At 38.9% G+C, this 72089-nt stretch overlaps 1 protein-coding gene across 1 annotated transcript; it reads right to left on the bottom strand.

The window, feature by feature from the left end:
• Positions 1 to 14234: 14234 nt before the first annotated feature.
• Positions 14235 to 71131, bottom strand: tgfbr1b (transforming growth factor, beta receptor 1 b). The gene is made up of 9 exons (XM_055150771.1): positions 70996 to 71131; positions 50505 to 50756; positions 47237 to 47497; positions 46189 to 46419; positions 40092 to 40259; positions 39097 to 39253; positions 25860 to 25984; positions 23600 to 23730; positions 14235 to 20131 (listed from the first exon to the last, which is right to left on the bottom strand). Exons 1-9 carry the CDS (start codon positions 71057 to 71059, stop codon positions 20006 to 20008), a joined length of 1515 nt encoding a protein of 504 aa, XP_055006746.1. The 5' UTR covers positions 71060 to 71131; the 3' UTR covers positions 14235 to 20005.
• Between the last annotated feature and the right edge of the window lie 958 nt (positions 71132 to 72089).

Below are 72089 nucleotides of genomic sequence, written 5' to 3'. Positions count from 1 at the left end.
TGTCTCCACACGTCTACAACACTCTGTCTCACTAGGAAATGAAACCCTATGTCCAAAATTCCAAACTATCCCTTTAATGGGCATGATTTGTTTCGATACATTCAAAATAAATTACAAAACAATTTTACAATTGCAATTTTATGTTGCAGATTTCTAGGATTTAAAGCTAGTTAGACCAAGAACTGTTGTATTCTCACATGTCACCACTAAATGCCATCTATGTTACTGCTGTCTGATGATGGACACTCAAAACACTTCACATTGCAAAACCAAACAACCTTTTCCAACCACATGCGCTTTCTAAAACCGTGCCGTGTCTTGCCTGAGGACACAACATCAATTCCCATTACCAGCATGCCGTTTGGGTGAGCGCACGTCCAGCAAGCTTCTCTTCCAACTGCCTCCCGATATGTAGATCATACGGCCTCAATTTATATCCAAATACCGTGCGGCGACAGAAATCAGGCTTGCATCTTTAAATCTGATGTTTTGGCTGATACTTGGGTGACCGCTGTGATCCGGAATGACTGTGAAAGCCAATCTGCATATCCAAACAGAAACAACACTCGCGCATACCCTTCCTATTTGTAGCACAGCCGGGAGCGTGAGGTGCCGCAGCCTTTTCTGATAGAGAGAGAAGCCAGCTATACTGAGGGAATACATACAACAAACAGGCTAGCAAATTCGTCTAGCAGCATCCTGAATTATCCTTTAGGCGTTTAAAGGTCCAATATTAGACCAAATGGATTCTTGTTAGGTTTAAGACTTTTAAGACAATATATTGCTGTTACCTCATGAAAAACATACCTGGAGTTTTGTTTTGAAAATTATCCAAATGATTCCAGTGAAGGTGTATGGAGTTTAAAGCACAGTGGAGCCCTTCCTGTATTACCAGAGTGTTCCATTTGAGAGAAGCTTAAATATGCAGCGTTTGTGTGTTAAACATGTGTGAATGAAACAAAACCAAACAAAACTCCGGGTATGTCTGTGAGGAGCAAACATTATAATATCATGATCAGAAAAAAGCGTAATATATGACCCTTTAAGTGAGATGGGGCAAAGCAAAATTACTATACGCAGATTTTCAGGCTACGTTTAGATGATGACAGTCTGAACAGAAGACGCAAAAGCATCGCGTCTTCACTTTTTATTCTGCATTTAGACGAGCGTTTTCGGGAAGAAATTTGCGTGCATATGGTGACGCAAAAGTGTGGAATTCAATTGGGTATGCATGCCGTCTGGCTCACCTGCGACAAACTGGTGCATCCAGAATTTGACAGAGGTAACTGCAGATCCTTCCCTTTTCACTAATAGTATCTCTGCATATTCTGTACATTTTTTGGGATGCCTCCTGTAAGTTTATTGGAGCTGAAGGTCAGACGCATGGAAATGATCCGACATGTTTTTTTCTGTGTACTGCATATATGTGACGTAAACACATACGCGATGTGAGCAGATCTGACCAGAGTTTTGCGTCTTGGGCAGTGTAGACGGAAAAGCTATGGTGGAGCGTATTCAACTTTTCCATTTTGAAGGGTGATTTCAGATTTTAGCATTTTTAAGCTCCAAAAACACCATCACCATCTAAACTAAAGGCACTTCCGATAAAATATTTTGTCGTTTTTACCTGCAAGCGTTCTCATGTAAACAGGCCCTTAGTGTAGTTGGATATGGCAGGACCTGCTAAGAAAAATTGTCAAGGTAATTTATTTCATTTGGTGCTGTAAATGATTTTCTTAAAAATGCGAAAAACAAAAACTAGTTCTTTTTAAACTGTTTTGCAGTGATCCGAAGTTAGTCCACACTTACCTTAGGCATTCAGAGCATCCTAATTATTCATCATAATGAGTCCATAAGCTGTTTTCACTTAGCCGTTTTACTTGTGTCGAGGTAAAATTAACAACTAGCATGCTAACTGCAGACTTCCTGATTATCTGACATTATAACAGCTCCTGACTGGACGCAGACAGCACGCAACATACATATTTTGACGTCACGAGCTGTTTGTCACCTACATTATATCTGTACTGGGGAAAGAGCATTTTGGCTCAAATACATGGGAAAAACATGTACAGGGCTTTTATGGTGCTGGATATCTTCAGAAGAAATAGGATATAATGGATACTTCATCTTAAAAGAGGCACATAAGGACATTTGTACAACCTGAAAACCACGCATTAGCATTCAGCGACCCCCGTCTCTCTTCTTCCTCTGTATCCCCATCTCACACACACAGCCTTTTTCCTTCATGCATATTGATAAGTCTAACTAGGACGCCATCTTGTGGACGCTGCAAGAGCTGGACTAAAGTGAAAAGCTCATGGTAGGTACGGGCTGCTAAATTTTGTGAATTTCTGTCTTGTGTTATCCAACCATTTCTGGCAGGGTTTATGGAGAGAAATTTTTGGGTATAGTCAAAAGAAAAAAGGGCATTTGGTTAGAGTATACTTTGACTATTACCAATGCATAATCACATTCAAAGATGGTAGGTTGAAATGTCTCGCCCAAGGACACAAGGGCAGTGAGCAATGTTAGAGAGGGATCAAACTGGCAACCTCTCACTACACCAAAATTTCATGATAAAATTTGTTAACATGCTTTTAATAGCCTTAATAAAGTATGAGCAAAGACTTAATTCAAATTGAAAAAAATAGTACAAATATTAAATTTCTTTTATGCATTAATTGCTGACACATATTTAGATCACCACGTAACTTTTTATTGTTTTTAAAATGATATGTTCACCAAAAACAATGGATGCCCCACTAATAAAACTACTCCACATTGCATCAGGTTTGTGAAGTTGTAGTATATTGTTTTGTGTCATGCTTTTGAATATTTATGGAAAATTCTTGTGCATAGGATTGTAGGTTGAGCTGTGGATCGAATCATACTGCTGGAGGGTACCAATAGGGCCTGAGAGAGATCACTAAATTACTCAAACATGCATGGACCCTAAGTAAATGTCTAAACCTGAATCATTCTTAAAAATATAGACAATATTATCCACATTTTATAAGGCAAACATATCCAGACAGTATCATATTTTTGGAAGTTGAATCAAGTTTGTGAGTCGAACTTTGAGAGCGGCACAGACCATGTGGAATGCAGAGCTGTTAGTGTGGATGCGAGCTGGCGAGGTGCTGGTACCTGTCTCCCCGGGGTGCGGTGCCCGCGCTGCACCCATCTGGATCACAGTGGGAGACACCTGCTCCCAGCCTGACACCCATACACTGCATCTGCTCCTGTCTGCTCCTGTCGGTGTGCCAGTCCATCGCTCCATAGACACTTAGCCCTGTCACATACACAAAGCAGTATTTATGGCCCGGAGCGTTTGTATTTCTGCATTTGAGTGTGACTGTTATTTATATAGTAAAACTCTGTAGAATTCACACTGTTTGTATTTGCTGATCTTTCCCATACTTCCACACATTTTATTTACTTTAAAGTGACAGTATGTAACTTTCTGGAGGCGGTAAATAACCTGCATTGTTCGATGAAAGTAGAAAGTTAAAACCATATTTCGAAACATTCCACGTGGAGATAATTATGTTTTACCCCATACTGTGGAATACTGTAGTCAAAGTAACAACAGCTCCAAGAGGAAACAAATAAGAGTCAGGTTTGTGGAGATGCAAGCTCACACACATGTTTGTATACGTTTTAGTGTAATAAAAAAACATCCATAATGAAAGAAACATAATTTTTCAGTTAAAAATTACATAGTGGTTGTTGTGGAATAAATTGTAGTAGCAAAATAGTGATAGTGTTGTCCATTCAAGTCTAGTGCAGTCCAGTCTCGCTATGCTTCTGTTGTAGGGAGTATTATACCTCTAATGATATAGGCCAAGATAACCAGGACTGAGCTGGCAGTTGTTTTTTTCTCTAACACTGGGACTTTAAAGAAGTCATATTATGATTTTTTTATACTTTGAAATAAACTACCATATTTTTCAGACTATAAGTTGCACACCAGCCAAAAAATGTGTAATGAAGAAAAAAACATATAAGTCACGCCGGACTATAAGTCACACTTTTTGGGGGAAATTTATTTTATAAAATCAGAGACCAGGAACCAACATTTCATCTTGAAAGGCAAGTTGTAGTAATAACAATAGAATAGAGAACAACAGGCTGTTAACGTCACATATGAACAGTTCCTCATATAACTATAACATAAACAACAGAACATAAGTTTACCAAACTCTCCATCTTATTCCATATCACTAAATTCATTTTGAATCCCGACAGGTTTTGGTTTCTTGAAGCTCAGGCTTTGTCGATCCATCCAATGACTTCCACGAAAGTTACATGGTGCAACCGCCCGGTTACCGTGAAGCTGTGTTTTCCATCCCCACTTTCCGCCACTCCCTCACAAGTTTCTCCCTCACTTCAAACTTTCTTTCTGCTACTCAGTTATCATTTTCAGCTGTATATTTCACTGCTTGCAGTAGGACAGAGGCTCTTTCTGCAGGAGACATGTGCAGTCGAGGCTGAAGGACAGTACAGTGGTACAGATAATAACACAGTCAGCCTCTCTCAGTCAGTGTGAAATTATATATAAGTCGCACCGGAGTATAATCGCAGGACCACCCAAACCATGAAAAAAGTGGTTAAAAAAAAAAATGGTATATGTTTGATTTCATTTAGAACATTTTTGTTCATCCATTCAAAAACAATGAACTAAATCCACAATTAATAATAATAGGACTTTGAGTTTCCAGTTCAAAAGATTTTTGCACCACTTAGAAAATACATTTTGTTCACAGAGAAATGCATGGCTTGTTTGAAATGTCTTATGAGAAACCCCTGATTTTTGTATGAAAACATTTTAAAAAGATTATTTGTGTTTTGATGTGATTTTAATCTTCTGGAAAACACAGCCTTCGTTCAATCTGCAGCACTGTGTGTCATGAGTGTGGTCATGTGCAAGGTCAAGAGATATTTGACATATGGATTGACAGCCTTTAGTTCATTTTATTTTCATATGACTCAGACTTAGAACGGCAGTCGCCTCAGCCCTCTTTGCTGATCTTTGTCGAGGATTCCAGAAGAGAGTGATTTCTTGTGTTTTTGAGGCTGGAGTACAGAGTAATGGAAGATGGGTCTGCCCGTGGTGCGTTCAAGGGGTCATGGACAAATCTGATCTGGCTCAGACTGCATGTGAACAAAGATAATCCACTGAGCTAGAGTATTTTCTTTGAGTTTACTTTGAGGCGTTCAGCAAATGATACACACAATTTAACATTTAGCAGTGAAAAATTGTCATAGATGATATAGTCAAAGTCAGTTGTTTCTATATGGTTCTCATTAAGCCCGCCCCGCCTTATGATTTCTTCTCATTTTCGATAGCTATTTTGGTGTAAAGTATTTTTTTATTTTTTTTACTGATTGGTCTTAAACAGCATGAAAATCAGAACTAGTTTTACACAGTTTGCAGTGGTCTGAAGTTATTCCTCAGTTACCTTTCCGAGAATCCTGATTAGCTCACAACTTTCAGTTTAGCCTTCATAGTAATGCTAAAAACGGCTAGCATGCCAAGGCACACTTCCTGTTTATCAGCCAATAAAACTTGACTTACAGTATTTGGACCCCAAGAGCCGCCCTGATGTGTCCTCCAGGTGAAGCCACGTGTTTGGTTTTTGAACATTTGGATGAAAAAGACCAACTTCACTACTACTACTACTACTACTACTACTACTACTACTACTACTACTACTACTACTACTAACTACTAACTACTACCTACTACAACCTACTACAACTAACTACTACACTACTACTAACTACTACTACAACTACTACTGCTACTACAACTACCACTACTAACTAATACAACTACTACTACTACTACTACTACTACAACTACCACTATAACTACTACATACAACTACTACAACTACTACTACTACAACTACTGTTTCTACTACAACTGCTACCACTACTACTATACAACTACTACTACTACTACTACTACTACTACTGACTACTACTACTACTACTACTACTAACTACAACTAACTACTACTAACTACTACTACTACTACAACTACTACTATAACTACTACATACAACTAATACAACTACTACTACAACTACTACAACTACCACTGCAAATACTACATACAACTACTTCTGCACCTACTACTACAACTACCACTACAATTACTACATAGAACTACTACGTACAACTACTACAGCTACTACATACAGCTACTAGAACTACCACTGCAACTACTAGAACTACTACATACAACTACTACAACTACTACATACAGTTACTACAGCTACTACAACTACCACTACAGCTACTACATACAGCTATTACAACTACCACTACAACTACTTCATTTACTTCTATAAGTCTACAACTACTACACTACTACTACCAATGTTTAGGCTAAAAAGTTCCGTATAGTTCTGTCCATACACTATAAACTAAAACCTCTTTACAAACTGAGCTGTATTAACGAAGCTCAGAAGTTACTGTTGTTAACCTGAGCTAGAAGAAATAAAAGTGAGGTAGATTACATAATCTTTAATACTGATGCCTCATATCTGCCTTTATTGCAAAAAATATATAAAAAATAAAAATAATAATCCAACATATGGTTAATTTCACTGATGAAAAAAAAAAACACACACAAAAAAAAACTTGGACTATGTTAAGTCTTTTTGGCATACTGTAACTACACAGTTGCAAAGGGACTCTTGACTCCCAACAAGATGGTTAGTGGTTTAATTTGTTGACTGTGGCATCTTTCCATAAGGATTTTGCATGTTCTCTCCACATCTGCTTACCCCCATCATTCTAAACATGAAAAATTTGCTAATCCTTCTCATGATTTTTACATTGGTCCAACATCGCAGCTACTGAGTCTCTATTTCTTTATAACAGCTTTCATGATTTAGTCTATTTCCTCCTTTCCATTTACCTGAACTAGAATAGTCAATGTATCTTTTGTTCATTCATTTTTCAAAATAAAACCAAAAATAAGAAAACGAAAAAAACACAATTTTCTTTATTATTTGTCTCCAAAACCAAAATGAAAAAATGGATAACGATTTGTTTTTTCAGTTTTCAATTTTGTATTTAAATGAATAATGGAAAAAAACGGATAACGGCCGTTTCCCGTTTCTGTGCCTTAAACTGCGATGCTGGACTTTTGCATCGCATATGGACTGAACCAGGACTAAACCAGGACTAAACCAGGTGTAAACCAGAACTAAACCAGGTCTGAATCAGGACTAAACCAGGACTAAACCAGGTAAGATAAGGACCAGGATGAGACTGGGACTGAGACTGGGACTGAGATCAGGACCAGACCAGCACTGAGACGACCGACCCAGTTTTCCTGGTTCAGTCCTAATTTAGAGACCTTTAGAGTCCTGGTTTAGTCCTGGTTCAGTTCCTGGTTTAGTTTCCATGGTTTAGGTTTCCTGGTTTCAGGGTTTAGACCTGGTTTACCAGTTTACCTGGTTTAGTCCTGATTTAGACCTGGTTTAGTTTTGGTTTACACCTGGTTTAGTCCTGGTTTAGGCCTGTTTCAGTCCTGGTTCAGTCTGTATGTGGCGCAAAAGTCCGGCATCGCAGTTTAAGTCACGGAAAACATTATCCGTTTTTTTTTTTTTTTAATTCATTTAAACACAAAATTTTAAAAAAAAAAAAAAACTAATCGTTATCCATTTTGTCATTTTGGTTTCATAGACAAATGATGAAGAAAATAGTTGTTTTTTTCGTTTTCTTATTTTTGGTTTTATTTTGAAAAATGAATGAACAAATGATACACGGATTTAGAATAAATAAAAGTAAAGTATGAGTTGTTGTCTCATATTTGTCTTTACTATGAAAATAACCCAATGTAATGGTAAATTGCAGGTTGTGAGATTGATCTTTAACACTGTTGAGTCATTTTTGCACAATGGACAAGTAGTAAGAACTCTTGACTCCCAACAAGATGGTTACTGGTTCAGTTTGTTGACTGTGGCACCTTTCCACATGGAGTTTTCATGTTCTCCCCATGTCTGTTTATCTTCTTCATGCAAAGTTACTAGCTCCAACTGATTATCAAATTGGTCTAATATCGCCACAGCCATAACTCCAACTCCATTTCTTCAACAACTTTCAGGACTTGGATGGTCATTTTCCCTGCTTCCATTTTGCTGGGTTTTATTGACGGCTCCTATTTGTGGAGGTGGCCGTGGAGACAGGCAGCAGCTGGGCACCGCTCCATCCCTGACCTCACTGTCAAAAGCGGCTCTGCGCGGGCACGGCAGCAGCATACTGATAAGAGCAGCTCCAGTCTGCACACGAGCCTGAAAATCCATACTCCATCTCAGCTCGGCCCCTCATATGTGCAGGTGACAGACGGGAGACAGGGCCACGGACGGGTTTTGCTGATAGGTATCGAATATTTTTGTGATTTTTTTTAGTTAGTATGTTTTGTAATGATCAGGGCGTACTATTAGCACTCGTCAAATGGCTGAAGTTGCAAGTTCAAGGTGGATTCTTAAAAATTTTCCCTGTAAGCTCATAGACAGTAGAAAGAAGTGGACTGAGGGAGAGTCACCCATATCGTTCGGCTCCAGTCAAATGAAGCTCATGAGGTTTGCAGTTACAAGTGCAACTTTGGAGCAGAGTTCCATATTTGGAATTCTGTCCGTGGATATCATAGCAACCAAAAAGCCAACTCGGAGCGAGGCTGTAGAAGGTAACACCTATTACCTGGACCACTGGTTCTGGCAGGGGGCAGGCACTTAACAACGCTGTCTATCAAACCTGTCACTAACAATAACATGCTAGATATGTCCATTTATTGTATATGTGTAGGCTTAATTAATACCAAATTATATGTGGAGCATATCATAAACTCTGTAGAGCAGGAGTGTCAAACTCAAATTCAAAATTAAAAACTGGGACTAAGTCGTGGGTGAAACTAAATATTTACTGAAAAATTTCAACAACATCTGCATGTTTTCTTTTCTTTTGAAATATGTAATGTTAAACCTTTTCTTATTCAAATCAATGTTTAATAATAGACAAACAAAATTTTAAATAAATAATGTCTCATATCTGATATGATCTCGCGGGCCAAATATAATTATATCATGGGCCAAATTTGGCCCTCGGGCCAGAGTTTGGCATATTTGCTGTAGAGGCTTAAAGGTGTCCTCCACTGAAGTTTACTCATCCTTTGTAAAGTCTTTAACATGTTGTCAGTGATACCCACCCACAGCACACTGTCCACTGCGTTATCTTACTTATTTTTGGGTGACTGCAAAAAAGAAACATATACAGATGCAAATGGCCAGGAAGTAGTGACGCTAACAATGAGCTACCAATGTGCTATTGTACACAGTGTCAATGGGCTCTATTCACGCTTACCTCACAAACCAGGAAGACGTTTGGAAAGATGCGATTACAGCTTCAGTTGTAGTTACTGACTCTGGGCTCGCCTAACATGGATCTACTAAAACCGATTGTGATAAAACCCACTGAAGTAAATGTGATCAGACGTAAAATGAAGACTGTATACCTATGTGCTGTTTGGAATCATCTTGAATTTGGCACCTCATCTCTTCTAATCACATGTACTCAGTGCACTCGGAGTTATGTGTCAGTGAGGAGGATGAAAACTGAGGTATGGTTGGAATCGTTGATTAGCTGAACATAACAGAACACTACAGTGACATGTAGATGAAGAAAACTGGGTCTGGGAAATAGTAATCGCATCTTTCTAAACATCTTCCTGGTTTGTGACATAAGCGTGACTAGAGCCTATTACACACTATTGTAAAAGATAAAATTAGGGTTACACACACATACTAGCACATACACATACTGATGAAAACTAGCCAATGAGTGAAAAGTACTGAGTCGTTTTTTGTTTTGTTTCTTTTTTTATTGTGATTTTCCAAATAAAATACTATCTTCTAAGAATAAGATATTTTTTATTATGTGACCTTCAGGGGCTCTGTAAGTATTGAACTAAATTAGAATAATACATGCTATTTACACTTTTAACTATGCTATTGTTTAAATTACAAGTACCCACAAAATAATTTCTCTTTTCCAAATGTAGGTTTTGGAGATATTACCCCAGTTCCCAATTCTGTGTGTGTGCGGGTGCATGATGATCCCAAAATAGATCTCATTTTTGCCCCCATTGGTTCCAGTCTAAGCGGCTGTGCAAATGTTAATGTAACTCTCCTAACATGGCCGCCGGGTTCTCCTTATGTGCATCCGATTCCAAAAGCACAGTCCTTACCTCCCGCTGTTCACAAGAGACATCAAAGGCAGCACAGTAGAAAATAAATAAATAAAAACTACTTGGTAAACATGAATATTCCCTCCTCTGTTCTGCAACTAAATGACTCTGCGTTCATAATACGCTCATAGCGAGAAATAGAGAGTGGTTTTAAAAGGCTTTCGGACACATTTACAACTTCAGCTAATGTATATGCTTGGTAAAAGTTTCTATTTGAACATTTGGGTAAAGGTGTCTGGTGCTCTCTGCTGGAGACAGTGGGGATTTAAGCATTTTGGAGTAAAAAGAATCCCATAATCAACTTGACGTCAACAGACAGATGATAAGAACAACTTCAACTAGATATATGTATGTTTTTAGTATCATTTTACTACTACAGTCTATGAATAACAAGAGATTGTAGGGAACTCTTTTGCAGATCTTGAGCCAGGATCTTGGTCAAAAATACCAATCTGAAACAAATTTTATCAGGAGTATGAGTCTTAGAGTGACCAGATTTTCAAAATAAAAAACTGGGACATATTTGATTTGGGTTGGTTGGTATTAAAATTGTGAAATGAGTGCATAATTAAGGAAAATTGTTAAGCATTTGGCACTAATGCGAGTCAGTACAGGCACATTTTCTTTGTATTTTTGTCATTTTTAAGCAGCTTTTCTGTATTTTACTGAAACAAATGACAATTTATGCCTCTCTTTTCTGTTCACAGATATCAGATTGGTCAAAAATAGCGACTCCTAGGACATTTTTTTGTATAAAACTGAGACAAATCACTGGTTTCAGATAAATCTGCTGGGACTGGGACTGCTTCGGGTAAATAGGGATGTCTGGTCACCCTAATAAATCAAAATAAATCAATAATAAATAAATCAAATCACATTCACAAGTGCAATATGATTTATATGATTTTTTGGTGAAGGCTTGGCTCCAAGAAGATTATTGCTTAGCTTTAAATGTTCCCCTGTACAGCAATAAACTATATCCATGGACACAAGCAGATGATGCCAGTGGGTTACAGATTAGATCTGAAGGTTGGTGGTTCAAATCCCACTCTCGACATAAACATCATGGGTTGAGCGGTCAGATCCACTGACTCACAGGTTGGCTGGTGTGATTCCGGCTCGCACAGATGAATGCTGCTGTTGTGTCCTTGGGCAAGACGCTTAACCCCCTCGCCCCCAGTGTCTGTGTACAGTGGTGTATGAATGGGTGAGTGGTTCCTTGTTGTAAAGCACTTTGAGTGCCTTGGAGTTAGCAAAGCACTATAGAAAAATGTGACCATTTACCATCTACTGTTTGGAGAGGTGACCACACTCTCAGTGACAATGCATGTTTTTCAGTAATCACAATAAAATACCTGCAACTGAATAAAATGCAAGATAGAATGTCATACTTGCAGACCCCTTCAGAAATGTTATATGGTGCACTTTTAATAATTAACAGTTTTTCAGTTAGTCACAGTTTTTTGGTTCAAAATAAAACACCTAAATACGACTATTAACACTCATACTATTGACCACAGGCTCCTCAAAAATTTTAGTTTTAAATAAATGTTCAGTTTTTCATGAATTTTCAGACCATCTAAAAGCGTATTAAGCTGTTTTCTGATTCCTTTATTGTCATTTAAAAGAAGCAACTGTGCATGTTTAAAGTACACAGGGGAAAGTTTGCACCTTGAGGAACACCCACCCAACATTGTAAGAACATGCAAAATCCACACACTGACTCTGCACACAGTCTTGCAATCTTCAAAGTTGCAATCTTCTTTCTGTGAGGCAAGAGTTAACCAAACATTTATATAGCCAATATTTTGTTCTTTTCTTTATTACTTGTTTTGCCGATTAAACTTTTCTATTTTACAAAAACGGCTTGATTTATTTGGCCTTTTCACGCTCCAGAGCCCACAATTGATCTTATAATCATTATGGCACAACCTATCCCCGCCACAACGCCAAAGCACCACAGCACCTTTGTAAAAACTACATCCCCTCTTCTTGTGTCGGGACAGTAAATATATTCTGAGAAAAACCAGAAGCCATTGCGGATTCCTCCCCTGAACGAGGCCAAACAAAGCGGTTGAAGACGGCGTTTTATAAAGTCACCCTCTTCACAGTTTGGTGCACACGACTCGGCACTTTCACCGCGAGCTGCTCCGTAAACAAAACCCTCTTAGCGTCGATCTCACGGGTGATAAACAAAAGTTCTTCAAGGGCACAGTGATAGAATACCAAACATAAAAACATTAACTTTTAGCAGACCTGACATCCACACAAACAGCTACCTGGGCTGACAACAAAGTGCGGTGGAAGGAGTTTGGGGAATGGGAAATTGCTGGTTTGTGTGCGAGGTGTTTTATATAGTGAGCCCTTTCTCATGTTTCAGTGACTTTTTCACAATGTTTTTATTTGTCCTCATATGGGACTGGTGGAGCGTGCAGCATTTGTTTACTCAAAAGAAAAACAAAGACAGGAATATAAGCATCCTTCAAAATGTATGTATAGGCTCTAGGTCTTAAAGGTGCACCGTGTAACTTTTTGGTTCTGTTACCTGCTTGTTTCATGTCATTGCTCTGCCTGGAATGTTCCACAGTATGCCTTTGAACAGCTCTACCTACTTTTATTCAGTCACAGGTGGTTTTATAGCTTAAAAAAAAATAAACAAAAACATGCATTCTGACTGTGAGTGGGGTTGCCTCACTACAGAGCTGACCTGTAACTTGGTCGGGTTGTGCAGGTGTTAGGGCCCTGCAACTCACAAGGGGCTCCAAAATTCTTGCCCATAGTAAAAGCGTGTTCTTTTGGCTGACCAGGCAACTAAAACACTAAAGAGATTACAGATTGCATTTGGCCTAGCAGGGTTGCCTACTTAGCAAATATGGTCGCAAAATAGCTTACCAAAGACACTGTATGTTGCTCTCATTAGAAATGGTTCCATTACATTAAAATTTAGCATATTAGGCTGAATTTCAACCACTGTAATAATTGCCTTTGATGCCTTTCTCCATTTCTCCATTTGGATGAAGCTGTGGCAGTTCCTCACGCGTCCACCAGAGTGCGTTAAGAGACCAGCTTTAATATAAGCTGGTCTCTCTAATATAAGCCATATTACCTCTCAGAAAGGATCGGATGTTTATGCAAAATGGACTCTTGTGAGCTTTAAGCTGTTAGAATGTTGTTACCTTATCAAAAACATATCTGATGACTCAAACACATTTGAGTCATCTTTTATAATTAGTCTGTCTGTATCACCAAAGTGTGTGATGTTAGGTAGTAGTACTTTTCAAGTTAACTACCTTTTATATTTTATTTGAAGGCTGAATTTATCCAGTTGATTCTAGTGAAGGTGTATGGAGTTTAAAAATACTGTAGAGTACTTCCTGTATTACCACAGAGTGTGTTAATATGTGAATAAACTAAACACATCTGCAGGTATGTTTTAGATGAGGACACATTATAAAACAGATAAAAGCTATAAAGTTTTTTTTAAGTACAAGATATTTCAGTTTATCTTTGACCAAAAGGGTCTTTGGTCTTAAAGCTTCTTTTAACCAAACAAAATCGATTCTGCTAAAGAAGTAACCTTCAGCTTAATGTTGTTTATAAAAAACAAGTAATCTTGGAATGTGTGGGTCTCTGGGCAGTGTACTATTGGTCAGTGTCTCCTCATGCTGTGCATGTGTCTGGCCTCTTGGTGGCACTGTTGTACCACTGCTTGTTGAGTCAGTGGAGTTGATTTAAGCATACAAATTCACTTGGTTGCATTCATTGGTCTACAACAGCTTAGAGACTGTATTCTGCATAATTAACGGCCGTCCACTTTTGTACACCTTGATACTCTACTGAAAAAGTTCAAGTAGGTCTATTTTTCATGAGGAAACAAAAACATGGTTAAAGTTTAGTTTCAAGTTAGAAAAGGATGAAGAAAACACTTTAGAAACAGTATGTAATGACAGAACAGAGAGGCAGCACTGTAGTGAAAGCTTGCTTCTTTATTCACACGTCTACACAGCTATGTTAGAGTTAACATACGTGTCAATCCTCTACTTCCTATGCTCTTCCATCATCTGTACACTATAGAAAAGATGCGAATATGCTTAGAAAGAGTGGAGCGGGGAGGCGAGGGGCGAAGCTTGTCCAGGGGGGGCGTGTCCAGTCCGTGCCCCCGGGAGCCGCCTCAGCCTCCCGCTCTTCTTCTGCACTTGAAAACAAAGACATACTGAACAAGGCATTGGTACCGAAGCTGGAGAGAGGGCTGTACAGCTGCGCAGACAGGACAACACAAGGCCAGCGACGTCAAAGTAGTACCCCGAAAATCATCAGAGAGAAGTAAACAAACCCAGTTATATACAGTGAGGTAAAACACATTGGTCTTCGAAGGAGGTATTCTCTTTTGATTAAGTGACCTTTTTAATACGTTTATTTTTTTGTTTCGTTTCTCTGCCGTCCGCACGAAGGGATGACATCGATAAAGTAGAAACGCGGATGCAGACACAATCGCATGCGAACTTGTCATTCAGGAGGGTCCAAACCGAGGCACCAACCAAAGATGATAAAGCTTTCTGCTACCTCTGAGCCCCGGCAGCCGCAGCAGCTTTCCGCCGGGGGGAAGGGGGGTGGTCACAGCCCTTTGGCACTTGCTCAGGATCACAGTGAGCGGGTGCGAGCATAGATAGGTCCGTAGACTTGCGGTCGCCCAGTGCTTGCATAAGGTAGGGTGGGCTTTTTGGGCTCCGGCTCGGCCCAACTGGGGGGCTTGTACATTCACTTGAGTGGGCTGAGAGCTGGCATAGTCTGAGGTGGCTCTGTGTGCTGCTCCGGGGTGAGTGCCAAAGGGCTGCAAGCGATCGAAAATGGATTTTGTCGTAAACTGCTAGTGGTTCTCAAACTTTGGGTTAAGTATAACACGAAGGGAAGGTCAAAGCAATTAACTGAACGTCAATCAAGATTCATTTAGCTCTAATTGTCAATGATCAACCTGGGGATTTTTCATTGAAAGTTCTACATCAGAAAATCCATGTCTTTGAAGGTTAAGTTCAGACTTTGAAGGAAGAAATTTGACTATTTTTGGGGCTCTTTACTAAAGACAAAATAAAATCAAAACAAAAATCATGATGGGTCACTATAATCATACTATCAAGCTGTAACTAGGGGTAAGTAAGTGATTCATTGGGGTGCGTCTCAGATTTAGTTCAGGGTTAAGTGAAGGTTTAGTCCCAGGTTCAATCATATTTTTAGACTGGTTTTAAATTTGTGTTTAGTACTGCTTTCTCAGGTACAATTAGAGGCCTATTTCCTACCCTAATCTTGGGTCTTGGTTTTCTCTTTAGTTTAACATTTTGCTCTGTTAGTGTAAGTAAGAAAACTAGAAAACTTTGCTATTTCTGGGTGGATAAGTTAAGTTTGAGAAACACTGGCAAACACAGTCTTGAGTAAAAGATTTAAGTTCTTAATAACAGTTCTTTCATACAGGGGTATCCACTATCCCTAATGAATTCTTTAGCATTGGTATTTTTGCAGTTCTGTCACAGCCATAATTTGGACTAGGGCTGCACAATATAGATATACTGAATTGCTATTTGAGTTCACGCAGTTATCAAAATCGAAATTGATTCTAATAGAAAACCTCTGCAAAAAACAAAATGTTTTTGTTGAAATATCTTGTTTTATCTGTAGATTTAGACCTCTAAAAAGAGTCTGAAATGCATTGGATTCTTGTATTAGTGTAGCAGTTCAGATTTTAGTTCAGATTTTAGTGTTATTTCAAATGTTAATGCTCTTGGAATACTTTGAATGTCAACTCCGAACAAAATCCTACTTTTTTTAATACATACGTTGCAAATCTAATCTCACTCGCAATTTCAATGTTTCCTAAAAATGTACAGCCCTAGTCTGGACACCCCAGATTAACAATTACAGAACTGACAGTGTTTTGAATTTGTATTTGAATCTCATGGTACAGTCGAGTCGGATAGGCTGCTGCGGCGCGTGGAGCCAGCTGATAGTCTTCAAAAGGAGAGGAGGGAATGACAAGAGAAGGCAGGGACTCAGAGATCATGGGGGGTCTCTGGGCTCAGTAAAGAAAAGGCTGCTGGTGCTTTTAAGACAGAATGAAGCTTCGTCCTGGTGTGTTTGCTTTGTTCATGTCCCAGAGAATGAGGCGGTGATGAGAGCACCTTCGGGCTGTGTTTGCGCTGAGCAGATCGGGCGACAGGGAGGAAGCTGACAGCGAGGATGACTGGGAGAAGACCAAAGCAGAAGGGGGGACTAACGGCGGGGAAGGTGGGAGTAGGATGGGGGGGGATACCAGGGAAAAAGGGGATATTGGGTAGATGCAGGGGTTCTTAGACTTTGAGGTCTCATACAAATGTTGGTCAGGAATTATCCAAAGAACTCCCTCATCATCATCCTCCACCATGACATAAAAATACACTTGAGTAAAATCTGTTTAAACTAGAGATAAACCATGTTTTTTTTTTTCCATGGGCCATGCCAGTTGTTTAGAATCAAGAGAAACTGACGGCCGATAAGCTCTGGCGATATTTTTGGGTGAATATGTAGAGCAGATTTTGATTCATTTTCCCAAATTATGCAATTTAAATTTACTGCAAACTTCACCCAAACCTATTTTTTCTACAAACCTGCAATTACTCCTACGCACTTAAGTGTTCAAAATAAGCTTTATGCATATTCGTTTGGCAACGGATTGGCCAAAAATTTATATCGGCTTGTGCTGGAGATTTAACACCAATAGACCATATGCAAAAAAGTGCAAATATCGGCCCAATATACTGACAAACCAATCCATCTCTAGTTGAAATCAAGTATAAAACCTACATAATTAACTTCTAATAGTTTGTACATTATAAGAAATTGTAGTATTTAAATTGGAAGTAATTTTTCAACATTTTTTGAGGGACCTTTGAGATGTTTGAGAATGGTCAGAGTAGATGGAGGATGGAGTAGGGGATCATGGGTGAATTTAAAAAAAGACAAGGGGGCAAATGATCCAGTAAGCAGGGTACATGGAGCAGAGGCCAGAGGAGAAAAAAAAGGGTGACCAGGGGAGCAGGGGACCACAGACAAGAGGAAACAAGGTAATGGGGTTGGGGGTCAAAGGAACAAGTATAGAAAGGGCAAAATACCACTCTGCACAGTGCAAACACAGCTCCACCAGGACAGATATCCTTGGCCCTGTTTCGCCTCACTGGGCCAACATCCAATCAGCACAGTCCATCGAACATTTAATTTTTACATAGCAGCAAAAAAAAAAAAAATCTTTCTTCAAATATCACAATTCTTTTCGTTTACTTCAAGAAAAATCTATTTACAAAGTTTACAAAGTCCCACTTGATTAAGACTGCTTCAACTCCGCTCCAACGGGCCAAGAGGGGGCCCGTCTTCAGTCAGATATTTTGGGGGAAAAGGGCGCAGATGGAGATGAGGTTTAGGGGCAGTTCTGTGGTCCTCCTCGGAATTTAAGGAGGACATTTTGCTCCTAACAGTAAAACGTCAGTCAATTTGAAATCAGAGGACAATTCAGACAGAGAATCCTCCTTGAATAAGCTTCGACGGGAGGGGATCCGACCTCATTTGGAGAAATGAGGTCGGACGATTGTGGAATGTGACTTTTGAGCAGACCTGAACGTTTGGCTTTCAATCTGACCTTTTTTTTTTTCTTTTTAAATCAATAGAATACACAATCTGTTGCTACACAAGATTATTTTTTTGTACAAAACTAGCACTTTGAATTGAAATATCCACTCGGGTGAAAAATAACTGCTTGTCTTGCGTTCCCTGCGGACAGCCTGGTGAGTTGTCCGGTGATGGATTGGCACAGAGTTTGGGCACTGCCTGGGTCTGTGGCAGTGGCGCGAGGAGGAGAAGGAGGAGGAGGAGGAGCTAACGGCGACATGGCACAGGTGGGCAGCAGCACATACACACGAATGCGTCCATATGAAAGAGAAAGGCAGAGAGAGCTAGAAAGAGAGGCAGAGAGAGATAGAGACAAAGAGAGAGGCAGAGAGAGAGAGTGAAAGACACTGCCACACAGCTCGCCCGCCCGCCAGCCAAGGGAGAAGGGCACTTATTGCTGAGCAGAAAGATATTCTCCAGATATCGGTCATGTGTGAACAATGGCCGACACTGCCAGCTCTGAGCGCGGATTAGATGTGTGGCAATATTGGCAACGCAACAACAACTAAGACAAGACTGAACAGATGCTACATACATCTTTTAACATGATCGTAAAAATCAACAATATATAATACTCATTTTTTCATATAAAAGAAAATCAAGACTCTTATGTGTTGGTCCCTTAAGGCTTGCTAAGCTGAAATGAAGTCCACTTTCATTTTTTTGTGTTCATAAATGTACATTCTAGTAGAAAAAGCGGTAAAAAGAAAAGGATACACACCTGGAAAACCTATGGCTTAGTAAATCTCCGTTTGCTATATTTAATGAATGTCACTGTCGAGTGATTATCCTACACCAACACTGAACTGAACCCAAGACATTTAGGGGCAACATCACGTAGTATGCTTTACAAGTCTGGAGTCTGCCCCGCCACAGCGCCTGCAGGGGGAGCTGTCTGGTGAGACTGAGGTGGTCCGGTGTGGGGTGGGTCCAGATGGCACCAGGCGCCGCGGGCTGCTGCTGATCGGTGCATAGAATGAGCCCGGGCCAGAGGGGGGCGGTAAAGCACTGGCACTTTCCGGTATAGCTGAGCATGGTATGGTTACGCAGGATATACAAAAGAACACTTTGTCTAGTGCTATTGCATATGTGGCAGCATGAATGAGGTCATCGTGTCCAGGTTGGTTTGCAAAGTGATCCCCTGCCTCCGTAAAGACGATACAAGAGAATAAATACAAGTGAGCGGTCGCCATGGGAGACTGCTCACAGACGAAGAGGAGGAGGCAGAGAGGGTCCAGCGGTGGACTGATACCTGAGGGCCGGTCCACGGAGGACTCTCTCCAGGAGGGCACCAGGAGGGGGCGCTACCCTCTTAGGAGCACACTACCTACAAATACACAAACTTTACATCTATGTACATTAAGGAGAATAAAATAGTTATAATTACATAATAAACATTTTACATTCATAACTTATTTTAGATTCTGATCATCTATAAAAGGAATATACTGTATAGAATAATATTCTATTCTAAGTCATTTTATTGAAAAAAAAAAAAAAAAAAAAAACTGGACCATTTATTCATTAACCAGATACGTGGGAGTTTGGACCCTTATTGATTTTTGTTGGTTTTGTGACCTGTGGGAAGGCCAGAAACTGATAATATCAAATGTTTTCAGTTCCATGTTTACTCACGGGCTGCCAACATAACCAGAAATAATCAATTAACTTTGGAAATGCTGGAAGTGGTTTTAAAAATGATTTCAATATTTGTTTTCATTCTGCCTTTTTGCCATGTCTACTGCATTTGCAGTAGTGTTCATAGGATTTCTCATATGAAACCTGCTGTTATCTCTACATAACATAGTGTGCATGTCTTAGCCCCTGACACACTGGGAGCCCTCCAGGAGAGTGCCCTGCTTATGAACATAGTGGCAGCTCCAGGCCTGCAGGGGGCTCTGTCCCGGCCGAGGCCCCATGGAGCTGATATGACAGATGGATATGAGGGTAGATATGAATGCCCTGTGTTCCCTTCTTGTTGTCACACTTCTTCAGAATCGCTCCATGACACAATAATGCTGATGGGTGGGCAGTGAGGAGCCTGTACTCTACATCTTGATGCCCTCCTGTTGGCTGAGCTGAGACAGAGTCTTCTTGATGCGCAGAGCCGTGAGGCGGGCCGCACCGTTAGCATACCAGCACTCCCTCATGATCTTGGCCATTACCCGCAGAGCCTGCACCAGAGCACAAAGCACAGGTTAGAATCTACTGTTCACACTGGAGGGAATCCAGAGCCACTATTCACACCAACAGCATTATAAACAGCTGGTGGAACAGTTGGATAGATAGCATAATTAAATGATCGTTTGGACGCTCTTTGTAATGGATGCCTCCTCTGAAGCCTTCTGATTATGGAACATATCTGCCTTGATCAAATATTAAGTGGCTGTTGGGCTGAGCAGTGTGCTCACTCAAACTTTAATGAGGATGTAATGGTTGAGCCGTGTGTGTAATCACTCGGACAAAGAGCTGCACATCAGATCGACCACACTTCAGATTCGCTCCTGCACAAGCTCCAGATGCCCCTGAACACAGCCCTGGTAAAACTAATTATACAAGATACACTCTGGCAACCCAGATACTATTTATAAAAAAGAATACTGTTACTAGGGCTAGCTGCAATCTAATCGAAACTGCAATTTCAATGGACACCATTAGGAAATCAAAAAGAGTGCAATTTTTTAAGTACCACTGTTTCCTCCATAGACAACAACATATTGTCTTATTATTCTGTAAAAAAATTGCTAACTGATTTGCTAACTACTAGATACATTTCAGAGCATGTTTGTCAAGGTAAATTATAGGGTTAGTAGCTTCTATGAATAATAAACCACAGACTGAGGCTGAATATTTTGTTCTTTGTGGAGGACATTATATTACCCAAATAAGTGCAATCTCTTTAATATGATGCTTTCAGTTCAATTCCTGCAGCCTTGGAAACTTGCAAGCACCCAAATAATGGGAATCAAATCTTCCCCGGTGACACAATGCACCGACAGGCTTCAAACCACTAACCCACACTATTCATCCATTTCTCTTAAAATCCATAAGTTAATTAATAATCCAAGAGCCAAAACTCATCTCAGTTACACAAAAGATATGATTTGACGACCAAAATGAATGACAACACCTTAAACTGAACAAATTAAAGCTTAAATGTTCAGAAATGTGTGTTCCTTGCGTGTAAATAATCCCTAAATTTTTCATGGAATGTTGTGACATCATCTGAAAACCAGCACTATGAGTCACACATAGTAAAAATGGTATTGCTCTAGCTTTCCATATTGTAACTAGCTCCCCAGACAGAAGTGGTGACTAGACATAATGTTCCACTGCTCCGGTTGGCACGTCTTTGGTGTGGTTGTAAGCAGTTGGGATGACTCAACGTTTATCATGCGCGCGGACGCTCCCAACCACGCATTCCTCTGCTCATTCATCGACTGGAGTCTGGCCAAGTCGCTCTTTGCGTTTGGCAACAAGGAAAACTCATACTGGTAGTGTTTACGGGAAATAATTCAAAATCCGCTTCATAATCCAATTTGTTATTAAAAATAATGGAAGTGGAATGGTTCAGGAACACTGTTGATCAGACAGTGCAGAGTAGTCGTGGGTGTAGTACTGAGGAGTATATAGATTCATGTCTGGTTTGGAGCCTGGGGTTAGCGTATGAAGTGTGTGAAGACGGAGAGTGGAGTGTGTGGGAAGTGCTGGCTGACGCTCAAACAGTCTGCAGTTATAACCAGAGGAGGCAGCTTCTCACTAGAGATGTCAGAAATATTCAGGTCACAACTTAATCGTAAGGACTAAAAAAATAATACTAGTGAGAAATTTCAAGGCTAAATTAAAGGCACTAACTAATTTTTACAGTATTCAAAATGTCAAAAACTGAACCAAAGATAACAACAATATTCAGGTCACAATTTAAAGGTCCTATATTACACAAAATGGAGAGCTTTAAATCACGTCAGAATGCTGTAACCACACCAAAACCATACCTGGAGTTGTGTTTTGTTTCATTCATACATGCAATCCTTTTCTAGTCTGTTTACCTTTACAGAGCTCAAAATGCTCTGTTCCACCTTGTGATGTCAAACTTGTATTAGTCATCTAATATAGGTTTTGGTCAACTAAGACTCCATCAACCAATTTATCAACTAAACGACTAAAGGATTACAGTTGGCCCATAATGAAGCTCAACAGTTATTGCCTGCTACAGTTCTGGTAGTAATATTTTCATAAATTTTCTCATAGACTTGTGAAAATTTTATATTAAGAGGCCAAACAGCTATGTGCTAACTAATTTTAAAAACTCTATATTTAAAATTCAAGATTTAGCAATAAACTTTAATGACTTTAATAATAAAGTTTTAGAAACAGATTTGAAATAAAATTATAGCCCTTGTAGCCATAAGTTACCATACAGCTGATTAGCCCTGAGCAAGCTTGCAGATTTTTTTAGTTACTCTACTATTAAAAATAAATAATTTGAGAATTTTAGATGCTAATGATTGAATTTAATCTATACTCCAAGAAGTATGTGATTTATTTATTTACAGCATGTTAACTTAATTTATCAAATATGAGAGAAATGATGATCCAATAAACAAAGGGATTGAAAGAAAATTAAGGGTTGTTTAAGTTAATTGTTGTTTGTTCTGTAACAGACAGAGAAGAATTCCCAAATCACAATCTTTCGTCTCAAAATAATCATGTTTATTATATATTTGACTTCCTGCTACAGACCGAAGAGGAAACCATATTCTCTTTAATATACCTTTTTTATAAAGAAAAACTGTGAAGCTGTCATTTGAGTTTGACTTTGAGTTTTTCATCAGATATCAACACTTAAAAAACTTGAAGCGCATAGACTCAAGTGGGTAAAAAATAGCTGAAAATTGCGTTAACATCAAGTAAAAAAAAAACTGAAGGCCATATTTTGCATCAGTACCAACGAAACCTTTCTATAATTATGGCTTCTATGCATGGCCAAAAAAGCACTACCAAAATCCAATGCATTATTATTATTATGACATGTTTTTGCAGTTAATAAAGAAATAAAAACAAATAGCCAGTTGTAGGCCTTGACGTACGTTTCGATTATTATTATTATTATTTCGACGTTTCACATTCTTCATTTAAAAGGGGCCCCATTTATTTCCTCATTACAAACATACATGGAGTTTTGTTTCTTTCACACATACTGGTGTTTCAACCACAAACCCTGCATATTTGGGCTGAGTTCTTCTCTCAGACTGAAAACAACTGTTCAATTTTGTGATGTCATGTGGTAATACAGGGAATGCTCCACTGTGATTTTAATCTCCATACACTTTCATTAGAATCATTTGGATGATTTCAGCCCTGGAATTGCAAAAAGGTAAAAGGAGCCATTAACTTGATATCACAAGGTGGAACAGAGCCTTTTTGAGGTATGGAAATGTACATATTAATAATAAAAAGGTTACTCAAACATGTGTGAATGAAGCAAAACACAACTCTAGGTATGTTTTTTTTCCAACATGACTAAAAGCTCACAAGAGTCAGTTTCGCATAATGTATAACCTTTAAGCTTTTGCATGCAGTATATTCCCATTAAATGTAAATATTCTTAATGTGAGTAAGATTAGGGGGAGCAATCGTACCTCACAGCTTTGCCAGCGGTTTGGAATGTTGGGCCGCAGCTTCTGTTCACATACCACCTTCCTCATCTCTTCCACAGAGGGGTCCGACTGCACCAGGTCGTAGTAGGGGAGCTGGTAGTCCTCATGGATACCTGGACAAAGAGAGAGAGGGTACATAGGGTCAGAGGCGTCTATGTTTGCATTAGGGCTGTAGTCGACTAAAGAAATCCTCAGTAGACTAAAGACGTGCCCTGCCGGTTGATTTGTCGACTAAAAAGGCTACTTGGCAAAAGCTCACAAAAACTATTATGTATCTCTATATATCTCACTCAAACTGCACTCACGAGACTATAACTGCTCGGGATTTTTTTTTAATGCAGAAAAAAACACTAGTAACGAATGTATTCATATAAAGAGATTAAACTTGTAAATCATGAGTTTAATCTGCCCATATGAACACCCAATAAATACCAAATCTTCAGCTAACTCACCCACTCACTAAGCTCTCCTTTCTACTGTTGTCTAGGGATGTAACAATAACCGAAATATCGTGATAGCGTATCGTCAAAAGTCTCACAATAATACTGTGGGCTGTTACAACATATCAAATGCATAGTTTTATAGTGCCAATAGCTAATAGATATCGGGAACTACATATCCCATGATTCATTTCAGCGTAGACAATATGAAGAAATACATTTTTACTTGAATTCTTAGGATTATGACAGTAATAATTCACATCAAAATCTTGTCATGGTATTTTTAAAGCAAAAAAGTGTCTACAATTGTCTACAATTACATCAGCCTCTTTAAAATATTACAATAACTATCGTACTAGAGATTTGGATATTGTTACATCCTTACTATTGTCCCATATGAATTGTAATCATTTAAGTAAAATTAAACTTTGGTTGAGTTAAGACACCGTTGACTGATTATTGACTAAACAACTAAACATTAGTTTACATGCACAGTACAAGGAAAATCAGAAAAAACGTGACTAGTAGACTATTAAAATAATCCCAATTTGATAAATGCAATCAATATCTAGTAGGGATGGGACAAAATTGCCATGAGATTGTGCACATGTAGTAAAAATGATCTCATGAGAGTGTTTTCCTCATGTTTTTACGTTTGGATTGAAAAAATAGAGTACTGGTGAGTTAACATTTTTCGATTGTAGTCCCAAAAAGCAGAGCTACCATGACATCAGAAGTATTAAATAAGGTAAAAAAAATATATAGTGAGGCTAAAATTTGAAACTGAATTGTACAATGTATTTAATACTTTGTCAAAATCTCGTCTTGTCTCGTTCTCGTAGATCTAAACTATCCCATCCCATCCCTAATATCTAGACTATACATACTCTAAAACACATGATGCAAGATGGTGGCATTACTAAATCAAACTGACAAAATGGAATAAAATGCAACCTGCTGACTAGTTGATAACTAAAATACTCATTATTTGGAGCCCTAACTCTGACTACACATCCAGTCTACACACACATCTGAAGTGGAAGTACTGGGACCACCATGCTGCAAGATGTCCAAGGTATCTGAGAAATTTAGCCACAGCCCTTCAACTATGTAGCTCAAAATACTACACCATTAACTATTTTAAACAAAGTAGGGCAGTAGGTTGTGTTCACGTACCATTCTAAAATCCCAATAGCTTAAACTTGAGCTGGAGGGCAGGATTCTGTGGTAGAATTTACTGTCAAAATGGAGATTTGCTGACCTGATTTATGGTTGACATCTCTGTGCCAGTTTTTTTTGTTTTATGTGGATAGGTCCAGTAATTACAAAGTTTGACATTGACTCTTTCGGCATAAATAAACAAATTAAACTAAAATATACATATTTTTCACAATGGCTTCAGAAAGTGATGCCATTATTCAACTCTAAAAACACTGTTGTCAGCTGAAAGGACTTGAAGTAATAAGATTAAAAAGGTACATTTAAGGAGCCAATCCCTAACAAATAATAAGGTTGGTGGACCATAGATTTGGATATTTCTTTCAACAGTAAATCTCCCAAAGAGTTATATAGGCCCCTGCCCTCCAGCTAAAATTATGTGATCAAATGTCTTCTTTGTCACCAGTCTAGGGACAACAGATGGAAATCAGCATTTTTGCTAATGATAATCTGCCTAATTTACACTGTATTTACAGATGTTCATCAATATGCACAGTCCCTATCCAAAATAAATGAATAAATAAACATAAAAGCGATTCTAGGAAGTGAACCCACCCCATTTGACTTGCTGTTCTCAGCCTTACCTCCCATGGAGCAGCGGCTGGCGATCTCCCAGAACACCAGTCCCATGGCGTAGATGTCTGCACGTTTGAACGACTCAAAGTGTTTCATGTTTATGGAGTCGTCCAGCACTTCGGGAGCCATGTACCTAACACACACACACAGAGAAACAGATCAGGGTCACATGTGGGCAAACTACAGATGCATTGGCCTTTGATAATTGAACAGAACCTTCAGTCCGTGTCTTCTTTTATAAATGTAACTGGAGATATTATAGAAACTAGGGATGGGCATTCGATTAAATTTTCTTAATTGATCATCAGGAGAATTAACGATCAGTTTTTGATTAATCATTAAAGATTTTATCTTAAAATTATCATCATTATTATTACTATCTGCACTACTAATCTGCATAAATAAACTCAACTTTACGACATATAAACCGTAACCACACTAGGGCCACATCAGCCCATTTGACATTATGTGTTTAACGTAGCTTTGCGCAAGTCTCAGAAACGAAACTAAAAACCGTCTGGCTAATTTGCATAAACTAAGCAAAGAAAAAAAACAGCTCTTGTGTGCTGATGCGGTCAACATCTGTCTGACTAAAGGACATGACTCAGTGGAATATAGCTGCTACGCACAGCAACCTACATTCGGTTTGTCGATTAAAAATGAACGTAATCGACGAAATTCTTAATGGTCAATTAATTATCGATTAATCGAATAATCATGCCCATTCCGATTAGAAACACAAGCCAGTGCTGCTGCTTTAAAAAGGTGCTGCATAGGATATCAACCCATCTTTAAAAAAAAAAAAAAAAAAAAAAAAGTGAAAAACAGAACTAGTCCATTTTAAACAGTTTGCAGTGGCCCAAAGTTTTCTCTTCCTTTCCAAACTCATTCGCAGCATTCTAATTATTTACTGCAAGTGCATTTAATTTCACAGTTTTCAGAGGCAAGCATTTTACCATCACAATAATGCTAGGAAGCCAACAAACAGCGCACTTCCTGGTCCATGGAAGATATAATGCTTTTAGAATTAGATGTAGACTGAGCACACAGCAGTCTTTTTTTTAAACTATTGATACTTTGCAGCTGATGTCATCAACATTCCCTGGGGTATGATGACAGCTCTGTCTGAGGCTTTGTTAGACTTTAATCTGAGCTTTGTTTTTAACACAATCTGACCAGAAAGAACTGACTTTTCTGGAACTACAACAGGTGAGCTTTTTTGTGCTGTTGACTGAAAATACTATTTCAGTCACAGTTTTTCACTCTTACGCTTTTGTTGAAAACACCTACAACAGCACCATGAACGCTCGTATGAATCACAGGCACCTGTTTGAATCCACTTTGTATTGAGTTTTCAGACTATATTCAAACTTCACCAATCACCGTGGTAACTTCTGAACATTCCGCCACACATATACGTGCAGAACACCCCCAGCGCGATGACACTGCAAAGTACAAATTAGCCGTTTTTACTAGTGCTGTCATGCGATTAAAAAAATTGAGAGATTAATTAATTATGATCTGTAATTAATTAATCTAATTAATCTCATTTTAATCTCACCTAAAAATTGCTGAGAAAAGCCTTCAATTTGAGGTATTTTCATTTAAATTCATTATTACATTATTGTGGCAGATCAAAAGACTGATATAGATTTAAAAAAGTGACTTTATAAAGTCATTTATTGTTTAACAAATCTCTCCAAATTGTCTGTTGAGCCCAAGTCTCCATGAATAAGAAACTGTTTGTTGTAAAGTAGCAAAGACGAGGAAATCTGAACATAATAACTTTTGTCTACTTAAAGACAATAAAAAGTCCAGTCTTTCCTTAACCATATTAAAAATATTATTGATAGAGAAATACTTTATATATGAGATCACTACTTTTAGTCCTGGTTTAGACCTGCTTTAGTCCTACTTTAGTCCTGGAATGGATTAGTCCTGGTGTTAGTCCTGGTGTTAGTCCTGGTGTTAGTCCTGGTGTTAGTCCTGGTGTTAGTCCTGGTGTTAGTCCTGGTGTTAGTCCTGGTGTTAGTCCTGGTGTTTAGTCCTGGTTTAGTTCTGTTTTAGTTCTGGTTTTAGTTCTGGTTTAGTTCTGGTTTAGTTCTGGGTTTAGTCCTGGTTTAGTTCTGGTTTAGTTCTGGTTTTAGTTCTGGTTTTAGTTCTGGTTTTAGTCTGGTTTTAGTCTGGTTTTAGTCCTGGTTTTAGTCCTCGTTTAGTCCTCGTTTAGTCCTGGTTTAGTACTAGTTTAGTCCTAGTTTAGTCCTAGTTTAGTCCTAGTTTAGTCCTGGAATGGATTAATCCTGGTTTTAGTTCTGGTTTTAGTTCTGGTTTAGTTCTGGTTTAGACCTGGTTTAGTCCTGGTTTAGACCTGGTTTTAGCCTTGGTGTTAGTTCTGGTTTAGAGACGCACAGGAGGAAGCGCGGTTTACGCAGCGTACGCGAGAAAACACAGTCCACACGCGGCTCACGGGAGGACAGCGGTGTTCGCGCAGTGTCTACGGAAGAAAACGTGGTCCGCGCGTTCTCAGGTTAGTGACGATGATGAAGGTGTGTGTTTGTTTGTGTGTTTTTGTATTTGTGTGTGTTTGTGTGCGTGTCCCCTCATGTGGCAGGTCACTATAGGACAGTAGTGCAGACATCATGAGCCTATGCAGGTTGTTTTCAGGCGATATTATATTTGTTATTTTCTTTTATATTTCACGTCGGGAGAATAATTTCCAAGACACGAATGTGTTTTTACCTGTGCACTGCTGACTCTGTTCTACTGGCTCTTCGACCTGACGCCGCCAACGTTAACATGACGTTTACATCGCTCTTACTGCGCGCGTTTTGTGTGGGTTTCCGGCAATGAGTGGAATTATAATTATAATTTTAAAAAATGTATAAATGTGTTTTTGTGTGTGTGTGTGTGTGTGTTGTTGTTGTCCCAACAACACATAAAAACAGGTTTTATAATAAAGCAACTCACATACAGAAACAGCAAAGTTAGAGATTAAAAATTAGATTAACGCGATTAAAAAACATAACGCGCTAAATATGACTGTAATTAATTAATCGCAATTAACGCAATAATTTGACACCCCTAGTTTTTACACAAGTCCTCCATGAAGGTACACCAATACATTTCTAAGATGGTAAAACAGAAAGTATTCAATTATTAAAGATGTAACTATATCCAAAGCTCACGGTACGATATTATCACGATATGCATCTCATGGTACAATATTTACTGCAATATTTTGGAGAGAGGCTGATATAATTGTAGATAGGATGCTTTTTTGCTTTTAAAATACCCTGACAAGATTTTGGTGTGAATTATTACTGTAATAATCCCAAGAATTCAAGTAAAAAACATAACTTCATGTTATCTGCGCTGAAATTAATCATGGCATATGTAGTTCCCGATGTTTATTAGCTTTTACTACTATTAAAAAATGCATTTAAGCAAAGGAACGTGTAATTCGATATATATTGTGACGCCCCACGGTATTATTATGAGACTTTTGACGATACAAGCATGCCTCATGAGCTGCTCTTTATACTGATCGCTGTAGACACCATGATAGTTGTCACACTGTTAAAAGTCCCAGTTCCTGTTTACAGACTCTTATTTATGGCTGTGGCGCTGTGGGGTCATTTGTTAATTGATGTCAGCACCCCCTGTTCCCCGGCTCCATCTGTCCAAATCTAATGCACTTTTGACTTGGGTGGTTCAGCTGCAGCCCGGGGCGCACAAATGGAAGAATTATAATGAAATATTTAACGGGAACACGCTGTAATGATTTTAGAGTTATGTTGTTGTTTTGCATTCACTCTTTGCGTGCTGACATTTCGTCTCTCCGTAGTTACGTCCACTAAGAGGGGATTATAATGTCTATATTCTAATTTTGAAAACATTCTGGTGCTGATGCTACTGCCGGTAGCACAAAACAAATCTAACAACATGTATAATTTACTTTTTGGTCTTGTGAAGCATCTACAACAGGACTCAAAACGTAAAATTTTACAACAATAGGACCAAAACTGCAACACTGGGATATTCACAAGTACTGTTATACAATTACAATTTACATGATTGCTACATTTAGAGGATAGCTTACATTTACAAAAGAAACAATACCTGATTTTTATGGCTTTAAAAATGTAAAATAAAAAAATGAAAATAAAAAACCTGTATCACACAGCAAGCTTATTTTCTAAGAGCCGATTTAATACATAGGGGAAAAAAACTCACGCTCACTTTAAAGCGTGAAATTATTTTTGTACATTATTTTAAAAAACAAAATCAAATAAGAAATCCTAAATTAACTGCAATGAGTGTAGAACAGCCGTCACATTTAGTTAGAAGCACCAGCGGCCTCCATCAGTCTCTGTGGGCCCTGATGAAACTGAGAGGTCATGCATGTCTCTTCCCCTGTTGCTCTCGGCGGTAAACCACGAAGCACTGTCAATTCAGCTCATTGAGGAATCCTACTGGAGTGGATTGGAGCCGGGAGAGACTCTACTCCCACTCTACATGTGAGCATACAACCTAATGAAACAACCGCAATGGCCACCCAACGCGCAGAATAACAAAGAGGAGATATCGGCTGTGCTTTTGCATACGATAAAGCTGCTCTGATAAACAGCTAGATTAATTTTTTCACGCACAAAGCTGAAAATGTTATATAACTGGCCATTAAGACTTCAAAATATATTCAGTATTTTACAGTCTGATTTTTAAACTTACAGAAGCTGCACACACATCTGTTAACATTGACTCCATCACAAGCTGGAGTACCTGATTTTCAAACTGTAAAAAATTAAGTATTTATGTAAATCTATCCAACTAGTCCCTCGCACTCATAAAGTAAAGTATAAAGAGACACAAATACTCACACAGGAGCTATTTGGCCACTGGCGCAGCTTTAGAAGAGTTTTTTCAGATACAAAAGTGAGCCAGCATGGAATACACTTGCATTCATGTTACGTACTACAATTTAAATGTTGAAAATCGCCTTCTATTGTCTAAATAAAGAGTATTCTATTGTTTATTGTGGTATCAGAATCGCTATCTAGACTGTATAATGGATATAGCTTGCTGGCGAGTGATGGCCGCGCTTCTGGCTCCATTGACACTGGCTCCGATTCACTTTCTACTGAAAAACTTTCTAAAACTGCTGTCGTGAGTCTTAAAATTTGGTCTTAAAATGTTGGTATTAACCCACTCTACATCTGGGTTAAAATGTTTGTATTGTTTGGAGGGATGTAACAATATCCGTATCTCACGGTACGATATTTAGAAGAGGAGAATATAATTGTAGATGGGACACTTTTTTGCTTTTTAATTACCATGACAAGATTTTGGTGTGAATTATTTCCGTCATAACCCCAAGAGTTTAAGTAAAAAACACATTTCTTCGTGTTGTCTGCAGTAAAATGAATCATGGGATATGTAGTGTCCAATGTTCATATGCTGCTGCTGCTATACACCATGCATTTAAGCAAAGGAACTTATAATTCGATATATTATGACAGTCCACAATATTATCGTGAGACTTTTGACGATACAATATCTCGATATTTTAGTTATTGTTACATCCCTAATTGTTTGTATTGACCCGCCCTACATTCAGTATAGAGGGTGTTTTTATTTCACCATTTTGTCCATAAAATCAAGATATGAACATTAATTAGACAAATCAGGTGCCTTCTTTCCCTGAGGTTGCTCCCACTGGCATTAGCAACAGGTTTGATTGAGAGCTAAGCGCCCCCAGCCAAACCAGCATTGCGGGTGGAAAGGAGTGCTCGGTTTTTGATTACTATAATACTCGCGGTCAGAATTCCAAATATAGAACTGAGCTCCAATTTTGCCCCTATAACTGACAGTCTCGATGAGCTTCATTTGGCTGAAGCTGAAAGCTATGGGTGGCGTCATCCACACCTAGTCCACTTCTTTACACAGTCTAAGTATTGAAGTGAGGATTTGAGTTTGACATTTTAGTATCATAACAACACTAGTGGATTAAGCAGTGAGCAGAGCCCGTAACCCCACACTGAAATGCTTCATCGGTTATGTGCTTTGTGAATGTTTCATACTCAGCACAAGGAGACGGGAGACTGGAGACAGGAGCTTCCCCAGCCTGAGGCACACGTCTGCTCTGTTCACCAAACAAAGAGGAAGTGAAAAGGAGAAGAGGATCTAAGTATGTACAGACAATCATCTGCAGACAGGGGCACTTAAACCAGACGAAAGCCACTGTCTCGCATTACACCTTTGACTATGCAACACAAGTGCGTACAAGGACGCCAGCTTTCAATTATCTGCTATGTCATTTCTCAGGGTCAGTATAGATAAATAAGCCTGTGGAAGTATTAAGAAAACAGTCAGACGATACTTCTTACATAATGATGTGACCTCCAATATTTGAATGGCCAGACTTTGTTGAAGTTTATACAATGTAACTTAAAGAACATATTTTGTTAAACAGACTTTTTACTGTTTTTTTACTGCCCTCATCAAATACTTAGCTGGAGTTGTATTTTTAGGTTATTCACACACAGTATGTTTCATGAATCAATTAAATTAAAGTCTTCTCTGAGGACTAAAAATGCTCCATTTGCATTTTATCCATTTAGCTGTGTCACAGGTAAAAATGAGGACTTCTCCTGGTCAGTTTTTAAGCCCATAAACCATCAAAGGATTCTCATTCTATGGTCAAATTCACCATGAACACATAGCTCTATTAGTATAGCGATCATGTTTCCAAAGGACCTCATTTGTTTATTCCATGGTTGTTTATTCCAATGACTAAAATGTCTCAATGGAAAAAGAAGAGTACTTCATAAAAGTATAATTTCCAAACAATGACATTATTAAAAGGTAGAAAATGTGAAATACTTAAACCAAACATGGTGACCAAAAGCATTTTTAAGAGGGAATTAAAGCTACAAGAAGGGGGCTCCATGGTCAGAACACTTGATCTTTTTGTACTAGACTGAAAAAAATAGTCAAGCAGCACATGTTTTGTAGCTCAGAGTTTCACTTTATCTTTAAAAACAAAAAACTATTAAAATGTATTTCAATATAAATTTTCTGAACATAAACAAAACAGACTTTCAAATCATTACCATCATTGGCTATAGAAGATAACATTTTCAACACCTCCATACAAGCCTGCTATACTATATTTTTTCAGTGATTCAGTAAACCTCTAAATCTGGTTGCAGTTTTGAGTTTGGAGTCTCTTGGCCTGGACTGAAGAGACAGAGCTGAGAGAGGGGCAGAGGGGCGGTAATGGCACTATCGCTCTTATTTACAACAGCACTGGAGCGGTTCAGAGAGGAGTCGTGGTGAGAGGAACAAGAAGAAGAGTTCAATCTGCTGCCAGTTTCACCTCGGCCACAGTACCACCACAGAGAGGCTGATGAGTGAGAGACAGGGCTGTGGAGATGAGACTATAGAAGGCACGGGACACCACATCAAAGTGACTGGGTTTAGAACAGAGTAGGATGCACAATAAATGGATTTTTCTGACATACATTGTAATTGCTATTAGGTTTGAAATGTATTATGATTCGGTTTACTTTACTAAATCAGAACTATCAACTGACAAACTAATACATGAATCACATTTTAGAACATGTTTGTACTAGTGTTGTCTCAATACCATTTTTAGGGATCCGATCTGACACAGATATTTGGCATTATTGTACTCACCAATGCCAATACCAGGCCGATATCAATTTTGTTACAGTACAAGCATAAAATAAAAATACTAAAAGGCCAATTTTAAAGAAAATCTACAAGAATAAATAAGATTTTGAGGATTAAAGTATTAGTCAAATGTATAATGCCCTTGATGATAGGCAGCGGTGATGTAAGATAATGTCTGTTCAAATTGGGATTTTGATTCAATAACAATTAATCTTGAAATATTAATATAGAATGGGAATCCAGCCTGAATTCAGTCAAAATGAGAGCTTGAATGATTACGTTTTAGTTTTAATCGATAAAATTTTTTACAATACAAGAGAGCAGATAAGTTTTGCATATAATATGAAGCTGTTAAGTAGAGTTGTAGGACTGCAAGATTAAATCACAATCGAAATAAATGGACGCAATTAGCAAATTACCATGGTTCCAGTTTTTTATGTAATAATTTCTGCATAAATAAACGCTAAACACACACAACTTGTATTTAGTTTGTCAGTTCACATTTTAGTGGTTTTTTTTTTCAGTGCTTCTACTAAAAAAGTGAACCTTCAACAGAATCCTATTCACTGTATTCCGTGGGCGTCACCATCATTATTCAGACTGTATTATTTTGGATGGGGCTGCCGCTCTCTACAGCAAATAAGTTCAAAACAGGCTATAAAGTCACATTAAAGCCCAGAAAGTAGATGGAGTGCTGACTTGATGGTGCACAACATTTTACACAAAGGAGTCTACTTTATGTCATATTTAAGATGCAAAACTTTTCTCAAATTCACCATTGAAATGAATGGGATCCCTGTTTACCGGACGTGTTACCACAAGAAAGAGCGGTTTAGAAGCATTTAAAAGACAAAAGTGGGCAGGGCAGAATAAGGCGACTTAAAACTTAACACAAATCAAATCACAGTCTCAATGCTTCTCAGAAAATTGCAATTAGATATCTTCCCAAATTGTTCAGCTTGAGTGTACATTATAAAAGTAAAACAGCAACAATATTTATCCATTCTGAAGCCATTATTTTCAGACATCCACAACCCTATCTGATAACAGACCTCTAAACGAGCTGCATGGTTACATTTTGTGCAGACCCTCTTCAAACATAAGTGTTTAAACAAAGCTTCATGCATTTCCTTTAGTCTGGGAGTCCGCCCAAACTAAATATTGACCTATGCTGGAGCTTATGAGCCAATGGACAATCTTCCTGAATGGCAGTTCAACTGACATAGAAGATGTGCTTATCAAATAGACCAAAATCTAAACTGGAGTCACGGCAAATAAATCCAGGTTAAGTTTTTCTTTATGCATTAACCAAACATTAACTAAACATTAAGTTTTGGTTACATGCATTAACCAAAACTATTTTAAAAACTAAACAAGACCCAATACTATGAGATACACTACTGGTACATTATCAGTCCTTAGTCGGACTTTTTGAATTAATGTTAAATTTTGTATTTACTAGGGCTGAATGATTTGTGAAAAATATCAAATTGCAATTTTTTTGTCCAGGATTGCGAATTTATGTTTTAATAATACGATTTTGTTCAAAGTTCCCATTTCCAACACGTCCAGAATAATTGAAAAAATGCTGAAATATGAACAGACAAAATTATACAAGAATTACATTTCAGAACATGTTTGTGCAGATCTAAACTATAGTTATAGTTCTATCAGTTTTGAAGCAGGGTATTTTGTTGCTTGTGGAAAATATTATGCTTCTTAACAAATTACAGGCTAGTATTTAACATCTTAAAATCTCCATTGATTTAACATTAGGCTAAATGAAAATCAAAAAGGTGTGACAACACAATACTGAGCTCCATCAACTCCAAGGTTATCATTAAAATTCTCCGCTCAAAACAGGAAACTATCAGTCCAATAGTTCTACACAGGATGCCTTTAATCAACCAGCTCTAACCCAGTACGCAAAACTTCTCTAAGTGCCAGCACTGTTCCAGAGTAGTTCACAGTTTTGATTTCACCTGGAAGTGTAGTTGCGGACCTGGCCCTTTATTGAAGATGTTACCGTTTGATAATGTGGGCTCAGGCTGCATCACAAGAGGAGTAGTAGCCAAGGTCAGCCCTGATCAGACAAAGAGCAGCTTTATCATCAGCCCTATCAGATCCGAGAGAGAGGAGAGTGGAGCCGGACACGACCACACATAGCTCAAGATACAAAAGAGTGGGAAGTGCTTTTAAAGGTTTTGTTAATAAGGTGTGCAATAACAACTGTGATACTACAATAATGCAAGTTTCGTAGGGGTGTAACGATATCCAAGTCTCATGATACGATATCGTCACGGTATGAACCACACAGTACAATATTTATGATTTTTACGAAATTTACGAGGCTCACGATTAGGGATGTAACGATATCCAAATCTCTCTGTACAGTATTTTCACAATATACATCTCATGTTACGATATTTATTGCGATATTTTGTGGAGGCTAACAAAACTGTTAATACGCTACTTTTTCCTCTTAAAATGCCTTGACAAAACTTAATCCAAAGAACTAAGACTTAAAAGTGCTTAGAACTGTTATTTCTTCCAGTAGTCTACACTGAAATGGAGCAAAGGATCATGGTCTATGTAGTTCCCTGTCTTTTTTAGCTATTCCTGCACCATAACTCTTAAGTTAAGCAAAGAAACTTGTCATTCGATACATTGTGATGGTCCACGATATTATTGTGAGAACTTTGATGATACAATATTACAATATTTCGGTCATTGTTACATACCTAAAGTTTCGCAATACAATCGTCAATTACATTACCAATCGCTGGGGATGGTCCGATACACAATTTTTGAGATGATACATTATCCGCCTTTTGGTTCAGTATTTCTCAATAAATCCATAGCAAGGACAGGAAATATAACTTAAGATGAAATAAATGTCATAAATTTACTTTTTGTACACTTTTGTACTACTAACTTTTTGATTTATCTTGGCTATAAAGTAATTACTTCGGTTTAGCATGACGTGTGATACAGCCATCTGTGATACAGAAATATTCCATTTCTCCCATAGTCTGTAAATATAAATAGGCGTAGCCAACCAGCTAGCCACCGCATTCCAAATAGGGAAGTGTGCATGAGGGCACTTCCGGCTCCATTGACTCTGGCTCCCATTGTCTTTACAGTGAAAAATTGTCACTCCTCTGTCAAACTGCTGCAGTGAGTCTCGTCACTTAGGTCTTAAAATGTTTTTGTGTTAATCCGATCCTGTGGTTTTTATTTTGCTATTTTGTCCCTAAATAAATTCCTATTCCTAATATGGAGCTCCAAATTGGCCCTTATAACTGCTAGCCTCATGAGCTTCATTTGACTGGAGCCATGCTATGGGTGACGTCACACTGCTTTAGTCCACTTCTTTATACCGTATACGGTTTCTCCCCATTGATCTATTCAAAAAGTCAAATCTATTACAATGAGGACAAACTAGGAAAAAATATTGAATCAACCTGCAGATATTTGGGACATACAACAGCTCAGCAATTTGCCAAAACCCTCTCTTTGATATCGACTGATACAGGAACCGATATAACATCCAACCCCACTATCTAAATCCTTCTCCTTTGGAATAGAACAGTAATATCTGCACTTACAGAGACATATGCTGCTTTTTTTGGCATTTAGTAATAGACTATGAAATCAAGCAAATCACCATAATGCATTTTGTTCACTGTACACGCAATACTGATCTAAAAAGACTTAATAGAAACGGTGCATTGACTTCCTGTTCAAAGCTGCAAAACTGGTTCTGCTGGCCCTGCCTCTTTACAGTAGCAATTACTTTCAAGCGTATGATGGCTTTTTGAAAGACTAAAGTAGCATTTTGAAATGGTGTTAGCCTTCACATCTAGTATGGCCACTAAAACTGTACCTTAATTACCTTGCTATTTATGTAAGCACAATAAAATGCAATGTAAAACAGCAGTTTCCTAGCAACAAAATATTCACAATTCACTTCACAAACGGGTTACAAACAACCAGAGTATTAAAATGCTCCCCTAATGCCTTATTGTTAAAAAGCCAGACTATCTGAAAAGTTGTGTGTGGCGCGAAAGTTGGGTTGCACAATTAATTGAATTTTAATCAAAACGAGCTGTCAGTGGCGTGCTTGGGGCTATTTAATCAAGAGTTCTACAACCAATTTTTCTGTCAGTAAAAACATGTGGTTTGGAGCAGTGTTCAGAATAAAATTGGACTATATCTGTGTGAAAATTGGCACTGATTAAAAAGTTTCTCTTATTAAGAAGGGGTATTACACTTGTATGGAGTACAATTGCTAACACATAACATATTTAGATCATGTTGCCTTTACTTGGTTTGGAAATACTATATTCACCAGAAACAACATATTAACAGAGCACCATCGGGAACCAGCTGGAAAGTCCCACTGGCTGGAAAGTCCCCCTGAATTGTAACTTGTAACCCTAATTGTAACCCTTTATGGAACTAAGTTAGTTAATCTATATACATATAAAAAAAATTATATGTAATTATATGTATTTTTTGTCATTATGTATATTGTACACACGCAAGTTACACTATATCTCAACACATTTATTCATGCATACAAATGCATACACATGCAAAAATAATGTGGTCTCAACTGTGGTCTAAAGTGATTCTGAATGATTTTTGAAATTCTGTAGCTTTCCAAGTTTCTTGTGTTGCGCTGCTTACAAATTATGTTCATGGCAGGTAAGGAAATAATTTATATTTCTTCCCAAATCAACAGTTACAGATTAAGAAAAAAAAATTTAAATATGATTTCATAGTAAACTTGAGGATTATATTGATATTACATACTGAAAAAAATATGTGCCGCTTCGGGAAGATTGGTAAAATGACATAAACAAGGCCTGACATTTGGTCTCGCTACATTCACATTTCAATTTATTATGATATAGAAGCTGATTTTCTAACTCTGTACATCACAGTGCGTGATGCAGCCAACTGAAGACTGGTGAGGACATCCTCCCTCTCCCGGGCAGAGCAGTTACCCAAGTACCGCCCAAGGGAAGGGAGTAGGGGGATGTTCAAGCTGAGAGAATGGGACATTCGAGCTGGGACTTTCAAGCCTGGGGGACGTTCGAGCCAGTATTCGATGATCAGTTTGTTTGTGGGATCATGGATTGTGAGCGGAGCATTGGACAGGAGCTAACGTCTAACCAAAAGGAGGGTTGGAAGAGGGCCCAGGAGAGATCTCTCAATTACTGAAACATGCATAGAATGTTATAACATGGTAGAAAACTAAGCTAGCATTGAAATAACTGAAAGCTATATTGGAAATTGGTCAAAACAAGGAACAAAAATCAGCCCAATGTGAAATAGGCTAGGCTTGTGTTAGAGTGTATTCAGTTTTTCAATTTTTATACTTGCTTTTATGGAAATGGTTTTATCTATTTTCTGATGTTATGATTGCTGCAATTCAGGATTAGCATCTTGTGTTGTTTCCTGCCAAGTCAATCTTCAATACCAAAAGATATTGAAAAATCTGAAGTCTGAAAGCCTGAGCATAGAGTGGGGCAGTGAACACACCTCTTGGTTCCGACCCGGTGGTTGGGGGCGATGTCGATGGTGTCTGTGGCAGAGTCGTGACGCACTGCCAGCCCCAGGTCTGCGATACAACACGTGCCATTCTTCTTCACTAGGATGTTCTTGGACTTCAGGTCTCTGTGAGCTATGGCCGGTTTACCTACACAAGCAGACAGCAAGTCAGATCTGTGGTTTTCAATACAGTCTACAGGGATTTCACTGTGAAGAAATACAAACTTACTCAGGGCAATATATTGAAATAGTCTAGTAGAGTTTGAACCGTAATCTCATTTTAGACTTAGACAAACTTTATTGATCCACAAGGGAAATTACTTGGACAATGTAACTCAACATCACATTATATTACAATAACAAGGAGTAAAAAATAATAAAATGGTAATAGACTATTTTGGTCAGCTTGGCATATTGTGTTTCCCTACTTTTTTTGTTTAATGCAGCTCTATTGTCAAAACCATTTTTTTTTTTCCCACCACCCACTCCTTCTATTGGTCAGCCTCCATCATGCTCTGAGTGAGTGACAGGTGGATTTAACCAATCATAAATGTAAACTTTCAGAAACAGCAGATAGCTTTAGAAAAGATGCATCAAAATACATCAAGATCAAATCTAAATCATAGCCTGGCTCTTGATCTTGATGCAAACTTTTAATGCTGAGTATAGTGAATACAGAGCTAAAATAAAAGTAGCTGCAAAAAGGGACGATTAGAAAAAAAAATTAAAAACTGTGACAAGGTGAAATTTCTGCACTTGCGCGGCTCATTTTGCAGTTTGTTCATATTGTGCACAATACTTGACCCTCAACCAAGGGCACATTTTAGCACATTTCTGCTTATTTACAAAGACAATCCAATAAATACTAATCAGAAGAAGAAAAAAAATGCTAATATTACTCTTGAAATTTTCCACTAGTTGAACCACCACGTACGCAGTACAGTTCTCCCAGCATTGTAATGTACCAGCTGTGTGTCGCATCTCACCTTGCGTGCCTACGATCTCCATGTGCAGGTGGGCGAGGCCGCTGGCGGTGGACAGGGACAGTTTGATCATACCCTCCACGGTCACGGTGTAGCGGTTCAGGTAGTCGAACAGGGAGCCGTGTTCATGGTAGTCCGAAACAAGCCACAGCTGAGTCCACGTGCCATTATCTGCACAAACACACACAGATTTACATATTTATCAAGTATTATTTATATATTGTCTAAGCTGCGTTTAAGAGCTCTGATGAAAGTGCTTTGAAGGTTAGATGTTTCAAGAAAGTGTACATTCTAAAATATACACAGGTGCTTTGCATTTTTAACACTGAACAATCATCAGTGAAGTAAAAATGGGCTCAGTTAATAGGTACTCTATGTAACCTTTCTGGTGGAGGACCCATTACCTGCTTTTAATATTCCACAATATTACACAATGGCATTCAACTTGTATATCTGAATGGAGAAAAGTATGTGAAAAGTTACAGGTCAGATCTATGGAGAGACGCCAACGCTCACAGTCAGAATGCAGGCTTTTCGGATATTTTTAAGCAATAAAAACAGCTGTAATTGAATAAATGCATGTTAGCCAAGTTTAATATACAGTCCCTGACAAAAATCTTGTCGCTTATCCATTTTGTAGAAACAAAAGCTTATAACCTGACTTTAAATTAATCGATTGGTTTTAGAAATGTCTCATATGAAAGCTAAAACCCTCCCAAATTATGCTCAATATACAAAAAAAAATTTGCTTCACTGAAAAAAGATTGATCATTTAGAAAGGTCAGATTTTGGCAAGACAAAAGTCTTGTCGCCTTGTCATATGATGCACCCAATCCTAGATTACAGCCTCACCTGTGATCAGTTACTGATCAATCAGTTAGTTTTTGTGTATAAAAAGAACCTCAGCACACCAGACCTTCACATCAACTGCAACTTGACCTCTGACAACATGCCTAAGATCCACCCTGAGACCAAAGCATTAATTATCAAGAGGCTGAAGACCAGATCCACTGCTGAGGTGGCTGACATCTTCAATGTGTCTCAGCGTCAAGTACAAAGAATAAGAAAAAGACCTGAAATGACTGGAGATGTTTCTGACAAGCCCAGGTCCGGCAGACCCCGCAAGACAACTGCTCGGGAGGACCATTTGTTGATTGGAAAATCCAAGGCCAGCCCATTTTCCACTGCAGCAGAGCTCCACCAGGCCTGGTCACCTCAAGTCCCTGTGTCAACCGGAACAGTTTGTAGAATTCTGTCTCGAAATGGCCTCCATGGTCGAATCAGTGCACAGAAACCAGCACTAAACAAAAGGCAATTAAAAAAACGTGTGGCATTTGCCAAGGCCCACAGCCTGCTAAAAGGATGGACACTGGAAAAGTGGCAGAAGGTGGATTTCTCAGATGAATCCTCGGTTGAATTACATCACAGCCGCCGCAAATATTGCAGAAGACCTACTGGAGCCCGCATGGATCCAAGATTCACCCAGAAAATAGTTAAGTTTGGTGGCGGAAAAATCATGGTCTGGGGTTCCATCCAGTATGGGGGTGTGTGAGACATTTGCAGGGTGGAAGGCAATATCAATAACCTAAAATATCAAGAAGTATTAGCTACCTCTTACATTCCCAACCATAAAAGGGGTCAAATTTTGCAGCAGGATGGTGCTCCATTGCATACTTCTATCTCGACATCAAAGTTTCTCAAGGCGAAGAAGATGAAGGTGCTCCAGGACTGGCCAGCCCAGTCACCAGACATGAACATCACTGAGCATGTCTGGGGTAGAATGAAAGAGGAAGCATGGAAGGTAAAACCAAAGAATCTTGATGAACTCTGGGAGGCATGTAAGACTGCTTTCTTTGCTATTCCTGATGACTTCATCAACAAATTGTATGAATCATTGTCGAACCACATGGATGCGTCCTTCAAGCTCATGGAAGTCATACAAGATATTAAATATGGATCTCACAGCACCACTACTTAATTCACTGACGTTATGCAACATATTTTTGTATTTGAAGTAAATTATTTGTTCAATTTTCTGTAGGCGACTAAACTTTTGTCTTGCCAAAATCTGACCTTTCTGTGTTCATTAAATGATCAATCTTTTTTCAGTGAAGCAAATTTATTTTAGTTTATTGAGCATAATTTGGGAGGGTTTTAGCTTTCATACGAGACATTTCTAAAACCAATCGATTAATTTAAAGTCAAGTTATAAGCTTTTGTTTCTACAAAATGGATAAGCGACAAGACTCTTGTCAGGGACTGTATTGTGAAACATTCCAGGCAACATCTATATGGTGGCTGCCCCTCACCCCCAATAGAAAAGTTGGTACCGTATTTTCCAGACTATAAGTCGCTCCAGAGTATAAATCGCACCAGCCAAAAAATGCACAATGAAGAAGGAAAAAAACATAAGTCGCACTTTTTGGAGAAATGTTTTTTATAAAATCAGAGACCAGGAACCAACATTTCATCATCAAAGTCAAGTTATAGTAATAATAATAGAACAGAGAACAACAGGCTGAATAAGCGTTAATATGTTGCGTTAACATATTAACAGTTATTTAGATAATTATAGCATAAACAATATAACACAAGTTTACCAAACTCACGATCTCACTCCAAATCACTAAATCCATAGAATTCTTCATCCTCGGTGTCACTTCTCACCTCCAGAGATAAACCACAGATCCATGATGTAAACAGAGCGCCGCTTCCTCTTCTGTGTAGCCGTCGTCAGACTCAGCATCAGTTCCAGTTAGAATTAGTCTGGCCTTTCTATCTACCTTTCTTTCTATCCTGACAGGATGGTTTCGGTTGTCACTGAAGTTCAGGCTTTGCCAATTCATCCAATGACTTCCAGGAAAGTTGCGTGGTGTACCCCACCGGTTGCTGTCAAGCTGTGTTCTCCATCCAAGCTTTCCACCAGTCCCTCACAAGATTGTCGCTCACTCCAAACGTTCTTTCTGCTGCTCGATTACTGTTTTCAGCTGCATATTTCACTATTTGCAGCAAGACAGCGGTGTTTTCTACAGGAGACATGCGCAGTAGAGTGCGAAGTGACAGTGGTACAGGAGTAATAGTAGTACTAGATACTGACACACAAGCTTAGCACGCCCTCTCATGGCTGTCCGTCTGAAAATTTTAATATATAAATCCCACCGGAGTGTAAGTCACAGGACCACCCAAACCTTGAAAAAAAAACGCAACTTATAGTCTGAAAAATACAGTAATTGAAACCATGATAGAGAAACATTGTTCAGAGTCCCGCAGTCTCACTCTGATTTTGAACCATGATAGACAAACAACTCACTGGAACCATCCCAGATAATTACTTCTGTATGGTTTTTATCCCAAAATACCTCTAATTAATGCTTAGGCAATATCATTATTTTTTATTGTTTCACAAATGTCAGCTTTGACAACACATTGCATCAAAAATATATCTGGAGTTGTGTTCTATTTCATGCACACATGTTTAACACACAAACCATGCATATTTACAAGGTGGAACAGAGCATTTTGAGGTTTGAAAACGCTGACAGACTAATAAACCAGGATTACTCAAACATGCGTGAATGAAACAAAACAAAACTCCAGGTATGTTTTTGATGAGTTTAACAACATTCTAACTTGGCATAAAGCTCACAACATTAAATTTTGGACCTTTAAAGGCAATTTCATGAACTAGAGGAAAAAAATTCAAAACTCCTGACCAACATGGCTTACCGCTGTCTAATGTTTACTGTACTGAAGGTGTGCATAATATAGGTGTAGGGGAGCGAGCATCACCATGGAGACGGGTGGAGCACACGCAGGCAGACATGTTTGCCGCTGCCCACACAGTCTGTCTGCAGCACTCTCCCACCTTACACTCCAATGCCGTGTTACGGCTCCCATTCATTTCAAAGGCGCAATTTTCAGACTACTCATTCCAGACTAGGGATGGGCATTCGATGAAATTTTCTTAATCGATTGTCGGAAGAATTAACGATCGATTATCAATTAATCATTAACGTTTTTATATTAAAATGATCATCATTATTATTACTATCTGCACTACTAATCTGCATAAATAAATTCAACTTTACGACATATAAACCGTAACGACTTTAGAGCCACATCAATCCGTCTGAGATTATAATGTGTTTAATTCAGTTTTGCACAACTCTCACAGAAACGAAACTTAAAACCGCATCGCCAATTTGCATAAACTCAGCGAAGATAAAACTACAGCTCTTGTGTCGCTGATACGGTCAACTTTTGTCGGATTAAAAGAAAGCCTGGATTTTCTTGTATAAATCATCGTTAAATACACATTTGTGCTTCGGTACATTGCAGACTGATCGAATGTTTGTGTCTCACTCCTTCTGAGTGCAGAGAGCTACAGGTACGGACCCCTGTTTGGTCATGCTACGCACAGCAACCTACATTCGGTTTGTCGATTAAAATTAACATAATCGATGAAATTCTTAATGATCAATTATCGATTAATCGATTAATCATGCCCATCCCTATTCCAGACACTTATCTTAATCACACAGCAACTACCTCCTGCCCAATTTCTTATTAAATGAAATGTTGGTATGTTATAATCAAAATCACAATGTACAAAATGCTTAAAAAATAAAATAAAATAGTGCTTTTGGCCTACTTTAAATTGGTTCAGTGACTCAAACTTTTGATAAGTACCTCCTCAGAAAATACTTTGCTTCACAAGGACTACACCAAGGCTAAACAAGGAACGAACAAGACTTAAAGTACTCGATTTTTTTCATATAAAGTTAAAATTGTTTTGACACAAGAAAAAAGCAGCTTTATCGGGTTCATCCAAGGGTTTTTATGATCTGCAAATCAGGAAGTGATACTGGTGCGCTGTTAGCATGGTAGTTGCTGTTATAAGCACTACAGTGACTGCAAACCTCCACTCTAGCCTCTGAAAGTTGTGAAAACTCCCACTGCACATAATTAGGAATGTGTTTAAAAAGTAGAGATATAACTTTAGATAGCTGTAATGAATAAATATTAATTTTTTTTAGGTTATTAAAAATTGCCCATGCCCAAGTTATTTCTGAACCATGTTATAATGTTTCCTCATCAAAAACATACATCACAAGTTGTGTTTTCTTTCATTCACAAAAGTTTAAATCCTGTATATTTAGTCTATGTTCATCTCTTCTTCTCTCAAACTAAAACCACTCTGTTCCACATTGCGATGTCATGTTGCAATACAGAAAGTGCTCCACTGCTTTAAACTCCATACACCTTCCCTAGAATTATTTGGATAATTTCAGAAATTGCCAATCTCTAATGAACAAAAGGTAAAAGATAGCTGTTGACTTGCAAACTACCGAACAAAACATAACTGCACATATGTTTATGAGGAGGGCACTACATTAGAACATGGTTTAAAGCTCACAAGACTCAATTTTGCTAAACATAGGACCTTTGAGACAGTACAGCACCTTTAACACATAATTGTAATTTTACCGAAGAGGAGCTGAAGTATGCCAGTACAGCCAGAAGAAACAAATTTTGAAATATTAAACTGTACTGAAGGCTCTAGCTCCCAAAGTGAGACCGTGACATCACACATTCTGAAATATGGATAAAAGCAAAAATCATTATTCATAGTAATAGTTTCGAGAATTCTGTCAGCCTATTACCTCTGCAAAAATGCTCTGATTCACATTAACAGTTTACCAAATAATGGACTGCAATAAATCAATTAAGCACAAAACACAAAATCCAAATGTTTTGGGTTTTTTAATAGCAACGTTTTTGGCCATTTTTGTGTAAACTAGGAAACTTTGCAGCTTGGGTCAGAAAAGTCTGATTCAGTTAATGCTGCCTTTAGTGGCCTTTGAAATTTCCAGTAGTTGGTGACGTCACAAAAGACTGCCCTGATTCCTGATTACAAACAGATGGCTGCAGGGACGCAGTTTGAAGCTAGACCAATCACACTGTTCCTTATACCTCCAACGCCTCGACTCTCTTCATTCTTTTCTTAAGTCCTCCAGGTACTGTGCAGTTTAGCAGCTGTTTGAAATGTGGTTGTAGGTGGAGTTTTTGTGTTTAGCCATACTTTAAATGTTGCACTCACCTTTGTTGTCGGCAGCGATGAAGCCCAGGATGTTCTCGTGACGCAGCATGACAGTCTGGTAGATCTCGGCCTCTCTGAACCAGGAGCGCTCTTCACGGGAAGAGAAGATCTTGACTGCCACCTCTTCCCCGCGCCACTTGCCCCTCCACACCTCTCCAAAGCGGCCCTTCCCGATGCTCTCCTGGAGGATGATGGTTCGGGCAATAGTCCTCTGCACCAGTAGTGGCAGGCCTGGGACCCACATAGGGCAGTGAAGAGGTTACTGTGGGTAACCTCTCATCAACATGTGTACAAGAGCAATGGCTCTTATTATTATTATTACACCATTATTAGACTAAAATCTGTTCAAATGTGTATTTCATTTACTCAAGTATCAGACTTCAAAGAAACCAAAATTTAAATTCTATGACACAGGCAGTAAGATTAAAAATATTGAATGTGGATTCATTAAATGTCTACAATTCCAATTGGTTGCTTTTCAACGGCTTATTGGTTTTAAAATAACAGGTTTGGTAGTCACACCCTTCGTGAAGAGTAAAATCTCCCCAATAGTCGTCAGGAGGATCCTAAACAAATGTGCGGCTGTAAATGAGCCCTCTCCTCACTCTCAATATGCTGGCTGCAGCAGGAGAGTGACTAAACGGCGTGTGCTGGCAGCGTGTGGAAGGCGCCAGCCTCCACAGAGAGGTGCTAATTTATGGCAGGGCCAGAAGAGCCTTTGCCAAGCCTGAGAGGAATACTCACACATCCACAGATCTGGGCTGGAGATGCACCTAGGATGGCCCTGCACCAGGGTGTGTAGAGTGTGGCTGTGCACATCCTTACATATCACTTTCACACAACGTCTATGACACATCCCACATTAAGAGGGGTTTCTTTTTCACACAACAGTTGGCAAAGTAATGTTCCGGTTCTCAGTTCGGTAACATCCAGACATGCGCCTTTATGTGCAATCTGTTGTGTTCGTAAACAGGCAGAGGCTACACTTCGGATATATTCTTATGCGAGTCATATGATCTTTGTAATGACAGTATTACACTGAACTCACCTGATCCTGAGCCAGAGGTGGTCATGTCGTAGATCAGGTCCTTCAGGGTGGTTCCCACAGTGATGAAGGGGTGGTCCATGTGGGGGTCCTCCTCATTGGGGACTCTGTGGTGATGGGCCCCTGCTCCTCCAGCCCCCAGGCCTCTGTGACTGTGGCACACGTAGAATGCCACCACCAGCAGCAGGCACAGCACACACACCGGTCCTGCAATGACCGCTGCCAGGGCAACGGGGCCTAAAGAAGGGGTCTTCGTTGTGGGCACTGGACAGCAAACACAGACAAAAATTACAGTTATTATTAGAGAATCTGATCAAAGATCTTTTAACTCTTTCCCCCATGAAGACGACATTTGACGACCCCCCCGTACCCTTAATGACGACTTTTGACACCTCCGCTGTATCACTAAAGACGTGATTTGACGACCTTTAGAAACGGCTCGGTTTTTCACATTTAAACAGAGACTGCGATAGGTAGGTTCCACTACAACCCACACTAGGCTGACCATTAGGATTCAAGGATATGTTTTCGCAGATTTTTTCCGAAGTTAATCGAAGTAGTGACGATGGTAGCTTCCGGAAAAAACACAACACGAAACACGTGCAATGGAAAGATCGCGCTGCGGCGCACAGTTTTAGAAATAATGAGGAGCGGACGTATTTTATGGGTAAGTTTAGAGAAAGTGACTTTTATAGATTTCAAAGTGATGATGAAGGTGATTATAAAGTGGAAAACAGCACTAGCGACGGACTTACAGAGAGTGAATCTTACGAAGATGAGAATGCCGCTGATGCGTCTGTACGGAGTCCTGCGATATCCGAACAAACTATCTTGGCTTTATACTCGATTATGAACCAAAATTGCCCTGAAATCACTCGTGGAAGTCTGTTTTCTTTTATGCAATTATGCTCTATGGGTAGCCCTAGTAACATATGTATGGGTTGTTCCTAGTAGGCGTCCAGGGGGGAAAGAGTTAATGAATTTTAATTGTGCATTCACACTTGCACAATTACCATTAAACTGTAATTAAACTGGGATTAAAGCCAGAACTAAACCTGGACTGGAACAGAACTAAACCAGGACTGGAACAGGACCAAATCAAATCTACATTAGGACACGAACTGGTTCCAAAGCAGGACCAAACTTGGACACACCCTTGAATAAATTCCTCTTTGATTCACTTCCATTGTCAAAGAAGACACTGACTTGGAAAAAAAAAAAAACTGAAATAATTATTCAAGTCTAGGCAGAATTGTGGGTCAAGGTTCACCACATTACTATTTAAATGTGCTTGCATTTGTGGATTTTTGCTGATATAATTCAAAAAAGAATTTATCTAGTCAAAAAAGATTCTCTAGGTAAAGGTGAACAAAAGGTGATACAGACAAAAATGATAATATTCAGAAATGAAAATTTATTTTTTTATTCATATTGTTGCTGCCTATCAGAAGTGTGCTAAAACATGCTTGTAAAGCAAAGGTCTTGGTTGAGGTTCAATTACTGCACCAAAGAGAATGAATGACAAAATTAATCACAGGTTGAATTTTTCTTTTTCTTTTTGCATGTTTTTGGCAGTTTTCAAATTACAGAGGATAAAAATCAATCTCCCAAATTTGCTCAATGTTACAACAACAATTTTAGTATTGTCTTGTATTATATTATCTCTCAGACCACTAAGTTTACCACATTCTAGTAGCTAATATGGGTGTAACAGTACACAAAAATCACTGTTCGGTACGTACCTCGGTTTTGAAGTTACAGTTCAGCTCATTTTCGGTACAGAAAGGGAACAAAATGCAAAAAAATGTGCTTGTTGCTTGTGTTTTTATTAAACCAGCAATTTGTTTTAACATAATACAAACCGGAAAAAAAAATAAATGCAAAGTGCTGCTCGGTAATACTAATAAGTTAAATAAAGTATTCTCAAATAAGCAAGAAATTTATGAAATATTATAAAAAATAAATTCCTTGTAAACAGTAAACAAAAGTTTTCAAAAAGTAAAGCGCAGCACTAACAGTTCCAGCATGAAGTTTTACTCAGTCTTCATATTTTTTGGCTGAAAAAACAACAACCACACTGTCTGCAGTAAGTGCAGATCTGCTGGCAGTTAGCGCAATGACTGTAGTTCTGCGAGGATTCACGTGGTTCAGAGGGATGTAGTCAAGGCATTAGCAACAGTTGTCAAGGTAGCCGCCCTAACTATACAGCGCCGCGGAAACACTGCCACCTCAATGACGGACGAGTTCCCTCGTGAATATTAAAGAGCTGAGCCTTCCGTGTAGCTGCACATGTAGTGGTGGAATGTAAACACACACAAATTGCGCAAACTCACTTGTGGACTGCCCTGCACCAAACATCCCGTACCGAAACGGTTCAGCACAAATACATCTACCGTCACACTCCTAGTCGCTAACTAAGCGGTAATTGGTATGCCATAGTACTTTTATATATGTTATTTAAGATTATAGTGTGTACAGAAGGATCTAGTGCCAATACTAATGAACACTACCTGGAAGAAAACAGATAATGACTGAATACTAGACGCACAAGCATTATTCAAATAAATACTAACAGACATGTCATTAATGCTGCGTTCATGTGGTCCTTGGGAACTCTGAATTCCGAAATGAGATGTCTGGGTTCAAAGTCATTGAACTTGCTCATTAACTGTGTTTTATAGTGCTGTAAAATCTGTTGTTGTTAGCCTTCTCCAAAGCCAAACATTAATGTTATTGTTTACACTAGCAAACATATTAATTAATATATTGGGTCAAGTCAGTTGTTCTTATTATAAACAGCTGGCAGCAAAGAGCACAAATGTTGAAGATAAATTGACCAATCGGCTGATTTTTGTCCATGTCCACACAGCAGGTAGCGTCAGGGGTCAAAATCAGGCAGAGTTCCAGAGTTGTGTTGAACATAAAATTTATAATCATACACTTTTTAAAATTTCTATTTCATAAAAATAAAAAAAAAGACTGGATATTTTATTGTTTACTGACAATCTATTACCCAAATCATTTCGATAACTGCGCCAAGTCAATTTGGAATTTCAATATATTGTGCAGCATTACTGTAAAAAAATTATATAGGGCTATTAATGCTTTTAAAATATTTGCTTTCTAGCAATTTAGCTAAAGATACACAGTGGATTTGAGGTACAAAAGGAGATAAACTAAACTAAAATTAACTAAAATGTTACAGTTTCCATCTTTTTCTACACTAAAATCTACCACAGCACTGCCCTAGTGCTCGGCGGTAGGTACTGACCGGGGAAGCTGGCGGGATCGGGGTTCTTGTTGCAGTAGTCGGTGAGGCAGCAGATGGGGTAGATACCCGTCTCCTGCTTGTTGGACTGGGCGCAGATGAAGGGCCGGTCGCGGGGAAACAGCTCACTCTCGTGGACGCACATGCTCCGCTCCGTGATCAGACGATTGCCCGAGCGACGGATGGCGGCATAGCAGATCCCGTCCGTGGTGCAGCTGGAGTTTGCGCTGCATCGCTCACAGTAACATTGCAGGGCTGAAACAAGAGAAAAGGTTGGAGATGTTAGAATGTAAAGCAATACAGGTTATATCATTCAGGTTACCATCAGGCACATGTACTTTAAAGCCATGTTTATAAAGTAGGTTTATTTGATTTTATTAGATTTTTTTTGTCTGGTCTTCTTCTGTTAGACCAAAGCTGGCACACTCAGACAGAAGTAACATAGCTAGCATCTAGTGGAGATATGTGAGAATACAACAAGGGTGGGTCGGCTGGTCTAATTACAGATGGTAGTTTTAACATAGAGGTGGGTGATATTGTCAAAGGCGAATATCTCAATCATTTTTGGGAGTATTTTGATATACTGGCAATTCAACAGAAATGTGTGAGAGGATTGTAAAATTACGAACAATAGTGCAGAAATGTCACTTTCTAACCATTTTTTTTTAGTATTTTGACATTCTTTAAAAATCATTCTTGGTCTACAAAAGTGAAAAACAATCAATTTAAAATAGACAGTTTGCAGAGAAGATACAAAAGATACAGAAGACAATTTTCAATAACAAAAATGCAATATACAACACACCTTTACCTGCTCACAATATTATATAACATTTCTGTCTTTTTGTACTGTTGCTTCAGTCAATCGATGTCTAGAATCATAAAACATTCTTATGAATATAGGACTGAATTGAGTAGTCGAGCCCGACCGGTATGGATTTTGCTGTGGCCGATATGAAACCGATATAATGGAAGTTGGAGCTGCCGATGGCCAATATAATCGCCGATATATTTAGTGATGTAAAAATTCACTGTAAATGTTGAACTGTTTAAAAAGCTTAGTTTTGGCTCTGGTGGATTTTAAATTGGGTTTATTTAGGCAACATTTATTGTTATTCTGCCTCTTTACATCATATTTACAGACAGTAGGTTGACTTAATGGAATTTTTACATCACATTCTAGACACTAGTGATAGGTATTCCAGTTCTTTTTAGAGAACCGGCTCTTTTGGCTCAGTTCACTAAAAGCTGCTGGTTCTTTTTGCTCCCAAGCGGCTCTTCAGATTGTTTTGTTACAAGCAGGTGTAAAGCACGTCTAAAGCAGGACTGAATCAGGACTAAACCAGGACTGAGTGTCGGGACTCGGTCTCTATCTCGTGCCCAAGATTAGTCCTGGTTTATTTATTTTATGCTAAACTACAGCCAAATATGCTAGTTTTTTTGTTGTTGTTTTTTTATCCTATGTACATGCAAATTTCTCAAAGTTTCCTTTTCAGCCGCTGCCAAACTACCACAAGTCTGCATGCGGCGTGAAGAGAAAAAAAGTGAGAGAAAGAGAAAACACGGCTCCTAATAAGGAGCAGGCTCCCGTCGTTCGCTTCAAAGAGTCGGCTCTAAGAGCCGTTTCGTTTGCGACCGACCCGTAACCAGTAAAGAAACTACCGCTAATAGCTTTTAGCCGTAAATACGTGCGCGCCGCGGTAATTAATTATATGCGCAAATGTCATCATTCACACGTCTATTCACAGCTCATTTACATATCAATGTAGGTCCAGTAACAAATATACGGCCAATATAGTCACTTTACAATAGGCCAATAGAAAACAGCCTGTTTATGTGTGAGAGCTACAGCAGCTAACCCATAACAAATGAAAACTAAAACTAGCTTCAGAGTCGACATATTTCCAACACTCACCGCTCACACAGGCTCCTCCTCACATCACAAGTCTGCACTAATAAATGTCCTTTTAATCCAGACACAAACCGATTGTCCGTAAAAAGAAAATAATCTTAATGTTTGGATCTATGTCTACGTGTGTAAACAAACTCACATGAGTGAAGCGACTCTGGTGTGTTCAGGGACAGTACAGACACACACACAGACAAATGACTATGCAGATAAATACTGATGTGGAGCCACATATTTGGACAATTATCTGTCTGTAAATTGGATTAAATGAACAGAATGTAGAGAGTCTAAGATTTTTAACGACGTATCACATGCCCACATGAAATATCAGCCCCTATCAGCAAGCATATCGGCCAATATCCGATATCCATCCAGTTACCCATATCGGCCGATATATTGGTCGGGCTCTATTGAGTAGGATGATTTCTTCAGCAGTATTATTATCTGGTGATGGTACTAGACTGAATCAAGTTTGCAACACAATCAAATAGAAATTTTCAATAATGCACTTCAACTTTTTTCCCTTGCCAAAAAGCCAAGACGTGCGAACTACACACCAACAACCTCAAGAGATTACTAAAAACCATTTACTCTGAATAACTACAACTCTCATTTTGTAAAACCAAAAAAATTCCAACATATTAGTTTAGTGAAGCCCTTATGAAATACATTTTTTCTTGACATTTAACGTGTGACAGTCTAATCAGTGCTGGCTCGTACAGCTCACAGTGAGAGCAGATGAGGCCATACTCTCCATTCCAGACCTCACAGGGGGTCTATAAATATGCACAGGATGGAACTTCAGACAGAATTCACTCTGAGCGGCAACGCAAGTAGCAACACCTATTAAATGCCACTTTTAATCACACAAACTCAGTATTGCCTTTTTCTTAGTCATATTTATTTCAATTTGCAGCAGTTTGTGAACGCGTCTTAGAGTCCACACTGAGGGAATATTAATATGCCCAACTCTGGAACACTTGCCTCAAGCAATCAAACTCAATTCTTAATTGTAGATGGGACTTTGAAAGAGTAATTTTCTCTTTGGGGTGTTTTCTTTCACAGTGGGTGTTTTATCACTACAAGATTAATTGCAATTGAATTGTAGAAACAATATGAATACATGGAATTAGCAAATCACAAAGACGACAATTATTTAGGTATTACATTTTTGAATGAAATATGGCGTTCAATGAAATATGGCATCTTACACAAACCTGCCAACCCTGTGGTTTAGAAATCTATGAGATACTCATATTTCAGTTTTTTTATGAAATGTTGATGAATGCCCAATGAATTTTGATTGTCAACAATCAGTGTTTAGACTTGTGATTAAAGCCATACTGTGAAACATTCCCATATCATGTGCATTAATAAAGCTTTTTTTGCGGATGACCAAAAGAAGACAGAAACAAAAGTATAAGTTCATTAAGAAGAAGAACATACAGGCAGTGCCGTAAAGAGAAGCAGTAACATCTCCTTGGAAACAAGCAGGTAGTGGGTTGGTCACAGTAAGGACATGGACAAGGAATTTGTCGGCAACAAAAAGTACAATGAAAAATGCTTGTAACCATATATAGGGAGAAATGTTCCCTAGCAAGCCTTTATATAATATAATTATATAAATATAATTTCCCAAACCATTCAGCCCTATCACACGTCTATCTAAATACAGATACTGATATCTATATCGTGGGCTGCTGTATTGAAATATAGGGAAGAGAATTCTTTGTATATTTTACCAAATTATTTCATTACAGGACTGCAACTGTGTTGCTTGCTTAGAGGATGGAAACTCGTTTGGCATATTCACGGGTTTGATGATTAAAATAGGTGCATTTCATTTAACAGACTTTTACTATCACAGCCATGCTTTAGTAGTTCTGTTGTGAGCCTTTTTAAAGTGCATATCTCCTGTTGGTACAAGTAAATGTGGAGCTTGTATAAGCTATGAATATGCAATGACCAATGCAGCACTTTCTGGTTTCATTTTCTTCTAGTTAGTAACATGCGCTAAACAAAATTCTATAAAAAATGCAGGCTTTCTTGATCTTTACAGAGGACATTCTTTCTAATTAATTATAGCCTTTTAGATTTGATAAATGTGCCAACTCAAATAAGTGCCCAGGCTTAATCCAAATCGTATTGATACTGTGAACTATGCACATCGACTCATGAGAAAACTGTACTGCTGCATCCCTAATATTCACCTGTCTGTGAAGTGAAATACAGAGCACTTTATAGACTGAGTGGAGTGACAGAGCTAGTGCGCACAGCCTTGGTTCAGTGTCACATCATGCACGGCCGGGTGAGCTGAAGCAACAGACACGTCCAACACTAACGCGCTCAATAATTCACTGGCAGCAGAGTGCACCGAGGGCAGCCTCTGCGCACAACCCCATGTGGAATTAGCAGTCTAGCTTCAAATCTCACAATGCACAAAAGCTCTTCCTATCTGCAGTTTATGGATATAAAAATAGTTGGATTATGCACACTAAATCACAAGGCAAGATTCAAGCTTCAAGACTTGTGTACTTTTGCATACTTTTGTAGGATTTTAAAGTGCCTTAAAACAATGTATAGAAAATATGTAATGCAGATTTTTTATTTTGAGCAGACAACTGCATTGAATATAAAAATGAACAGCGTATCACAGACTGTTTTTCCCAACCACTTCTCCATTGTTTGTTTGTTTGTGTGAGGCTCTGTGAGGAGTGAGTGACAGCAGGATTTAACCAATGTTGAATTGTGAGTTTAAAATCACAATTATGATTTTTAATAAGGTGCACTGCACAACTTTTCAGGATGGAGGTCCACTAACTACTTGTCACCATGGAGATGTTATTGCTTTGCCTGGAATGTTCCATGGTATGACATTAAAATATATATCTAGTATTTACTCATTACAGGTGTTTCTGTTGCTCAAAAATATAACAAATTCCTACTGTAAATAGGGGTGACTCTCCACAGATCTGAACTCTAATGTAGTATAATGCTGTAACCTGCTTGCCTCCCTCGCAATAGATCAGTTTAATCTATCCTGTGGACAATTCTAGACAAAGCAGAAATGTAACGCAGTGCACCTTTAAAAAAAAAAACAACAACAAAAAAGTGATCTGGCACCAAGAAAAAGTTTGATGTCATCTTATGCCGTATCGCCCACCCGTTATGAAAACAGGTGTAGAGTTGTTAATGTGATGTCACTGAGGCAAAAAGGAACCAAAGCTAGAAAACATCTGAAGTTGCCAGTTGCACCCAGAAGTGACATTATCACTAAACAACTCTAAGTACTGTTTTTAGGACCACACCAAACAAATAAGACAAGTGAAAAGACTTTGAGGCACTGAGGAGGCGAGGAGCACTTCCTGGATTATCATGTCACAACTGCGAACTGGAAGTTTTTAGCTATGGAGCACAAGGCTAGGCTGGTGAGTGGAGACGGACAAATGGAGATGGATTACTCAAGCATGCATGAAAGAAGTATTTTAGTAAGTACTGGGGGCAAAAGTTTCAAGGGTCCATATTACATAATTTTCTGATCTGTGTTTTGCTTTCACACCATGCCTGGAGAGGTGTTTTGTTTCGTTCACATGTTTAACACACAAACCCTCCAAATTTAAACAGCATTCTCTCAAACTGAAAACTCTATTCCACCTTGTGATGTCATGTGGCAACACAGGAAGTGTTCCACTGTGTTTTTCAACAAACTTCATGGCATCACAAGTTGGAACAGAGCATTTTTATCTTTGGAGATGTAGACAGACTAATAGGGGTGTAACGATATCCAAGTCTCACAATACGATATCATCACGGTATGAAGTCCACGGTATGATATTTATTGCGATATCATAGGAAAGCTAACAATATTTTTACGATATAAATCTCATGGTATGATATTTTTTGTGATATTTTGTGGAGGCTAAACAGCTAAACCTGTTAATATGCTACTTTTTCCTCTTAAAATGCATTGACAAGACTTAATTCAAAGAGCTAAGACTTAAAAGTGCTTAGAACTGTTTTTTCTTCATGTAGTCTACACTGAAATGGAGCAAATGGTCTATGCAGTTCCCTCTGCCTTCTTTATTTAGCTATTGCTGCACCATAACTCAAAGAGCAAAGACACTTTAAATTCTATAGTGTGATGGTCCACGATATTATTGTGAGAACTTTGACACAATGTCACAATATTTTGGTTATTGTTACATCCCTAGAGACTAATAATACAGCATTACTCAAACATGTGTGAATGAAACAAAAAGCAAATCCGGTTATGTTTTTGGAGAGGTAACAACATTATAACACGGCTTAAAGCTCACAAGAGTCAATTTTATGTAATATAGATCCTAGTAATACACTATAATGTTGTTGTTATGTAAAAGAACAAAGAACATGTTCCACACCTTACACAATCATGCGAGTGTGGTGTACACCTCAAGCTCACAGCCACAGCCACGGCATGTCTGAGGGTGCTGAGAAGGGCAGACGGGCCTGACTTCCTGTTTATGGTATGCGCGGAATTGTCTGAAGTGAACTGCAGTCACTACAGTCTGTGTGTTTGAGAAGGAGCAGACAGCTACAGTGACTCACAGGGCGTCTGATTCACTGGCTACAGACGAACATCAGATGACTGGAGGAAGTAGACGTTGAGTTTACGTGCTATTCAGAAATACAAGCTCTTGTCTCTTCATCAGAAACATTTGTTTTTTGTTTTGTTTAGTCTGCTGTCTTCAGTAGAGCTGCAAGATGAATCACAATTGAAATTTGAATAGCTGCAATTAGATCGCTGCAATTTTTTTAAGTACCATAATTTACTTCAAAAACATCAAAATATCCCGTTTTATTCTGCATAAAACCGACTAACCCTGTGGTTTAGATGTGCACAAAAGATGTTCTGATCTTTTGTTAGTTTTCCCAGTTCATAGGTCGAGGTCTCCTGAACCTAAGAACAGTACCTATAAACAAGTCCCTGTGAACTTCAGAACAGAACTCCATTATTAAAAAGGTCCTATATTACACAAAATTGACTTGTGAGCTTTTAGCCATGTTATGAAGGTGTTCGTCAAAAACATACTCAGAGTGTTTTGTTTCATTCACATAGTCTGTCCACATCTCCAAACTCAAATGCTGTTCCACCTTGTGATGTCATGAAGAGGAAATTTAAGTTACCAGCTACCTTTTTATGTTATGTCCCGTAAAGATTGGCGATTCCAAAGCTGAAATTATCCAAATGATTCTACTAAAGGTATATGGAATTTAAAAACACAGTGGAGCACTTCCTGTATTACCACATGGTGTCACAAGGTGGAACAGAGTGTTTTCAGTTTGAGAGAAGATAAACATGTGTGAATGAAACAAAAACACAACCCCAGGTATGTTTGTGATGAGGAAACAGCATAAAATGGAAATTGAATTGTAATTGTTCAGTCCTGCTGTAAAGATGAAAACAAGTGCATGATAGCCAGGCCTTTCTACTTAAATGTGCAGGAGGCATCTGGCCCAACTCACAACAGAAAACATGCTGCCACAAGTTTGGTGTTCAATGTGCCATATGTGGTGAAAATCACTCCGACCTATGTCATTCAGAATTTTTGAATGTCTGTCACATCTATAATGGATCAGTTCACACTTCATCTGGTAATTGGATAGAAATGCATACAGTTTAGAGCTGATTATCACGATTTTACGAACACGTTCGTACAAATCTAAACTACAGGATACTTGTTTTTATACAGAATAAGATATAAGGAAATTGTTGTTCTTTGTGGAAGAATTGATGGTACTTAAATTGCATCCAATCTGCATCTATTCAAAATTGCGATTTCAATTTGATTGGGATTAAACTTGCATAAATTTATTACTGTATCGACTTATCATTCAATACATGATGGATAGAAAAATATATTTTGGGGTTTATCGCGTACAATTTCTTTGCAACAGTGTGGAAAGATATGAGCTGTAGAGAATAGAATTACTAACTGCTGTGGCTAATCATCTGTTCATTCTGACATGTATTGGTTGCAGCTCAGTATATACGGTATATTTGAAAAATTGGTTTACAATTTCAATATTATCGTTTCTCGCAATATTTTTCTGTAACGAAATATATCATGCTTCAAAATGTGTGATAGTGAAAGGCCTAATTTTTCAGCCCAGGTACAGTTTGTTGCAGTTATACAACTACAAACACATTTGACAGTAACGAAGTTCAATAAATAAGGTTCAAATTCTACCTCAGACTTTCAGTAGTGGTATGCTTTGTATCTGTCCTATATATGACTTTCCTTAATATATAAAAACTGCCAGGAATTGAGGTCGCCAGGTCACCCAATTGAACAATGCCAGTGACCTGAAGTTGCTCAGACAGACTGGGATGTCATAGACCAAGGGTTACATTGGTCACTGCTTGCATACAGTTATGTCCTTTTAACCTTCTCCTGTGGAAATGGCCATACATATAAGCTTATAAGCAGACTGTCCTTTTGAACTTTCACCCTTACACCCAAAGTAAACTTGAATTTAGTTTGAATTGAATTTTTATAACAGGGCCGGTCGATACAAGCAAAAAGGCCACGGTTAACTTTTTATTCAAAAGTCCACTGCTTCTGAGCAAGATTTTGAGTTTGTGCTGTGATCATTTAACACTGTGAAATTCATGTGTTTTCAATTGTCCTGGACAACTCTTTAAAACCATGGCAACAGGCAGCTCTAAACCTTTACTTAAAAAACATGCCTAATCAACCAGCACTCTCAGTCATAGTGAAGAAAACGAACAGGTACATTTTGTGTTTCTCAGAACAAAATGACAGCGTGCGTGGCTATGGTAACATGTAGGTAGGGTACAGCGTGGAATTAATTGACAAAGATATTTCAAGAAAAATCAGTCTTTGTTTGGAAGAGCCGTTGCAGCTTTTGGCCCATTTCAAAAACTGGCATAATTCAATAGAATTATTTTGCACATTTCCGGATTGCAACATATCAGTCACCTCCACAGCACAGATGTGGATTCCAAATTGCACAAGGAAAAATAGTTTGTCATAAAAAGTTAATCATTTCCACGCACATTTATTACACAATATTACAAAAATATGATATTGAAAAGAAAAACAGGCCCAGGAGAAAATAGTGGCTTAAAAGGTCTTCTATTGAGATCAGAATATCTGCTGGGGAATCAATGCCCCTCTTCTGTTTGAAGTATAAATGAGCAATATATCAGATAATGGTCTAATATTTGAAAATGTAGCTGATATTTTCCTAAGATAGGCTGTGTGTACTTCATGTGTCACTGTTCTCAGAATCTCAATGAATCATATTTGTCTTTTTTGACAGATTAAATAAATAAAAATTGAAATAAATTAGACAAAAAATTGGGGATGGGACAAGAGCTTCATGCTCGCGAGACCAAATTACCACAAGATTGTGCACACATGCTGAAAATGATCTTGTGAGATTTTTTCCCCCATGTTTTTACATCTGGATTGGATTTTAAAAAATGTGTTAAGTACCAGTACTTAACACAATAATATTTTTTGAGAAGCTGTAGTCCCAAAAAGCACAGCTACAGTGACAGACAAATATTAAATAAAGTGAAAAAAAAAAAAAAAAAGTGAATGTTGGGACCTGGGTTGCAAAATTAGTTTATTTTAAAGAATGTCAAAATCTCATCTTGTCTCATGTCTTGTCTTGTATTTTGGAAATTGTCCCATCCATACAAAAAAATTTACTGTAAATGTACAAGCATGTGTCAAATTATGCCAGATAAATGCATTTTACCATTTTAAACAAAAGTGTAAAGGTAATATGTAAACATTACTATCTAATACATTTTATGGCCAGGCTACAGCTTTAAAAATTGTATATTGGTCATCAGTGGTACATAGTGTTTAAAGAAGAATATTGTACTTGTGTCTGCTATATAGTTATAATCTGACACATGTGGATCATTGTTATAATTTGCACATTTTCATCACAATATTCATCATCAAAACAACTTAATAAAAGAACCAAACCAGCTGACTTCTGCATTAGAAAACTACAGTGGCCAATGGGAGCTGACGTCGCCATAAACGACATCACGTGTCATGGATAGCTGCGGATAACTGCAGATCACGCTAGTGAGCAGCAGTATTTTTTCTCATTTGTACCAAAATGGCTGCACGACACTGCTGAACGCTACATGTTATGCTACATTAAATTGGAGAACAAAGTAAGTAGAGACAAGTGGGGAGGTTGATCAGCAAAATCAATAGTCTTGAAAATAAGCTATTAAAGACTGCTCAAACATGCAAGAATCACTCGAAATACAAGTTTGAGATCTGCTTTATAAAATCCATTTCAGACCAGCTCTACATAAAGCACAACAGGGAGTAACACTGAGGTAATATGATTTTATTAAAAATATCCAGCCAATATAGAAGAAACAGTGGAAGGTTTTATTCCTGTAACACAGAGAAGCCATGGAGTCCATAAGGTGTAAAATAGACTGTTGCTTTAGTGAAAGCTGACCAGTGGGGCCTCTGTAATGTGCTGATGTGAGAATGAGACCGTGTGGTCAGTGAACGCACCACCCCTCAGTACTGTGTGAGAGAGAGAAAAGAGGAGCTCCAACCTGGCACCACAGCCCCGGGAGACCTCCAAATGAAAAGACTGGATCAAGTTTAATCTAATACAGAGCGAGGGCCGGACAACAAAGGCCCCGCAGAGCAGCAATCCATACAAACTGGATTGTCCGAGCGGCGCACACAGGCCAGAGGAGGAGGAAGAGGAGGAGGAGGGAGTGAAACACAGCAACGCAGCAGCACAGCGCAATCTTACTTTCTACAACACCAGCAGTGAAGTCATCAGCCGAACAAAACCACTGTCAAAGAAATAGTATGAGGTTTCAATCTGTTAAGCATTTTTTTTCTTTTCATTTTCTAGATGGAAAGGATCATTTTAGCCAGGTCTGAACAATTCTTGACCTGAGCACCTAAAGAGAACAATTAAAAACAGTCACAGTCATCTGCCTCGAGCTTCCTCCATTCAGACCACGGACCATGGACAGAACATGTGACATGCGTAACACATGAGCCAGCAGTCTGTGGATGCTCCAGTCTCAGATTATTCTGGGTATGAACTAATGTTGTCACAATACTAAAATTTCAAACTGATTTCTATACAAAGGATTTTATTTAGACAACACAATTTGTTTTTCAACATTAAATAATAGTACTTTTTATATTACCATGTGGCCTTATATCTATGTAATTTCTTAGTCATCTACATAATGGTCCATGGGCAAATAGTCTAGGTGGTATTATGTTATCATTATGAGATCATTCCAAAGCTATTCAGGAAAGGTTCATTTTAGCATCAATACTTGTTCAAATGAGTATCTAGTTTGATTAGTATCTGATTTGATACTTGTATGGACAGGGACATTTTGTCCCTCTGCCCTGAGTGTATGCTTACTTACAATTCTATCAACATATTGTATTGATTGTACTGTGTGCTCATGACGCATATATATGGAACACTTGTTGGACCATGCAAAAATAAATAGCCTCATGAGCCAGATGTGTGCAGTGCCGGCAGCACTAACCCAGTGACGCACGTGTGTGTTTTGTGTCAGTCAGGCACAGCCTGACAACAAGCCCAAGGCCGCTGAAGCCAGCCTCTGTTCTGTGGACTCCAGGATACACAAACTTCACCAATCAGAGATTTTTCTATTTTTAGTGTCTTTGGGCGAGGACGTACTAGTGATATGATTTAGGACAGTAGCCTCCTCCGGCCAATGACACTTATAGACCATGGCACCTCCTCACAGAGCTCCACACAACTGCCAGTGTGCATCAGGAATGGGCCACTCAAATGCTGCATGAACCACACACAGGGTCATGCCCATGTTAAACTCAAGTGTATCCAGCATGAATTTATCTCATTATGAGTATGCAGCGGTGATACGAATCAGTCAGGGAACAGTTGAGCACATGAAAAACTTCATCAGAAATGAAAGTTTTTGTAAGCAGAACAGAATCCATCATACATATGCTAATTCAAGAGAGCATTTGGCCCTGAGCAGTCCTTTCACCTAAAGTAGGCTGTTAATTACTCTTCAACAGACCCTGAACGCATCGCTGCACTTCCACGAATCCTGAGCGAATCACACTCAAAAGTGACACTTTAGACACACTGAAAGATCACACTGGAACTAAATGTTTATTTTTTATTCTAAACTGTAATTTATAATCATTTTTTGTGTAACATTATAATATTTCTGATATTATCAATATGCCAAAATACTGGCAGAAAAAAGATGTCAGCATTTCTTTCTGACACATATTTTGTGAGATTTGAGATGTACGTTTTAAATTGTAGGACTATGTTCAAAGGTCATAATTTAAACATGTCCGAGACCATTATCATTTAACAGAAGACAAAATATGATCTGCTAAACAATAAAATAATATCCTGCAATGCAAGTGGGATAAATCTTGCAGTCATATTGTTCACCTATAGTATAAACAGATCACTCTCATCCACAGATCCTCAACACTTTATAATAAGATATCATGAACACACATGAACACCAGTTCCCCTTTCAGACTGAGTAAAATAAAAAAATTTGTAGCACTATTTTAGAGACAATAACACTCCCAAACACCTCATCCCTCCTCCTCCGTCTTAAGTCACACCGGGGTATTAACAGCTTGTCCAAAAATCAGACAGAAACAGGCGCACCCCTCCCCCGCCCCGCTCCGGACTGGCCTCTGAGCTCATTTCCTGTTATTCTCTCATCTCCAGAAAGCGTGACCTGGGGTGCCCCTTATGCCCCCTCCTCCAGAACGTCTTTGTCCGGAGCAGATGTGCTGTGTGTCCCGGGACAGGCCCAGCAGACAGTCCCACTCCCCCACCCCTCCAGTCCCAGCCCTCAGAGCAGGAGGCAGGCAGGCCACGGCTGGGGTGAGGGGCGACCACATGTGCTGGTCTCCACACACTTCCACCTCCACGACTGGGACCCATGTCAGCACATTTAACCCTTTCGTCACCCACTTCAAGCAACATGGCTGAAAATGACTGTTCGCTATTGCCACGTCATCTGAGCCATACCTGTTTGTGTTGTACTACAGAAAAGACAAAGGGACCACACAGCATACCAGGTGTGTTTTGAAACTGGGATGATGTGATTTCTCTGAGAAACATTGGGATTTTGTTTAGATTTGCAATTTATGTGGTAAAAATTAGGAATCTGTTTTTTTTAAGTGTCTAATCCAAGAATCACATTTGAGAGAGAAAATTTGTTTGTGGAGAAATGATGACACTTGCGAATTGCGTCCATTCCCAGCCCTACTTTTTACTTTACTTTTGCATGCCGAATTTGTGGATATTTAAACCTGCAGAAAACATGAGGTGGTGCAATTCAGAGAAACTGCCAGCTCTACACTGTCAGCTCAGTTCTTGCCATCTTGGCCTACGTCATCAGGGGTATAATACTCCCTACAACAGAAGTAAAACCAGACTATAATGGGGAAGCACTATCACAATGCCTTGACCGTTCATGTCTCTGGGTCCGGTACTGATGGTAAATAAACTTCTTAAAACATCAGAACTCCAACCTCTTCTTGCCTCTTCTTCCAACACTCTGCTGCAACTTATTCTAGAACAGTAGATATTACAGAAATAGGTTTGAGCAGGAAGAGACATTCACTACACTATTAGTATCTGGACTAAAAACTCACCACAATCTGCATGCTACAATTCATACTGCATCAAAACATTAAGACTACAATAGATAAATGAATGTGAGTAAATCACCTGTTCAAATGATCAACCATTACAGTGATTGGCAAAAAATTTTAAAATCAATGAAAACCTGAGCAGATTCGAAAACGACTCTTTATCCATCATCAATGCAGCACATAAAAAATAAAGAAAAGAAAAATCCCAAAAGGCACAAAACTTAATCCCTGACTAATCCAGTCCACAATTAAAAACATTATTAATTGTTGCAGCCCTAAAAACAATAAGTTCTTAGCTGATAAACTGTTTTTGCCTCAAACCAAGAGGAAAATGCAGCTCTCCTTTCCTGAGCTGTCAGCTGAGCCGCCATGACTCATGCCTCACTGGCCTTCATGTTAGCCTGTGTTCACTGAGAAATAAACATACGCCTGGTCTGCGCTGCATAACACAACTGATCACGGATTTAGAAATGTGGATGTGGGAGTACGCTACACTCGCATCCCACTCTAGGTCAAGATGTGCCTTCCGATTTAAATATATCATGTCAACTTTTTCATTTTAAGATTTACTGATAAATCTTAAGGAAATTATCAAAGACAAAGTGAAAATGAATTGAAAACTGCAGTCAGTCATTTTTGAAGTGCCATAATTTCCTCCACAATCTTATTGAGTGATTTTTTTTATTTGTTTCTTAGTTAATAAACTTATTTTAATCTTTTTGTCAATTCTTTTGTGCATTTAAAATATGAACTTTGAACAGAATTCTATTATAAAAACATAAATCTCAAATTGAATAATCGCAATATTTGCCAGGGAAAAAAAAGTCATATTGCCAAGTGCTACACTAGAAATTGTGTTGTTTTTGATGGGGAAAAAACTTTAATTTCTATCATTTCAGCTCCATAAATTAGTTGTCATTAGTAGTAGTACATTTGTCACTTTTTATGATGTAACTGATCTTAAAGGCAGACAGAGCCTCTTGCCATAGTTTATACTTTCAATGCCTTTGAAGTCGTAAACCTGAGGATTTTCGGGGACATTTAATACAGAATCACATTTGTTTACAGCTGATAGATTCCTCCCCAGCTGGTAGTGGAATTTGTTAGCTAGCTTCAGTTGTGCTGCAGAGCTAGATGTGCTGCCTGGGACAAAGCCTTGAATGGATGAGTGAGCCGTGCACAATGGGCCTGCATCTGTCCCTCTGCTCCCACTCGCTGAACTGAAGGTTAGACAGCCGACCTCAGCAGCTGCACCCACATCATCGCTACAACCTCACAACCTGCTCCAAATACTGTGTCCTGTACTTTGAAAAAACTGAAGAAATGTGTGCATCTGTGGGTCAAGAGAATAATCTACAGGTACTCAGTTTTTAAAAGTTTTTAAAGTCCTAGCAGAGTTACAAATGACCTGCCAATGTTACCAAAAAAGATGTGTGTACAGCACTCAAGTAGAGATCCAGAAATTAAAAGTCCTTTATTACTATTACCACCAACATGTTCCAAAATACAGTCTCAGATATTCGCCAAACAGGCACTGGACAGTGTCATGCAGGGAGTTCAAATGTTGCAATATTCTGGGAATACTGTGAGAAGAAAAATGTTTTTACGTCTATGATTAAAAAAGTAAATTAAGTATTTTACAATTTTTTAAAACAGTTTCATAGATCATCTCAAGAATGATGAAAACCAAGGAGCCTATCAAGAATAAATAATCAATTAGGAGCAGCCAGACCATGATTTTGATTCTATCACGATTTACGTACACTTCGCATTTGCTCTCTTGCCTGTTTCTTCTAAAACTTTACACTTCACTGTGATTGGTTAAATCCAGCTGTCACTCAGTCTGAGCATTAAAGCTAACTGATGGGAGAAATCGGCGGGGAAAAAAAGTGTCCATGTTTGAACTGCTTTAAATGGAGAAATAGTGAATCGCAATATGACCAAAATTGCAGATTGTCAGATCAAATCGCAATTCTGTTTTCATGGCTATAACCACCCAACCCTTTTCCCAGCAAATCCAGAATTATATTCCTTTGTATTTTTTATACAAATGGATATCCTAGGCAACCCAACCCTACAATCAATCAATATTATGACATCGCCGATCCCTTCTAACATCAAGCTGCAGCTTGTCCATCTTGATCATCACATCACATGGGACAAGAGAGGTTCACCACAACACTCCCCAAACAGAGAAAGAGCAGTGAAATGAACCCGAGCTTCTGACAGACAGCTGCCACACACTCATCCATACAGCAAGTGTGCAAGTGTGCACAATGGGGGGGCTAGAAATCTGTACACACTCATTGAGGACAATCAGGTCCCAATGAATTCAATTCTCCATTATTATTATATCAACCACATGATTTAAACTTCAGATATGGGTTAAAACAAGTTAAGATTCAGGTTTTTCATCACATACCCAGCCGTATCAGCTCCTGAGTGTGAGAAACACAGTGGCACTTCCACACTTGAGTCACTCCTGAGAAACAGAAATGTCCCTGCCTCTTTACAAACCTCAACCAGCACCAGCAAAATGTTTCACCTCACAGGGCTCCTGTTATCTTAAGAGTTTTATTTAGTTCCTTCAAAATAAATGTAACAAAGCTCTGGGCTCTGTCACGGTTTAGCACCTGCACAGTTCTCACGCGTTGCTTCTCTTGGGTTGCGTTTACATTTAGCTAAAGAGATAGGGTTTACTGCTAGCAAGTTACACGTGAGCAGCTGTAGCTAAAAGAACCTGAATGAGATGAACAAAGATCAAGTGAGGTAGATGCGGTGTCATTTGTGTAGCTGCAGTCCGTAGTAAAGATGTAACAATAACTGAAATGTGACATTGGATCGTCAAAGGTCTCAAAGGAATATCGTGGGCTGTCAGAATATATCATATCAGACACTCCTTTGCTCAAATGCATTCTTTTGTTGCTGCAACAGTTTAAAAAAAAGGGAAAAAGGAGAACTACATGAACCATGACCTTTTATTCCATTCAATGCAGATAGTACGAAGAAATAACTAGAAAGAATAAAGAACCTATCCTTCTTAATTATGTGCCAGTCAGCAATGTAGCACCAAAGGCTTGTCAAGGCTTTTTTACAAAGGAAAAAATCTTCCATTCTGTTGGCATATAGCACAATAAATATTTTCACAATTTTCATTTCATAATCAGACACAATATTGTACAGTAAGATTTGCATATCATTACATCCCTAGTTAGTAGTAATGAGGGGTTAAGTCTGCATTGTGTACTAAAGTTACTCTGTTGGGTCTCTTGAATGTGTGTGGAGTGCCCAGCTGTTGTTGCAAACACTATATCACATAGACCACATGAACCACAGCCCCTGGTACAGAGCATGTTTGCAGATTTAGTTTTTAGGGCACTCTGAGCTGCAACAGCCCTAAAGGAGACAGTGGAAACTTCGCAATTGACAATCACTCAGTGAGTGACTTCAGTATTAAGAAAAATGTTTCAACGACCTTGTGTCATTGAAATATTGTCTGTCGTTTTGTTTGCTAGCCCTTTTGCCAAGATTTATTGGAGAGCCCTGTTGGAAGAATGGCCTTTTATTTTTATGAGGACTAAACAAGCTACCTTGATTCAGGACTAGCCCATAGGCATCGAAATAGCAGCGCTGTCATTTGCCTGTAAATGCCTAAACAGTGTGCCTAACAGTCCAGTCCAGTTCAGAGGGGAGCGCCTGTTCACACATCACTGCCCCTCTGCGCTGTGGTCAATGGCACCAGTACATCCTCTCACATTAGTCATGGCTGCACAGGTCTGGACAACGAGCAGAGCGGTCACCTGCATGCATGGCATTCCTCCACACACACAGCACAGAGCCACAAACAAGCATTGCACAGAAACAATGGGCCCCCAAGCGCCCCTCACACGGCCCCACAGAGGAGAGCTGAGAGGGCAGGCTCCCAGGGGCCGCTATCAGTGTGCAGCTAAACAACAGAGAGCACATGAGGAAGCAGCCAGTGGCCTTGAGAAGATCAGCCTGGGCTCAGCTTCCGGTTTCTATGAAATACAAACAAAAAAGGAGCAGAAATGACAATGCCACACATTTGTTGAGAAATAGCCTTAAGTTGTCTCAGCTTTATTTGGCTGATTACAAATGGTTTTAAAACTGGTGAATTCCATTCTGTGTCCGTTTGAGTATCCTTCAACAAAAATATCGATTTTTTATATATTTTTTTTAAATCTACAACCTGGTCTTTGCAAAGAAAAGCATGACATTACATACAAACTCAACAAACCATTTTTTTAGATCCAAGCTATTTGTTTATTTTTGGCAGCAATAATTTTACATAAGTGTACAGAAAATACGCTGTTCACAGGCCTTAAATTAGAGAATTACAAATGCATGCCTCTAATAGGTCAGTCAATTGGTTGATGTCATCTTAGCTGAACTTTCATGACCAATAACAGGGCTGCAATAAATGGTTATTTAATTTCTCAATTCATCTGGCGATTATCCAGATAAAGTTTTGAAAATGTTACCACTTGAGGCTATCCTGATGTATTACAGTCATAGACAAAATAGGTTATTTACAAAACCACTAAAAGGATATTTCCTGTGCCATTTTAATGCATACAGCTTTGTCTAACTCATAAAGCCTCTTCTCTCATGTTTGCATGCATGTTTGGAATCCAGAAAACAATTACTCACTGTCTAAATTAATTCTGATTAGTTGCGATGAATCTTAACTTGCTTCATCCCTAGTTGACTAATTCTTTTTATGACAGTTATCCGGTATGGACAACTAGTTTGAGTCCAACTATTTCTTTGTGGGAACACTGTCGTTCTCATTCTTGTGAAGCACTATAGACTTATATGGCTCATTTCAGGCAGCAGAAAGCCTCATCATCTCCTTATACTCCCTGACCATGAGCTGTTCAGGTACACTCTCAAGAGCCAATGAAGTCCCCAGCCCCTCTAACACAGCTCTGCAGACCCGTCTCCTCCGATCTACACACTGATGGACTCTCTGTGACAGAGAGGCTCCAGCTGCTGACACTACACTTGTCCTTTATGGCTCTGCTCTCCAGCTAAGTGCGATGTGTTTACTTACAACACCGTCCGGAGCTGGGGAGGGGGCACGGGCCTGGGAAGAATAGCGCACGGACAAATCAAAGTGAAGGGTGGGGGGAGTGGCAGCCTATCAGGGGCTGGGGGCTGCAGTGAACACAGCAGTAGTGACAGGACCCAATTTAGACCCGCAGCTCTCGCACTAGTAACCGTGATTCTAAATGGTGCTGCAGGGTGTGACCAGTACCACAACCCACTCCTCTGCCATGCTCACTGCGTTTTACACCAACAACATATAGTGCACGTTCGGATCAAAAATCTTGCTTTTCCTTCTCCGTCCGCAGAGCCACGCCATGACAATCCCATTCCCACACAAAGAAAGCGGAATTCCCTTCCTCTCAGTGTGTGTCCCAGAGCCGACATATCAATTTTTAGCAGCTCGAGTGTGCAGGCAGGGGGTATCCGAGGACACCACGCTGCTTTTGGCATGAGGTGGCCCCGTTTAGCCCGCTTATGAATGCCGTTTGATGAAGAAGCGTGCTCAGCTCCTCACGATGCGCTCCCTCTGCCTGCTTTTCCAACACAAAGGAATGTGACACAAAGAAACGTGATGGTCCATAATAAAACATACAAACATATAAAAGGTATGCATATTTCTGGACTGGTTATCTATTGTGCTTGTTGGGTCTAGCTGCCAAAACCGAACCACGGACTCCAATCTCAGCATAAAGAGACTGGGCGGTGCGGAGGAAATGGAAGCCTATTGGTATCCACTAATGAGAAGCAATCAACATGGAACCAATCTAGCATTCTTCCGAGGTGATGGGGTTTTATCAGTGACCGTAAAAAGCCACAACGCATGCATTTAACTCCTAACTCTGCCCCGGAGTCTATAGCGCAGTGGGCATGAATGAAATCAGTTCCACACTAATCCTTTTAGCTCCTGCCCATTCGTGCAACAATTCTTACTACAGGGAGCGATCGTAGCCAAGAGTAGAGGCGTCCCCAGTGCGGATTCATGGGCTGAGGGGTAGTTCACGTAGCACCACGTTGGAAGGCCAAATTCAGTACCTTCCAAAACGCGAGGAACGTGGTCATGGAGAGTTTGTAGTACGCGCAGTCTGGTTATTTCACAATGCCTCCAGACAGACTTTGTCCCCCTAAATTTTGGTGATCACGAGTAGTGGGCCTATCAGCTCCTTCATGTTAGTGTATTCTTCTGTGTTTTAACCTAATACAACAAAATGCCAGTATGTAAAAGCGAAAAAGAACACTTCGAAACTATAGTGCAATCCCATCAATTTCATAAGAATGGATTTTACGCACGGTGGACAGCGAATAACGGAATTTCGTATGGGGCGTTTGGAAAGTATAAATCAGAAGCAATCGACTGACAAACACCTTTCAACTATGCATATTTTGTCCAGCTAAAGTTACAATAATAAAGAATTACCCATAAAAGCAAAGTAAATCACAACAGCTAAACTTTGTAATCTTGACAGCGAGAAAGTAGTCCGATGTGCACAATCTTTTTCAGGCGACAAAACGAGCAAAAGGGGGGAGTTTGACAAGAAGATTTGGGATCATAAAGTAAAGTGAGCCCCGGGCTATGGTCCACTTGGGGCCAGTGTGACTTTAGCCGCTCGCCTTTTAGCAGACAATAAACATTCCTCAGACAGGCAGCGGCAGGCAGCCCGCGGACCTGCGCCATCTTAGTTCCACTCGGGCTGCCTCTCCAACAAAGAGCTTTTCCCCACCAACACGACAAATCCACGGGTCAAACTTTGGCGGAAGCGACAAAAGCGTAAACCGACTTGCTCAGTTTAATCAGGTCACTTACCGGAATTTTCGTGTATGCTCGCCCCGAAGAGAAGGACGAGCAAAATGCATGGTATAGCATCCATCGTGGCTTCGGAGCAGACTGGCGGAGCACGGCTAACTTCTCCCTGCAGTGAGCAAGGGCGCCGCGGATTGGCTGAAACCTGGCAAAGTCCCGCCTCCCTGGCCTTGTTCGGGCAGAAGGGCGGCAGCGATTGGTCCAACGCCACCTTAAACCCCGCCCCCCCAGAGCGTCTCACACTGCTGTAAACAAACACTGTTGCTGGTCATTATAATGAAAAAGTACATATTTTAGACATTTTATGTGAAAATATAAAAAATAAAAGCACAAAAGAGATTATTTTATATTGCACTAATATATAGCACATGCGCATTACAAAACTATGGTTATTATTGGTAATTCTATTTTAGGGGTTCTGCAATTGTCTGGAAACAAGATAAGGCTGTTAACTGTTGAAACAAGAGACTGAACCATAACTGTCTGTTACTTTCACTCATAATATCTTATCTCACTGAAGTCCTTCTATTGTTTACAGTAGGCTTTAAAACAATCTTTTAAAACAGGAACATATAAGAATGACATGTCACCATAGCCTTGACTGATACAGTGCTGCCTAATAACATAAGAATAAACTTGAGTATAGTCTATCAGAGAAATTAGCTTTATATTACTCTATATTTTTTATTATTTTTGACATAAACTTTGCGATATGATGTATGTGTATGTATATTTTTATAAGACTGTATTTCATTTTCTCATTGAGGCTATTTATATTTGATTTCCAGTACAATGTTGTCACTCCACAGACAATTTTGTTTTGAAAAAAGAAGCAAAATCAAATAACTTTTTGAGTGATTTGTCAAAATTTCATATTTCACTTCACGTGAATTAGCACACTTGCCACTTGCAGTTCATTGTGTACTGAGAGCTCCTTTTACAACAAGTTGAATTTGGAATGTTCTAAATTCTTGTAATTTTAACTCTAACTCTAACTAATTTATATTTTATGCAGCCCTTTCATGCAGTCACATCACCCATCTGTCTCTTTTAGCTCACACACACAGATGCTCAGGCCCTGTTCAGGACCAATGGCT

The sequence above is a fragment of the Boleophthalmus pectinirostris genome, unplaced genomic scaffold (assembly GCF_026225935.1).
Source record: "Boleophthalmus pectinirostris isolate CB_2022bp ecotype Guang Dong unplaced genomic scaffold, ASM2622593v1 HiC_scaffold_15, whole genome shotgun sequence".
In the NCBI taxonomy this organism is placed as follows: domain Eukaryota; kingdom Metazoa; phylum Chordata; class Actinopteri; order Gobiiformes; family Gobiidae; genus Boleophthalmus; species Boleophthalmus pectinirostris.
This window is presented reverse-complemented; position numbering and strand designations above follow the sequence as displayed.

Bases quoted from the DNA above. Each gene is read 5' to 3' on its own strand.
- tgfbr1b (XM_055150771.1), bottom strand. From the start codon at position 71,059: ATGGATGCTATACCATGCATTTTGCTCGTCCTTCTCTTCGGGGCGAGC. The intron at 40,260-46,188 runs GTGAGTGCAACA...GTGTTTGTGCAG, and splicing joins CATCGCTGCCGACAACAAAG to ATAATGGCACGTGGACTCAG. The intron at 25,985-39,096 runs GTGTGTTCACTG...TGTGTGTGTTAG, and splicing joins CACCGGGTCGGAACCAAGAG to GTACATGGCTCCCGAAGTGC.